General features: G+C 36.3%; 1 protein-coding gene across 2 annotated transcripts; it reads left to right on the top strand.

Moving 5' to 3' along the window:
* Positions 1–11572: 11572 nt before the first annotated feature.
* On the top strand, positions 11573–57664 carry LOC137405888 (progesterone-induced-blocking factor 1-like). 2 transcript variants are annotated; one of them, XM_068092330.1, is made up of 16 exons: positions 11573–11942; positions 18226–18438; positions 19652–19771; positions 22058–22191; positions 24506–24614; positions 25524–25705; positions 26388–26612; positions 29257–29422; positions 30521–30671; positions 33745–33938; positions 37045–37175; positions 43162–43246; positions 43543–43599; positions 52566–52773; positions 55546–55667; positions 57492–57664. In XM_068092330.1, the coding sequence occupies exons 1-16, from the start codon at positions 11589–11591 to the stop codon at positions 57525–57527; spliced, it is 2487 nt and encodes an 828-aa protein (XP_067948431.1). In that variant the 5' UTR covers positions 11573–11588; the 3' UTR covers positions 57528–57664. The 2 variants fall into 2 exon arrangements, with proteins under 2 accessions (XP_067948431.1, XP_067948432.1); XM_068092331.1 differs by lacking the exons at positions 52566–52773; positions 55546–55667; positions 57492–57664 and adding exons at positions 51642–51725; positions 51867–51914.
* The last annotated feature ends 1407 nt before the right edge of the window (positions 57665–59071 follow it).

The following is a 59071-nucleotide window of genomic DNA, read 5'->3' as shown; positions in this document are numbered from 1 at the left end:
ACAAAAGCTGCATTTGTTTCAATGTCTTCGGAGATATGAATACAAGTGACAGAAAAATACTTAACTGAACCGGTGCATCAAATTACTTTACCAGTTGAAACAGTGTAAGTTTTATCAAATTTTATATGGTATAGTGCAACAGTATATTAGTAGTGGCGTGGTATAGCGGCTATTGTGACAAAAAAGACGCATAAGGACAATAGACATGGTTTTATTGAATGCGTGAAGTATATTTGTAAAAATATTTCGACGAATGAGGTCACATGAAAGTGTAAACAGAAGCACATCGTGTTCAACTACGTCCCATTTGAACAATTTTGGAGTTTTGAATTTTTTACAATTTTGGATTCCAATCTATGGCATTTTTGTGATGGATGCTATTAAAGTTCAATTTTGAGCTTTTAAAAGCTTGTAATCACATTTCCACATATTTTGTACCTACAACACAGCAGAGTAAGACATGGTGAATTTTTTTATTCCAAGTCAACCGTTAATATAAAGGCCAAATGATGATGGTATCATCTTATTTTTATTAATACTTTTTTAAATCAGTTTGTGAAATAAACTTATATATTTTATATTTTAGTTTTACAAGGCTTGATTGATACAATTGTTTTAATACTAAATGTAATTAAATGAAGATTTATCAAGGTTTTTAGCTCTGAAATGAATTACACAAAAGCAGTGTATTCTAATGTGAATATTTGCCCCAAAATTTGATAAAATAATTTGAATAGATCAACATAGCTTGTCCAGATTTTATGATCTGGTCCTTTACATTGCATATATGTAGTACAGTGATGAGAACATGGAACCAGTAAACGCTTTCTTCCGTTTGATAATTGTTCTTCTCAGTGGATAAATACAATTTTGTTGGCAATTCTATGACGATATTGAGTTATATTGTTTTAAATAATGAAAGAGAACCGCTGTTAGATGTATACATGAAGACTGACCCTTGTTACATGGACCACTTAGTGGCCCCTCGGACATCAGATATCAGGTGATCGACGAAATCAGTAAAGCAGATGTCAATCAGTTGGGGCTGTCAATTTTGATAATAAGAGTTGTTAATATAATCTCAAAAAAGATTCTTAATAAATGGTAAAAGAAGTTATTGCTTCTCATTAAAAATTTTTCACAGTATGTATAAGTTTTGGTTTCATTTTATAATGTTTCCATATGTAAAGTATCTCCTTTAAAATAGTCATCAAACTTATTGTGATAAAACCATATATTACTCATTTTGTTGTATTTTATTGTGAAATCCTGTTTCTCAAACTGTGTAGATTTGCCTGAAGAGAGTTTTTGAAAAGACTTTTGCTTCAGAATTTTTGTTAACAAATTGAAGTGAAGTTGAAATAACACCATTAACAAGCTTGTTTATTATTACTGTTCTTGCTTGTTCTCTGAAGTTGACTGAAGTTACTCTATAATTTTATTTTTCGGCAGTGTACTAAGTAAACCTAATTTTTTTTGTGGGCAGGTTAATCAGTTAATACATGGATTGATACTAAGGTAATAAATGTACCATATTCGACGCCATAGACTTCTATTTTTCAACCCTTTTTTATGATGGCGTTTGATTAGAGGAGATGTTCAATAAAAGTCTGGTGTTTAATTTTTCAACTAGCTGCTTAAGATTTTGATAACATAATGTAACATCCAGCATGAAATTTTAACACAAAATAATCTAACAAGCAATGAACGATAAAATAACAACCAACAACAAAATAATCAAAAATTATTTAGCAAATTACGAACGATAAAATAACCAACAAACAATTATAATACAAAAAATATGATACAAGACATAATACAAAATAACATGGAGATTACTGTTAAGTGATAAAGTGTTTACTGTTGAAAATCAAATGATAAATCGCTATTGCAACAGTCTTCATCATTCTCTAGAACTTACTCAACAGAATCGAATAGTTGCCTGCCAGTTTTATTGGTAATGCTAGCATTGGCCCGGGCTTGCTGGAGACATCCCAGTCCAGTCTTAATCGGGCTGTTTGACCTGAAACAATGAATTTTGTTAGCCTCAGAGCCACCTAGAGGGTTGGTCAGCCCACATCCCTTGAATGGCTTGACGATTAGATAATTTGGTATTTGACTCTTAAGCATTGACTATCCATTGCAAATAAACATCCATTGATGGTGCTCGCATATTTCTGGACGCTGTGTAGCTCTTTTTGTCGTGCACCATATAATTCTACTTTGTTCGCTTCAAAGGAGTAGCATTTTTGGATTCGTGCCTGCTCGACATGTCTTCCAAAGTTTACGAATACGTTCTCGTAGTGCTCTGAGGAAGCTCAAAGTACAGGTTATGCGGTTGGAGCATTTTAATTGAATGCCAAGGCCTCAATGTAACAGGCTCAATCTAGTAGTACGCATTATCCAGGTGTGTTTATTCACGTGTTTGATGTGTGATCAATGCATTTAATATTGGCCCACAAAACTCGGTCCATCGAAATAGCACTGATCTTTTACTACAATAGTTAGGTACCTTTGATTACTAATTAGCGTGATGAATTTCAAAGTGTCACTCAAATAAAGGTGACCTTCAAATGAAGGGTGGCGCTCTATTTTTCAACCCTGATCCTATAGTGGCGGTCAAATAGAGGTGGCCTTCAAGTAAAGGCGGCATTCAAATAGAGGATTTACGGAATATATGATTAATAGATGGATATTTTAATTTATTTTTAAAAATATGAAAAGTATCTTCAAGGAACTTATTTATTTTCGTGAATAAAAAAGCAAGAGTCACCGTCGGCGAAGTTACTGAATTGTACTGTGTGATAGGACACTTCTCATGAGTTGAATTTTATTTGTTGTAACAACTATACGCAACATCTGGATTATTTCAGAGAAGTGTACATATGGGAGGGGGTTGGCTATTATGTACAATGTACATGTATTTCTGAAACTTTACGCTTGAATGAGATGTGCTTATCCCGCTAGTGTAATCTGCTTATAAAGCTCAGATGCTATCATCAGAACTTGCCAATGTTAATAGATACATATTATGTATTACCGTTGTTCACCCATACATACACATGCAGGTACTGTTAGTAATCTATGTATGTAAACTATAGAACTCAGATTAGTTGATTGTATGTAGTTCTAGCATAGGATTATGAACAGAAATATGAATATAAGTAGATAACAAGACAAATTTGCCCATGTAATTTCATGTTACTATTTAGATTTTTCGTTCTGTCTATTTACTTGTTGATAAGCTTGTGGACACGGAAGAAAATAAATTATAATATTATGACTAGAAATTTCCCTGTCATACAGCCCACGACCAAAGTTATAATGGAAAAAAGAAACGGTACTACTGATTGTTGAAAAAGTAGTTACAAAACGTCAGAATTCTACTAAAGTAGAATAATGAAAGAGAAGGAATGAACATCAGAATTCTACTAAAGTAGAATTCTTCAGTAGATGTTGTAGGCTTCGCCTACAACATCTACTGAAGAATTCTCTGAATCAGATGAGTTGTTGTTATTATTTTGAGTAGCGTGTTGTTGAACACTAGCATTTAATGTTGATGGTTGCTGTGAGGACCTTCTATTTCTCCTCCCTAATAATTGGGAGACACGTGGATGTCCAATGCGACGACGTGGTGTTCTGGGAGGCTGTACGTTCATGGTAGTTGTCAAGTTGTTTTGAAATGAAATTCAAAAGGTCAATTATGCAAAACAAAAAGTTGTATGAAAATCAGACCTAATTTACTACTATCTCAAACTTATGTTTACAACAATAAAATAAATATTAATTCAAGCTGTAGACCTAACCTACTGTATGTAATTTAACTAACAACAACAATAAAGAAATATGTTTATTATATCTCTGAAATGCTATATTAAAAATAAAACGGCAAGCTGCCGTGTAATATACAGTTTGAAAGTTGGTTTTGTTGTGAATGTAGAATGGTTTTGACAGCGATATGTAACAGAAAGCAAGCATTAGCATTTACGCGTCTGGAAGTCTTATGCAAACTGGAGTGAAATCAATAAATATTTTTGTCATAAAGGGGCGGTGTGGTTCCATCCTAGCTTGTAGATAAGATGTAAAGACATCTGGCTAATGTTCTAGATAATATAAAAAACCTTCGGTAATTGAACAAAAATGTAGGCTGATAAACTGTGTACCACATTTTCGTACCTGTAAATCGGTCTATGCATCGAACAGTCTATGTCAATTACACAAACCTTCGGCAATTAAAAAATGCCATAGACTGGTGAAATGTCCACGTTTTTCTTGTAAAATGCTGGCGACTTAATATTTCTACTCTCTGTCGCACAGCTTTATCGGCGTTTTATATGCCGGTCTTAATTTTAATTACATTAGGCTTGTAAATTTTTTATTTCGATTTAAAGCCGAATTAATCTTTCTGTTTATGTATAATCCGATCAGATGGCTTAGTTTCAGGGTTTTGCAGTAACCTTTCAAAGACTTGGTAATATATTTAAAAAGGTTTATATGTGTTTTGTATCGTTATTTTATTTAAACGGCTCTACACAAAAATGGTTAGATTTGTTGATGAGATTTCAGCACAAGGGTTTGCGACGGCCGTTAATGAATAATTTTCGAGAGTTGTGTGCACGTGTGCATTTATCATAAATCTCCCAACCAATTGCTTCGCTCGTGTTTGGTCGTGGGAAAAGTCATCGATGATTTACCAAAGTATTTGTGGAGTCTGATGGTTTCACCCCCAATTTAGTGAAGTACCAGAACAAAATCCCACAAATATTCCCACAAGTATTCCCACAAATATTCACTGGACGAGCTTTATAGTTGCTAGTTTAAGCATATTTACAATTTCAAGTGCAACTATTTTTATTAATTGGTTTTGCATAAAAATAGATCATATGCTGTGCATGTTCTACTGTCACTGCTATTGGATTGTAGTCTTTGTATTTGCAATGCTACTACCAACTGATTAAGGACCAAGTAAGGCTGACAATTTCATTTTACAAATTGTGCCAAAATGATTAGAAGACAGTCAATATTATTTTCAGGACTTTTGAGTGGAATAATTTGCAATTGCGCACAACTAGACTAAAGTTGGCACTAGACTTTGGTCCAGTGGCACACGACTGGACTAAAGTATGGTCTGTGCCACATATATACTTGTTTGCTTTGGTGCTACGACTCAACTGTATTTATTGCTCAACAAAGGCAAAGCAAGCCATATAAAAGCCACAGTGTGGATAATCTAAGGAACAAATAGCTTCTAATGAAATAAACACCACAACCCTTTTCTCCTTCAATAAAAAAACAGTCAGCCATCAACCTTTTTACAATACCATTTTACAATACCAAGCAGACCTCACAATGAGACTACAAACTATGAAGTTAAAACAACAAAAACCAACCTGCTACAACTACACCTTGGTGATCTAATCTACACATCGAGCAAAATGCATTGATGGTCAAACTTTTAGTGGATAACCTAATGGGTGGCACTCAAGATCGTTAATACTGATAGAGTTTGTCTCACTGCACCATTTCTTATTTCCTGAGCTTTTGAAGAACCCGATGACTGATTTGCCTCATATCCTAAACCTGTTTTCCCCAGGCTTTTCTTTGCGAATCACACATTTCTGTGAACAATGCGACCTTTATATTCACAAACAATTTTAGAGCCAGTCCTACCTGTCACATTAAACCACTCATCGTGCATAGCTGGCTCAAGCTTACTAGCCTTTTGCGGTTTCAAAACAATTTCATCACCATTATCCAAATCACCATTATCCAAATCACCATTATCCACAACACCATTATCCACATCACCAATATCCACATCACCAATATCCACATCACCAATATCCACATCACCAATATCTATGTCACTCTCCACAACTTTCCTACATTGCAATCTTGAACCTCGATTTACCTGCAGCATCACATTCTGTGGTATGGTCAAACAATGACATGCCTTTCTCAGTCAATTTGCTAAGCAACTTCGCCCTCATCTAACGGTTGAACGATGGTGGCTTATGTGGTGGCATCCCTGTTGATGAGTGCAGTGTTTACCTATACGTCTCTAAAGACTTTTTGCACTCAGATTACAACTTTGAAACATTCATGCTAGCACCTTTAGGCTTGGTAGTAAAGTCCTATTAATTTGCTCGACCTTTGAATTACCTTGTAGCCATAATGGTGCAGTTAACAGACATCTGGCCCCAAAATTCAAATAACACATAAAACGGATGACGTAGAGTAGCCCATAAATGCTAATACTGTATCAAAATACCCCGCAATCTTCTCACTATTTGCGGAAACCATAAACACACTAAAAATATTTACTGTAATAATCAACCATTGCATATATCGACTGAGAATTTGTTAATGGTAGTAACAGTTTACAACTCTAAGGCTTCCTCTAGCTGGAAACCAGGTCATGTCTAATGGCACTGGTGTGTCTAGAGAGGTGAAGCAAAGAGATAAGCTCGTGAGCTTGTTCTTTCTCTTTTGCCGCACAACTCATTTATTTACCACAATATTTACTGCAAAGTAGCTCTCAATCAATTCCAAGAATGAATGAAATTTCACAATTAAATGACTGTATGTACGCTTATCTTTTGATACCGCTTAACATACCCATCAACACCAAAGCTACACAGCAATACATTGGATACTGATAACTTCTATTCACATTTATATTTTTCTCCCTTATGCTTTCTAGTGTTTGTTAATTTGATTATAAGAAAAGCAATGCCATCTTTATTTTCACCACTATTATCACTTGGAGTGGTCTCTATACATGATTTTAGAGCAAAAAGATGAAAGAAATTATGGAGCACTGTTTAATATTATTCAAGCAGCATACTGATTTACAAACTGTTTTAAGAAATGTTGAACATAGTAAACTAGAAAGTAATTAACATGTTGGGGCAAATATTTGCTCAATTTTCATGTGATACAGTGCGCCCTTGTAATACAGTGCGCCCTTGTAATACAGTGCACCCATGTAATACAGTGTGCCGTTGTAATACAGTGCGCCATTGTAATACAGTGCACCCTTGTAATATAGTGGGCTGTTGTAATATAGTGCGCCGTTGTAATACATTGCACCCATGTAATACAGCGCACCCACATAATACAGTGTGCCGTTGTAATACAGTGCACCCTTGTAATACAGTGCGCCGTTGTAATACAGTGCACCCATGTAATACAGCGCACCCATGTAATACAGTGCGCCGTTGTAATACAGTGCACCCATGTGATACAGTGTGCCGTTGCAATACAGTGCGCCGTTGTAATACAGTGCACCCTTGTAATACAGTGTGCCGTTGTAATACAGTGCACCGTTGTAATACAGTGCACCCTTGTAATACAGCGCACCCTTGTAATACAGCGCACCCTTGTAATACAGTGCACCTTTGTAATACAGCGCACCCTTGTAATACAGCGCACCCATGTAATACAGTGCGCCGTTGTAATACAGTGCACCCTTGTAATACAGTGTGCCGTTGTAATACAGTGCGCCATTGTAATACAGTGCACCCTTGTAATATAGTGGGCTGTTGTAATATAGTGCGCCGTTGTAATACATTGCACCCATGTAATACAGCGCACCCACATAATACAGTGTGCCGTTGTAATACAGTGCACCCTTGTAATACAGTGCGCCGTTGTAATACAGTGCACCCATGTAATACAGCGCACCCATGTAATACAGTGCGCCGTTGTAATACAGTGCGCTGTTGTAATACAGCGCACCCTTGTAATACAGCGCACCCTTGTAATACAGTGCGCCGTTGTAATACAGTGCGCCGTTGTAATACAGCGCACCCTTGTAATACAGTGCGCCGTTGTAATACAGTGCGCCGTTGTAATACAGTGCACCCTTGTAATACATTGCACCCTTGGGTTTCTACGCATCTGTTTTACGGTTTTTTGCCTTACTATGTAGGGCACGATGTTTTTTTTGTCCTCTCCATACAGCATTTTCTTTCGCCACACTACATCAACCAAAATCTTTTTCGAAATTCAAATTTGGTGTTCAGTGTGCTGAATTTGTCAGAATAACGAAGATGGTGATTCACCTAAATTTTCTCACAACTTCTGAAAGAGATATGATGCTCGCTCTCTCGCAGTTCAACATTCTTTGTTTTAAGTGAAAACGAAACCGCAAACAGGTAATAAAGATTAAGAAGATGACAAAATTAAAGTTTAGTTCAGTAAAGTGCGTGCTAAAACTTAGCTTTAAATGTGCGTTTAGTAATCTAAATTCATCCCAGTTAAATTCAATCTTTATGTTATGCGTCTGTCTCGAAGGTAAGAGATCCATACGGTATGTACTGCACATAGTACATTGTAACGTTACATTTTATTGCAGATCATAACCGCTGAATACACTAAAGTTACTGTAGATAACAATAGTTACTAAGGTTAGATTACTATTAGAAAACTCCAACATCAGTTACAAAGTTTTAGCAAAATTCAAGCTGTGAGACAATAGAAAAAATGGGCTTAGGCATTGGGCTGAGGCATCCTGAGCGTGGCCTGGTGTGTAACAACATTCCTGAGCGTGGCCTGGTGTGTAACAACATTCCTGAGCGTGGCCTGGTGTGTAACAACATTCCTGAGCGTGGCCTGGTGTGTAACAACATTTACAAATTTATGTTGTGCAATACTTGAACTAGTTACATATTACATATAATTATAGAGATAGTATATAGTTATAGAGATAGCATATAGTTATAGAGATAGTATATAGTTATAGAGATAGTATATAGTTATAGAGATATTATATAATTATAGAGATAGTATATAGTTATAGAGATAGCATATAGTTATAGAGATAGTATATAGTTATAGAGATAGTATATAGTTATAGAGATAGTATATAGTTATAGAGATAGCATATAGTTATAGAGATAGTATATAGTTATAAAGATAGTATATAGTTATAGAGATAGTATATAATTATAGAGATAGTATATAATTATAGAGATAGCATATAGTTATAGAGATAGTATATAGTTATAGAGATAGTATATAGTTATAGAGATAGTATATAGTTATAAAGATAATATATAGTTAGAGAGATAGTATATAGTTATAGAGATAGCATATAGTTATAGAGATAATATATAGTTATAGAGATAGTATATAGTTATAGAGATAGTATATAGTTTTAGAGATAGTATATAGTTATAGAGATAGCATATAGTTATAGAGATAGTATATAGTTATAGAGATAGTATATAGTTATAGAGATAGCATATAGTTATAGAGATAGTATATAGTTATAGAGATAGTATATAGTTATAGAGATAGCATATAGTTATAGAGTTAGTATATAGTTATAGAGATAGTATATAGTTATAGAGATAGTATATAGTTATAGAGATAGCATATAGTTATAGAGATAGCTGATAGGGATGCTGAGCGGCGTACGGGTGTAGATTGCTCTCTCCGTGACCAACTGTTGTCGCATTGTCAGAGATTAAACAAATGTGTAGTAAATGGGCCGAGTTACAGAATTTCGTCGAACTCCACCACCCCGATAAAGCTGCAGCCCCCAGAGTCATCGATGACTTTAACGACACTATCATGAACCACTTCCGAAAAGTGCTCAAAAGAAGGCAGAAGCAAGTGTCATTGGATAGATATTTTAAGAGAAAAGAACATCCTGTAGCCGAGTAAAAAATCCTATTCATAATTCTTTTCTTTATCCTTTTTTTTATTTTTACATGTTCATGTTAGCGTAATCTTTTGTATGGAAGATTACGACAACGCGAATGTACGATTAGCCTGGGTTATGTTTATGTTATTTGTGTCTTTGCCATTTTTCTTAACATTTTCTGAGATATACATTGCTTTTGATGTGTTGGTCAGCATTTTAGTGTGCAATTTCATGCATAATTCATGCACATTCAGGGTGTTGGAACGGATTAAAACTTATATATATATTAATTCTAATTGGAAAACCTGTTTCGGATCTCGAACAACTCGGTTTTCGACCAACCTTCTGAAACGGATTGTGTTCGAGAACCGAGGTTGCACTGTACTCTGTCAATTCCTGCTGACAACTACTTTTTCAACAGCCAGTAGTACCCTTTTTTTTCCATTATCACTATGGTCGTGAGCTGTATTACAGGGGAGTTTCTAGTATGTAAAAATATTTTAGAAACAAATTGTGATTTATACTAAGCAGAAAAACACCGATGCAATTGTACAAGAGTATGTCTAATGCTTGTACAATGAAACACTTCACCATAATTACCAGATTTATTATGATTTAAAGGTAAATTATTACAACGCAATCAGAAGATTATCCCACAACCAAACACGAGCGAAGTGATTGGTTTGGGAGATTTATGATAATTGCACATGTGCACACCACCCCCGAAAAATTATCCGTTAATGGCCGTCACCAAACCCTTGTAACGAAATCGTATCGACAAATTTAACTATTTTTCTGTAAAGTCGTTTAAGTATAATAATGATACAAAACGCATATAAACCTATTTAAATATGTTACCAAGCCTTTGAAAGGTTACCGCAAATTCCTAAAACTAACACATCTGATCGGATTATACATAAATAGACAGATTTATTTGGCCAAAAATCGTTATTAAAACCTGCTAAGCCTCACTTTTATCAAAGTTAAGACCGAAAATTAAAACGCCTAGCGACAGAGAATAGAACGATTAAGTCGTGCGCATTTGACGAAAACAATAACGCGCACATTTCACCAGTCTATAGCATTGTCGAATTGCCGAAGGTTTTTGTAATTAACGTAGGAGTACTGAAATCGTTTCATTTTTGCCGATTTCAAAGTAACTGAAATTTTAGACACATTTGAGTACTTTGGTATTGTAAATGATGTCCAATGCAGTGTAAGTAAAGGAAATGACGATAATATTTTTCTAACGGTTCTTATGAGATTATTACACTAATTAATTATAAGTTTGGATGACAACAGAACAATGACTATGTAGTACAGATTTTCTAAAAATCTATATAAAGATCACAACTACGTGATATTGTTAGCTATGATGTTTTGAAATGTAAACAAAATTGTGCATTGGTTTTATATTATTAATATATTAATTATATTGATTATTCTAATAATATCAGTGCATTATACTTCTAATATTGGCCAATATTGCATTTCTCCTATTGCAGGGGGAGAGAAATAAACATATAATCGTTTCCTTTCATTATTGCTATTTGTTGTATATAATAACACCCACACCCAGTACATTACAGCTACCATTGCAGTTATCCTATTGCACTGCAGTGCCATTTGACTGCTAATATTGCATTTCTCAACCATCAGTACCCTTTCTTTTTTTCCAATATCACTTTGGTCGTGGGGTGTATGACAGTGGAATTTCTAGTGGTAAATATACCTGGTGAAAATAAATTAGTAGCATTTTCCTTCTAGTAAGGACGTCAGGATGTCTTATTACATTCATTGAATGTAATAAGAAAAAAATGAGATAATGCATTTTTTGCATTTACTAAGGAAATGCTTGCGCATGAGAGCCATAATTTTGCAGTTGTTCAGCTGTAAAGTTGCTTTAATTTGTTAGGGAGCAAGTTGAGCTGACGTGATGGACGAGCACGGTGAGCCTACAACAGATGTAAGCATTGATAGTAGTGTTCCTACTGACCTATCTATTAGTGAAATAACTGACATCAAAATGGAAAAAAGCAGCAGGCAGAAGAAGAAAGGACAGCAGCAAAAAGAGAAAGATAGGATGGCAAGGGAGCTGATTGAAAAAAAACAGCTGGAGCATGACCTTCAGTTAGTCCAGATCGAAAGAAACCAAAAGGAATACCTGCTAGAAAGTATTAGGACAGAGTATAAAATGAGGGTGGGCGAGTTGCAAGAGAAACTAGATGAGTGCAAGCATCAGAAGAAATTGAATGCTGCTAAAGCGGAAAGCCAGCTGGCAATTCAAGAGGTATGCATTACATGTCTAATTCATTGTTATGCTTGGCCATATAAGCTGTACGCATTGCTATTAGATTCTCTGTAGAAGCTCCTAGTATAGTAATAGCTCTGTAGTAGCTCCCAGTCTTGCCACTTGGTTTATGGTTCATAATTACGGTTATTTTACGTTAAGGTGATCGCACACCTTGAATGTCAATCTAAATCAACTTTTTCCACCTATTTCTAGGCAGTGAGGTCTATGGTGGAAGGAACAAAAAGGTAAAATATTGCACATGTCTAAAATGAAGTAAAACAAAAAATATTTGCAATATTTGCTTTTATAAGAGGCGAGTCTGTCTGTCGGTTCATTCGAAGCCAGGATTAGAGGTTTGGATGAAAGATCGTTTTCTACGAGACTCCTACTCGTGACATTCAGCTCAGTAGACCAACAATCTAACACCTGCACCAATTGACTGCCTTTAGATATTCCTGAATAATTATGCAGCTACTTATTCTCTGTGCTTTATCAGCACACATGACAATCTCTCACAGCACACTAGACTACCAGGGTACTAGTATATATAATAGAGATACCTCTATGTGTTATACAACTACTTATTCTCTGTACTTTATCAGCACACATGACAGTCTCTCACAGCACAGCGGACTACCAGGGTACTAGTATATATAATAGAGATACTTCTATATGTTATACAGCTACTTATTCTCTGTACTTTATCAGCACACATGACAATCTCTCACTACACACTAGACTACCAGGGTACTAGTATATATAATGCAGATACCCCTATATTTTCTTATCTCTCCAATCGCAGGCAAGAGTGAAAGTGATATTTTTAAGAATAATAATGAGACTCATCACTACAATCGAAGTTGAGAAGTTGCACTCATTTGACGTCAGGTGTAGGTAATTGAGTTTTACCAGGGGCCACATGCCCTGACTTGTGTCAATGGGCCACCCACTTTGTTACATTGTAAAATGCTTTAAATTAAATATTTAAAGTTTCTATTTCTGATAATAATAATTGGCCATAATTGTCTGTAAATCTCTTTAAATATTTATGCTAGGTTATGTGAAATTGTGTTGATTGTGAAATAGTGAAGTTGTTATATAAAATTGGTAGATAATATCAAAGCAAAATTACTAAATCACTGCCATTCATTTTGAACTTGTTAGGCCTAATCTTCAGAAATGACAAACAACTTATCAAATTTACAAAAATCCAACAGCACAACAAAATGTAATCTTTTCCATTTAATGTTACTTCTTCAGCGAGGATAATCCAGTCTGTTTTGGGCTTGAACAAGGGTATAGAAATCTGGCTGCGTGTCTGAAGTGGCTATCCAAAAGGCAACTGCAACTGCCAAAATGACTGGTCATCAGCCATGTTGACAGTACAACGGCAACTGCCTAGAGGATAGAGGATCTGTGTTTTGATTTTTTTAACTTTATTACCGAGAAAGTTTGTTCACCGTGATAGGTAGATCTAAAGTGGACTAGGATTTTCTGAGCCTCCTCAGGTGTGAAAAGTACTCTTCGAGGGAAGAGTAGATGTCCAGCAGTGAGACTGACTTAAAGTGCTCTGCCAAAAGTGTGTCCGACTGCAGGTCAATCGGTTCCATCTGAATTTCACTTGGTGCATCATCCACACTGAAGTTGAATGGAGAAGAAACTATGTGCATCATCCACACTGCAGTTGAATGGAGAAGAAACCGTGTGCATCACCCACACTGCAGTTAAATGGAGAAGAAACCATGCGCATCATCCACACTGCAGTTAAATGGAGAAGAAACCATGCGCATCACCCACACTGCAGTTGAATTGAGAAGAAACCGTGTGCATCACCCACACTGCAGTTCAATGGAGAAGAAACCGTGTGCATCATCCACACTGCAGTTAAATGGAGAAGAAACCATGTGTATCACCCACACTGCAGTTAAATGGAGAAGAAACCATGCGCATCACCCACACTGCAGTTGAATGGAGAAGAAACCGTGTGCATCACCCACACTGCAGTTCAATGGAGAAGAAACCGTGTGCATCATCCACACTGAAGTTAAATGGAGAAGAAACCATGTGCATCACCCACACTGAAGTTAAATGGAGAAGAAACCGTGTGCATCACCCACACTGCAGTTAAATGGAGAAGAAACCATGTGCATTATCCACACTGAAGTTAAATGGAGAAGAAACTATGTGCATCACCCACACTGCAGTTAAATGGAGAAGAAACCATGTGCATCATCCACACTGCAGTTCAATGGAGAAGAAACCATGTGCATCACCCACACTGCAGTTAAATGGAGAAGAAACCATGCGCATCACCCACACTGCAGTTGAATGGAGAAGAAACCGTGTGCATCATCCACACTGAAGTTAAATGGAGAAGAAACTATGTGCATCACCCACACTGCAGTTAAATGGAGAAGAAACCATGTGCATCATCCACACTGCAGTTCAATGGAGAAGAAACCGTGTGCATCACCCACACTGCAGTTAAATGGAGAAGAAACCATGCGCATCACCCACACTGCAGTTGATTGGAGAAGAAACCGTGTGCATCATCCACACTGAAGTTAAATGGAGAAGAAACTATGTGCATCACCCACACTGCAGTTAAATGGAGAAGAAACCATGTGCATCATCCACACTGCAGTTCAATGGAGAAGAAACCGTGTGCATCACCCACACTGCAGTTAAATGGAGAAGAAACCATGCGCATCACCCACACTGCAGTTGAATGGAGAAGAAACCGTGTGCATCATCCACACTGAAGTTAAATGGAGAAGAAACTATGTGCATCACCCACACTGCAGTTAAATGGAGAAGAAACCATGTGCATCATCCACACTGCAGTTCATTGGAGAAGAAACCATGTGTATCACCCACACTGCAGTTAAATGGAGAAGAAACTATGTGCATCACCCACACCGCAGTTAAATGGAGAAGAAACCATGCGCATCACCCACACTGCAGTTGAATGGAGAAGAAACCGTGTGCATCACCCACACTGCAGTTCAATGGAGAAGAAACCGTGTGCATCATCCACACTGAAGTTAAATGGAGAAGAAACTATGTGCATCACCCACACTGCAGTTAAATGGAGAAGAAACCATGTGCATCATCCACACTGCAGTTCAATGGAGAAGAAACCATGTGCATCACCCACACTGCAGTTAAATGGAGAAGAAACCATGCGCATCACCCACACTGCAGTTGAATGGAGAAGAAACCATGTGCATCATCCACACTGCAGTTAAATGGAGAAGAAACTATGTGCATCACCCACACCGCAGTTAGATGGAGGAGAAGCCGTGTTCATCATCCACACTGCAGTTAAATGGAGAAGAAACCGTGTGCATCACCCACACTGCAGTTCAATGGAGAAGAAACCGTGTGCATCATCCACACTGCAGTTAAATGGAGAAGAAACTATGTGCATCACCCACACTGCAGTTAAATGGAGAAGAAACCATGTGCATCATCCACACTGCAGTTAAATGGAGGAGAAACCATGTGCATCATCCACACTGCAGTTCAATGGAGAAGAAACCATGTGCATCATCCACACTGCAGTTCAATGGAGAAGAAACCATGTGTATCACCCACACTGCAGTTCAATGGAGAAGAAACCGTGTGCATCATCCACACTGCAGTTAAATGGAGAAGAAACTATGTGCATCACCCACACTGCAGTTAAATGGAGAAGAAACCATGTGCATCATCCACACTGCAGTTAAATGGAGGAGAAACCATGTGCATCACCCACACTGCAGTTAAATGGAGGAGAAACTATGTGCATCACCCACACTGCAGTTAAATGGAGAAGAAACCATGTGCATCATCCACACTGCAGTTAAATGGAGAAGAAACTATGTGCATCATCCACACTGCAGTTAAATGGAGAAGAAACCATGTGCATCACCCACACTGCAGTTAAATGGAGAAGAAACCGTGTTCATCATTCACACTGCAGTTAAATGGGTAAGAAACTATGTGCATCACCCACACTGCAGTTAAATGGAGAAGAAACCGTGTTCATCATTCACACTGCAGTTAAATGGGTAAGAAACCATGTGCATCATCCACACCGCAGTTAGATGGAGGAGAAACCGTTTGCATTTCACTCTCAAGAGTTTCGAAATCTTGAAATCTTCTTGAAAACTGCATGCAGTGCTTCTAACATAGTGGAGAACTTTTTGATGTGATCCTGATCTTTTGGCTTCATTTAGTGTTGGCAAGTGGGTCCAAATATTGTCCTTCGCTTGGCTTGAGAGTAGAGCTGCACTTTTCTCACGAAAGCTTTCACTGTACTGTACTGCTCATGCACAAAAAGTCCTTTGCACAGCATTGTGACATTTAGTTGGTTCATTAGTGCAATCGTCACAACAGCAAATCCAAAGTCTGCCACCCAGTCTTTATCCGAAAGTTCTGGGATTTCATGATCTTTCTCAACACGGATATCCTGAATCTGGTCTCTCATGTGTCAGACACTTTTCATTACGTTGCCAAGGCTGAGTCACCTAACAACGCAGTTATAACTTATGTCAATATATTCAATGTCATGTTCTTCTAAGTTACCTCCCAAAACGCAACAAACTGCCTGTGATTTAGTGCTCTCGTTTGGATGAAGTTAACTGTTTTAGTTACAACATCAACAACATGTTTAATTTTTAACACTGTCTTACACAGTGCTTCCTCATGTATCAGTACAGTGCACCCCATCATATGACATTAATTCGTTCCTGTGTTGGCATCATAAGGCGAAAACATCCTATAGAGGGGTTTAATAGAAACCCATAGTAATTATCTCATGCAAACACTCCCTGGTAAAAAACATCAAAATTTACATAAAATGATATATGTACCGCACATATTAAAAATAGGAACAAAATAGTACATAGACTACATCAACCTTACTAACTATAGTTATCTACAGTAACTTGTATATGTGTGTATTTGGTGTTTGTGGTATTAAGTGTATTTAGTTATTATGATCTGCTTATGATTAGGATTCACCTTTAACGTCGTTATCAATCTTAGGACCCATAGCTGACGAATTAATACACAGTTATTTAGTTATACCTATTTATATTTATAGTTATACCTTTAAGTATACGTATAACGAATTAAATTTTATAGCAAATATTATTTTCTGCACAGGGTTAATTTTTGTTACTTTATTCCGCATTATTTTTAAAAGTCCAACATTTGTCCCTGTTAGATTTGGAGAAGCATCTGTTGTCACATCTGCAAGCTGATCCCATTTCAACTTCTAACATGTCCGAACATGACTTGACCTCTCTGAACACGTCATTACCGGTCGTTGTCCCTTTCATAGACTGTATGGCTGCCTACTCTTCCATGATTTGGAAATCTAAGGTTATTCCACGTATGAAGATGAGCATCTGGGTGGTGTCACATACATCGGAGCTCTCATCCAATGCCAGGGAAGAAATCAAAGTCGGCTGCTCTGTTCTTCAGCTGAAGCTTTAAGTTTTCTACAATTTCCTCGACCTGCCTCGCTACAGTGTGTCGGGAGAGTAACATGCTCTCAAATTCGCCTCTTTTCTCTGGGCATATCAGTATAGATTAGTCCGATAAGCCACTCCTTAATAAAGTCTCTGTGAGAAAATGGATTAGTTTTTCTTGTGATTTTGTGAGAAATGACAGCTTGCCCTGATGGCTGCCTCTCTGCGAGTATGGGGTTTGGTGAGAAGTCTTTGTTGGGTTTCTCATTGTGTTAGCAATGCATCGGACTCCCTTCCACGCTCTGCATCAGTCAGAGTTTTGTATTCGTCTTCCTCTTTGGTCATGTAGTTTCGATTTAAGTGTAATCTTTAAACATAGCAACTCATTTACCACAGATCAAGCCTACTGTTTTACCTTCAACTTCTGCCAAGAAGTAATTTGCAGTCTATTTCTTCTTGAAAACACAGCATCTCTTATCAACTTTTCTTAGTGTGAGCCGACTTCTTAGCTTAATCAAGCATCACTCTGTTCTTACAAAAGTAACGTAACGGTTTTCAAAATAAAATTTACATTATTAAATAAAAGTAAAAAAAAAGCCTGTTTGCCTTGATTATGTTGTTCATAATTTACCTTGCGGGCCAGGCAGGAGAGTATAAGGAGCCGGATGTGGCCCTCGGGCCGTAATTTCCCCAGGTCTGCTTTACGTTATATATGGAATGTTTTACATAGTACGAAGCAAAAACTACATAATTCCATACGTTATAAGAGTGTCTAATGTTATAGTAACTAGTAACTAGTACTACCACTTGTGTTATTTCAGGATACTGCCAAACGCCGGCAAGAGCGGTTGCACTCTGAACTCTCAGTTGTAAAGGTTCATCTGCGAGAGCTTGAGGCCCAGAACAAAAGTCTAATAGGTCAGTCTGATGAAGTGAAGGTACAACTGAAGGAGCATGTCGACATCAATGAGCAGAAGTACTATGAACTGAGGGCTACGACTGATCAGCATCTGTCAGTTAAGGATTTAGTTGCTGTAAGTTAATGCATGCAATGATAATTATTAGATAATGGATTATTAGTGGTAGTACAACCTACGGAGGTATGTGGATTATTAGTGGTAGTACAACCTAAGGAGGTATATGGACTATTAGTGGTAGTACAACCTAAGGAGGTATATGGATTATTAGTGGTAGTACAACCTAAGGAGGTGTATGGATTATTAGTCGTAGTACAACCTAAGGAGATATGTGGATTATTGGTGGTAGTACAACCTAAGGAGGTATGTGGATTATTAGTGGTAGTACAACCTAAGGAGGTATATGGATTATTAGTGGTAGTACAACCTAAGGTTGTATGTGGATTATTAGTGGTAGTACAACTTAAGGGGGTATGTGGACTATGAGTGGTCCTCATCAACTTTCCTTCCTTTAACACCAGATACCACTCTTGCAGCATTTACAATGTTTGCAGTTTGTCTTGTTTTTCAACTTTCAATGCATTTCTATCTAACTTACATTTGTTCTATACGCAAAATGTATTGTTCTACCAGACAAGCGACTGAAGTCTGATTTTTCAATTGTTACATCTATTCGTTTATAAACTATTATAGTCAATTCTATCATTCAGATACTGTGAAGGTAGATGAAGGTTCTGTCCTCTAGCTCTAGTATATACACAGTATAGTATCTGAATGGAGATGAGGATTCTGTCCTGTAGCTCTAGAATATACACAGTATAGTATCTGGATGGAGATGAGGGTTCTGTCCTCTAGCTCTAGAATATACACAGTATAGTTTCTGGATGGAGATGAGGGTTCTGTCCTCTAGCTCTAGAATATACACAGTATAGTATCTGAATGTAGATGAGGGTTCAGTTTTCTAGCTCTAGTATATACACAGTATAGTATCTGTATGGAGATGAGGGTTTTGTCCTCTAGCTCTAGTATATACACAGTATAGTATCTGAATGGAGATGAGGGTTCTGTCCTCCAGCTCTAGTATATACACAGTATAGTATCTGAATGGAGATGAGGGTTCTGTCCTCTAGCTCTAGTATATGCACAGTATAGTATGTGAATGGAGATGAGGGTTCTGTCCTCTAGCTCTAGAATATACACAGTATAGTATCTGAATGGAGATGAGGGTTCTGTCCTCCAGCTCTAGTATATACACAGTATAGTATCTGAATGGAGATGAGGGTTCTGTACTTTAGCTCTAGTATATACACAGTATAGTATCTGAATGTAGATGCGGATTTTTGAGTCCCTCCGACCATACAAGATGGAACTGGATGAAGTGAAGATTAGATGTGACAGACTGAGCAAATCTTGTGAGGAAGCTGAGAAAAAGTCGGATACTTTTAAACAAGTAAGTTTAAAATCTAATCGAATCCTAATCACTGAACCGTGTCACCGGTCGGGTCACATCTTTCGACTAGCTCTTTTTTACAAAGTTGGGTTTCCGAATTATTAACAAAGGTGACATAGAAATTTATGTACATTAGAACGCAAACAAGCCGCGATATATGCCTTTTTAGAAGTAGTCAATTGTGAATATGGTGTGATTAATATTATAGCATCACAGTAGTTTATATAGACACTAACTTAAAGTGTGTCCTGACTCAGTAATATGAAAATAGGCCTACTAGGTGAATGCACGGGTAATAAAATTTACACAGAAATTTTATTTTCATTTAACATATAACAACAGTTACCATTCTAACATACAAACTTCATATCACGAGGAAAGTGTTTTGTGCAGTTTAAATAAATTAAGAGAAAAAATAAAACAACTGTAAAGGTTTTTAAACTGTGTCATACAACTGTATCTTTCAAACTTCTCATCATGAAAATTCTTTGTGCTGGTCAAATAAATTGAGAAATAAAATAAATAAACCATAAAAGTTTTTAGATGTAAATGTCAAATAATTAGCAAGTGATAGTTAAATCAAGTCTGTTTTGCTATGATTACAATAGAAGATAATTTGTTAATGATACAATTAATACAAACTGAGAAAACAAAATAAAACTCCTGAATATGTTGAATTAATCGTAACAATTCATGCATAGAAGTGTGTGTATAAAAAAGGTTGCTGTTCCAGCGGAAGCTCTCCATCAATACGTTGAATACGACAATATTGGTACCTTTCGATACTGGTACAATTTAAAAATGATATATCGGACTGTCTTTGTCTGGTACTTTGTCTGACAGAACGGAGAGAGAATGTAGAGGCTATTCCTACTCGAGATAATACAATTGTCCGCGTAAAAAGTATTAGCCCTTACCGATTTAGCAATCGAACCGAAAAACCGGAAATTGAGGTGTAATGGCACATTTTAATTTGAAATGGTACATTGAAAATAAAAAATAGGTAATGGTAGCAAAAAATGGGTTTGCAAACAATTTCAAAACATAACAAATGCCAAAGGTAATATTAGTTAATAATCAAAAGTGCACATTTAGTGTGCGTACAGTATACGTTATATGATAAGAGCGATTGAATGCAAAGGACTGTATAGCTCAGTTGTTAACTGCTGGGTTTGAAAGCGTGGCTTGTAACTTGCGATTACAATCTCTGTGAGTTTAAATCCAGCACGAAGCGAGCTTTTCATTCCAGGAATAAAATAGCTATAACTGGACAGGTAGACATCTGAACAGATAAAGAATAAAATAGCTATAACTGGACAGGTAGACATCTGAACAGATAAAGAATAAAATAGCTATAACTGGACAGGTAGACATCTGAACAGATAAAGAATAAAATAGCTATAACTGGACAGGTAGACATCTGAACAGATAAAGAATAAAATAGCTATAACTGGACAGGTAGACATCTGAACAGATAAAGAATAAAATAGCTATAACTGGACAGGTAGACATCTGAACAGATAAAGAATAAAATAGCTATAACTGGACAGGTATAACAGGTAGACATCTGAACAGACAGTTGATGACAAACTTTGAGATTTATACATATAGATAAGATGGGAAATGCTATCAAATGGGAATTAGTTTTAGACTTTTGACACAAGCAGTCCTTGTGTAACAGTCCTTATAGCGGTCTTGATGGTAGTCATTACAGACAAGTTTCAATTCTATCCAAGTCACAAAAGTTAAGCGAATTTGCTTGCTTTGTTAAAAGCTCATGTGAATGTTTCATTTTTTCGTAATAAACGGAGTTTATTATGGAGATGGTGTTTATTATCATTATATTTATTATTATTTATTATTTGGCTAATAATCATATAGATTATTACTAAAATTATTTAACATTTTCTGAACATGACAAAATATTTGTTGACGATGAGCCAATCTTCAACTGCGAAACACACTCAAAACCCTTTGCTATGTTTAGAGGCGGAACCAAGATTACACTGTATTAACTACATATGTTGTACCTGTTGTAACTTTGGTAAACCGCTTTCCCTCAAGTATAAAAGTTTTATATCAACAATTTGATAAGGAAATATTGAATTTCAGTATAATTTAAATATGGAGGGACACGCAAGAGTCATTTTTACTGTCTGTACTGTATAATATTAGCCATCTGTTGAGCTTTTATTTCTTTCAGAAGCAAAACTTGTCGGAATAGCAGAAAATCAGTATGTTGATTTAATTGTCTACTTAAGTTTGTCATTGGTTGTTTTCCTTAAGGAGTTGGATGAGGAGCGACGAGAGCATGCAAAAGCCCAACTGAAGCTGTCTCGGCTGATAACTGAATCTCAGGATCTGCAGGCTAAAGCATCTACTAAGGACTACAGAATAAATAATTATGAGAGAGTAAACAAGTGAGCATCACTGAATGTCTTTATTTACCTTCACTCATCAGTCTCACACTCCGCCTCTCACCCCTCCTTCTCTCCTTCCCCCTCTCTCTCCCCCTCTCTCCCTCCCCCTCTCTTTCCCCCTCTCTCTCCCACTCCCTCCTTCTCTCCCTCCCCCTCTTTCCCTCCCCCTCTTTCCCTCCCCCTCTCTCCCTCCCCCTCTCTCCCTCCCCCTCTCTCCCTCCCCCTCTCTCCCTCCCCCTCTCTCCCTCCCCCTCTCTTTCCCTCCTCTCTCCCTCCTTTCTCCCTCCTCTCTCCCTCCCCCTCTCTTTCCCTCCTCTCTCCCTCCTTTCTCCCTCCTCTCTCCCTCCCCCTCTCTTTCCCCCTCTCTCTCCCACTCCCTCTCTCCCTCCCCCACTTTCCCTCCCCGTCTCTCCCTCTCCTCTCTCTCCCTCCCCCTCTCTCTCTCCCCTCTCTCTCTCCCCCCCTCTCTTTCTCCCCCCTCTCTTTCTCCCCCCTCTCTTTCTCCCCCCTCTCTCTCCCCCCTCTCTCTCCCCCTCTCTCTCCCCCTCTCTCCTCCCTCTCTCTCCCCCATCACTCTCCCTCCTCCCCCTCATTCATCAGTCTCTCTCTCTCCCATTCTATCTCTCTCCCTCTCTCCTCTCACTCTCTCTCCCACTCTTTCCCCTCTTCCTCCCCTCTCTTCCTTCCTCCCCCCCTCTTCCTTCCTCCCCCCTCTTCCTTCCTCCCCCTCTTCCTCCGTCTCTCCCTCCCTCCCCGCTCTTCTTCCCCCCTACTCTCCTTCCTCCCTCTTCCTCTCTCTCCTCCTCTCTCCCTCCCCCTCTCTCCCTCCCCCTCTCTCCCTCCCCCTCTCTCCCTCCCCCTCTCTCCCTCCCCCTCTCTCTCCCTCCCCTCTTTCTCTCCCCGTCTCTCCCTCCCCCTCTCTTTCCCTCCTCTCTCCCTCCTCTCTCCCTCCCCCTCCTCTCTCCCTCTCTTTCCCCCTCTCTCTCCCACTCCCTCTCTCCCTCCCCTCTCTCCCTCCCCCTCCCCTCTCTCCCTCCCCCTCTTTCCCTCCTCGTCTCTCCCTCCCCCTCTCTCCCTCCCCCTCTCTCCCTCCCCCTCTCTCCCTCCCCCTCTCTCCCTCCCCCTTTCTCTCCCTCCCCCTCTCTCTCCCCCCTCTTTCCCCCTCTCTCTCTCCCCTCTCTCTCCCCCCTCTCTCTCCCCTCTCTCTTTTCCCTCTCTCTCCCCCATCACTCTCCCTCCTCCCCCTCATTCATCAGTCTTTCTCTCCCATTCTATCTCTCTCCCTCTCTCCTCCCACTCTCTCTCTCCCACTCTTTTCCCTCTTCCTCCCCCCTCTTCCTTTCTCCTCCCTCTTCTTTCCTCCCCCCTCTTCCTTCCTCCCCCCCTCTTCCTTCCTCCCCCCCTCTTCCTTCCTCCCCCCTCTTCCTCCGTCTCTCCCTCCCTCCCCGCTCTTCTTCCCTCCTCCTCTCCTTCCTCCCTCTTCCTCTCCCTCCCCCTCTCCCCCTCCCCCTCTCTCCCCCCCTCTCTTTCCCCCCTCTTCCTTCCCCCTCTCCCTCTCTCTCCCTTCCCCCTCTCTCCCTTCCCTCTCTCCCTCCCCCTCTCTCCCTTCCCCCTTTCCCTTCCCCCTCTCTCCCTCCTCTCTCTCTCTCCCCTTCTCTCCCTCCCCCTTTCTCCCCCTCGCTCCCTCCCCTCTCTCCCCCTCTCTCTCCCACTCTCTCTTCCTCCCCTCTCTCCCTCCCCTCTATCCCTCCCCTCTCTCCCTCCCCCTCTATCCCTCCTCCTCTCTCTCTTCCCTCATTCGTCGGTTTCTCTATCCTCTTTCTCCCCCCTCTTTCCCCCTTCCTTTCTCTCCCTTCTCTCTCTCCCCCCTCTCCCTCCCCTCCATCATTCATCAGTCTCTCTCTCTCCAACTATCTCTCCCACTCTCTCTCTCTTCGACTCTCTCTTTTGCACTCTCTTCCACTCTCTCTCCCACTTCCGCTCTCCCACTCTCTCTCTCCCACTCTCTCTCTCCCACTCTCTCTCTCTTTCACTCTTTCTTTCACTCATCAGCCACTCACTCTCTTTCACTCATCAGTCTCACTTTCTCTTTCACTCATCCATCTCACATGTCTCGCTGCTCTACCGCTAATCATTTTCTGTCATTAATTTTTTTTCTCACTTTTCTCTCTTTCTTTCACTTGCATCTCTCAATTCCCTATAGTTTGCAATTCTGTGTCCTATCATTACTCAATTCATTCGCCCTTTTATTGTTTTTTACCCTGTACAATTCACTTCAGCACTCTATGCCATCTGTGCATTTAAATGATTAAAGGGAAAAAGATGAATTTGAGCGGGAGGCGATGGCTTTAAAGGAGAGAAATCAGGTGCTAGAGAGTGAGTTCTCTGTTATGGCTAGAGACAAAAAGCACTTTGAGCAAGAGGTTCGTTTTTAATTAGTAGATTACTCATGCAGCGTGTTTGGCCACTAAAACCTTACTCTATTCGCCGACCTATTGTTGTATGTTAGTTTGACGATATGTAAAGTAATTGAGAGTGACTAATGGAGCTTAATTCTTTTGCTACCACAAGCTGCATAGTGTAGCTTGACAGTGTGTTTGCTGCCGTCTGATGCGGCTCTAGCAGGTTTCAAAGTTTTTTAACTCATTCTAAAGAAGTCCAACAGACAACTTATACATTCATTTAAAATCCTCAGTTTCGTTATAGAATAAATGAATGTTGATCATATGAAGCTCTTTCTTATAAGGTACGCTTGTAAATCAACAAAATATTAATCGACATTGCATAGTCTAGACAAATTGTTCCAAAATGAGTGGAGTTAATATGTTTGACTCTTGGTGTTTCCTAAAACTCAGTCTAGAAATATAAAACAAATGCATATATTATTACCATCTATGAAACTTCAGCATTATAACACAATAATATATACTTCCCTCGTGATAGGTGATTCAGTTGGTCCCACAAGCATTTGTAAGGCTCATCCTTTGATTTATATATGAACTACTCTAGGTATTATCTGCTTCATATACACTATATTTGGTCACACACTCCTTTCATCTGCAGTACATTTCCTTATAGATACAAATTTCACCGTTTTATTTCTAGTTTTAGGTAATGTCACTTATATCATGCAGTATAAAAGTTATGATAGTTATTTGTGTTCAATAGGGCAGTATGTTTTATTTTTTTTTAATTTTTGCTATATTTAGCTTTGCCATTTCACCCTATTTCACCTATTTGCCTATACTCTATTCATTCAAATACTATACTTATACCCTTCAATCATTGTGTATTATTAGCATACTAGCATGCTATAAATTTAATTTCCTCAGTTTGAACGCACAAAATCGGCGCTCAGCCTTGCTACTCAAGATAAGGAGTATCTTACCAGACAAGTTTGTGATATGACTAATAAGCTTGCACATGCTGAAGAAAGGATGACCCGACAGATAGCTGAGATAGATGAGATAAAAACTTCTCGAGAGCAGCTATTCGAAAAATATGTGTCGTCTAGGTAAGAGAGACTTGGAGTCGAAACATTTGAGAGAGTCAGACGGTTGAGAAGGTCAGACAGTTGAGAGGGTCAGACAGTTGAGAGAGTCAGACAGTTGAGAGGGTCAGACAGTTGAGAGAGTCAGACAGTTGAGAGAGTCAGACAGTTGAGAGAGTCAGACAGTTGAAAGAGTCAGACAGTTGAGAGAGTCAGACAGTTGAGAGAGTCAGACAGTTGAGAGGGTCAGACAGTTGAGAGGGTCAGACAGTTGAGAGAGTCAGACAGTTGAGAGAGTCAGACAGTTGAGAGAGTCAGACAGTTGAGAGGGTCAGACAGTTTAGAGAGTCAGACAGTTTAGAGGGTCAGACAGTTTAGAGGGTCAGACAGTTTAGAGGGTCAGACAGTTTAGAGGGTCAGACAGTTTAGAGGGTCAGACAGTTGAGAGGGTCAGACATTTGAGAGGGTCAGACAGTTGAGAGGGTCAGAGAGTTGAGAGGGTCAGACAGTTGAGAGAGTCAGACATTTGAGAGGTTCAGACGGTTGAGAGAATCAGACTGTTAAGAGGGTCAGACTGTTAAGAGGGTCAGACAGTTGAGAGGGTCAAACAGTTGAGAGTATCAGATGATAGAGAGGACCAAATCGTTGATTAGGCATTTTACAAACGAATAATAAAATTTGATACTTTGTTGTTACTGTTGCTCAGAGACCAGTACAAGGTACAGTACGAACAGCAGCTACAGGTTGAGCTGCGGCAAATGTCGGCTTCCACACAGGAAGAGGTGGAGAAGCTGCGTTGCATAACCAAAGCAATGTATGAAGTTGAGTCAAGGGCACTAAAAGAGAGTCGTGACACAGCAATAACTGAGAGAGACCGGGCTGTTGCTCAGGAGGCTGAGCTTAAAACTCGCTACCAGAAGCTCAGTGATCAGTAAGTTGTTTTACAACTATCGTTCTGGTGCTCCTTTCAGCCTGCCGCTCTTTCATTTTAACATTTACTGAACTTGTGTGGTGATATCTGGGTCAGTTTATTTTTACAGTTACAGAACTATGAGGGATAATTGGGTCAGTCTATTTTCAGAGTTACAGAACTTATCCGGTGATAGCTGGTCTATTCATTTCTTGTTTAAAAACTAGGGTGATTGTTAGATTTGTCCATTTAAAGCTGTATACATCAGTTCTAAAATGAATGCATGTTTGGACCACTGAATAAATAGTTACATTTTTTGCCAGATGCATAAATTACTATTAACATGAAGAAATCCTATTTCAATACCGCTGTTGTTATTTGCTGGGGAAACACGTAATTCAGATAGTGAATTATTGTACTAACTACTAACTATTAACCACACCCCTATATAAGCCGCATCTGGTCTATTTAAAAAAAACTGATAATAAAACAATACATAGGCTGCACATTTTGTCGCAAAACTCATAACAGTGCTTTTTAATATGGCAGCAACTTTGATGGTTAAAATGGAACAGTGCCATTAGGCACCGTTTCGCATTAATCGCATCTTTTTAATCCAGTGCTTAATGGAACAGTACCGTTAGACTCTGTTTTGTTTTTTTTATTTCACCGCTAGAGAGCTAACCAGAGATTCCGGTTAGTGCGCTCTAGCGGTGAAAGAAACCACAGATTAGCCGCAGCTTTTAAATAAGCTGCGTGGCTCAAAACGTGTGAAAAAAGTAGCGGCTAATAGTCCGAAAAATACAGTATATGTAATGAGTGCCTTTACCTATATCATGCCTCTCTTCTAATTGGTAATCATTTTTTTTATCATCTCACGCTCATACTGGACTGTTGTTTCAAGTTGTCTATTCCATTATTTTATTACAAAAAAAATTGCATACTCTGTAAAAGCAAATCAATGCAACCCGACCTTTGAAGGCTCTTATATTGGTTTGATGAACAAAATCTTCTCATTTCAATGTTACAGTTTTAACCTAGGAGACTCACTGCGAGGTTTTTCTTGAAGAACGATGTCGTTAATTTCTTAATCTTTTAATCTCTTGTTGCATAAAGTTCTCCCTTCCTCAAAATTTTAAATACATGATAGATATATCATTTCTAATACACGATAGATATACCATTTTAAATACACAATAGATATATCATTTCTAATACACGATAGATATACCATTTCTAATACACGATAGATATACCATTTTAAATACACGATAGATATACCATTTTAAATACATGATAGATATACCATTTCTAATACACGATAGATATACCATTTCTAATACACGATAGATATATCATTTCTAATACACGATAGATATACCATTTTAAATACACAATAGATATATCATTTCTAATACACGATAGATATATCATTTCTAATACACGATAGATATACCATTTTAAATACACAATAGATATATCATTTCTAATACACGATAGATATACCATTTCTAATACACGATAGATATACCATTTCTAATACACGATGGATATACCATTTTAAATACACAATAGATATATCATTTCTAATTCACGATAGATATATCATTTCTAATACACGATAGATATACCATTTTAAATACACAATAGATATATCATTTCTAATACACGATAGATATATCATTTCTAATACACGATAGATATACCATTTTAAATACACAATAGATATATCATTTCTAATACACGATAGATATACCATTTCTAATACACGATAGATATACCATTTTAAATACACAATAGATATATCATTTCTAATACACGATAGATATACCATTTCTAATACACGATAGATATACCATTTTAAATACACAATAGATATATCATTTCTAATACACGATAGATATATCATTTCTAATACACGATAGATATACCATTTCTAATACACGATAGATATACCATTTTAAATACACAATAGATATATCTTTTCTAATACACGATAGATATATCATTTCTAATACACGATAGATATACCATTTTAAATACACGATAGATATACCATTTTAAATACACGATAGGTATACCATTTTAAATATATGATAGATATACCATTTCTAATACACGATAGATATACCATTTTAAATATACGATAGATATACCATTTCTAATACAAGATAGATATACCATTTTAAATACACAATAGATATACCATTTCTAATACACGATAGATATACCATTTTAAATACACGATAGATATACCATTTTAAATACACGATAGATATACCAATTTAAATATACGATAGATATACCATTTCTAATACACGATAGATATACCATTTTAAATACACAATAGATATACCATTTTTAATATATGATAGATATACCATTTTAAATATATGGTAGATATACCATTTTAAATACACAATAGATATACCATTTTTAATATATGATAGATATACCATTTTAAATATATGGTAGATATACCATTTTAAATATATGGTAGGTAATGTCTCCATATATATTCTCCAATGACCATTCATTACACTAGTAAACATGCTTTTTAAATACCGAGTTGATCGGTAGGCCGACTGGTACATCTACAACAATTTAATGGAGTTATGCTTCCATTTTGTACAGAATATGTTGGTTATGTATTCAATCTATTCAGATGTATGATGGAGAAAACGAACTTTGAAAGCCAGTTATCGCAGCTGAGGGCTGATATGAAAATGGCAGAGTATGAGCGGTCAAGGTCAAATTTGTTGCATGATGAGATGATTAAGAATATGAAGGATTGTCAACTCGAAAATGAGAAGATGTTAAAAAAGCTTGAGGTGAGATTGACTTAATCTATATAAAATAATTGTATGACAATATCTTTCCAACAAAGAACATGTTCAGTTAGCCAATCGGATGCTTATATGGTGAGATGGTCTATAACTAAATACCATACCTAATATCTTGCTTTTTGCAAATTTACAAGGCTGTCCTTTAGTTCTATAATTGTCTCATAACCAAACACCAAAATGCATTTATCTCCCATTTATCTCTTATTGTTCAAATGGATAAATGACATGTAAGTTTTTTGTGGGTACATTCATTTTTATGTTGTTTTATATGCGCTAGATACAGAGATATCAGTTCAGTGTCAGATATCACATCATCTGTATGGTTTAGGTACAGTGTCAGATATCACATCATCTGTATGGTTTAGGTACAGTCAGATATCACAACATCTGTAGGATTTAGGGACAGTGTCAGATATCACATCAGCTGTGTGGTTTAGGAACAGTGTCAGATATCACATCATCTGTATGGTTTAGGGACAGTGTCAGATATCACATCATCTGTAGGATTTAGGTACAGTGTCAGATATCACATCATCTGTAGGATTTAGGTACAGTGTCAGATATCACATCATCTGTAGGGTTAAGGAACAGTGTCAGATATCACATCATCTGTAGGGTTAAGGAACAGTGTCAGATATCACATCATCTGTAGGGTTAAGGAACAGTGTCAGATATCACATCATCTGTAGGGTTAAGGAACAGTGTCAGATATCACATCATCTGTAGGGTTAAGGAACAGTGTCAGATATGACATCATCTGTAGGGTTAAGGGACAGTGTCGGATATCACATCATCTGTAGGGTTAAGGAACAGTGTCAGATATCACACCATCTGTAGGGTTAAGGAACAGTGTCAGATATCACATCATCTGTAGGGTTAAGGAACAGTGTCAGATATCACATCATCTGTAGGGTTAAGGAACAGTGTCAGATATCACATCATCTGTAGGGTTAAGGAACAGTGTCAGATATCACACCATCCGATGGTTTACATATAACTTTAACTATCTTATTTATATTTTTATTTTTGATGAATTAGCAATATGGAACTATCTGTCAGCTATCTGTCAGCTATCTGTTTTAGGTTGCAAACAAAGAATATTACAACCTTGAGATGAAATGCACAACAATATCTACGGAGTATGAGAGCAGAAGTAGAGAGTACCAAGTACGACTAGAGGCGTATGAAAACATTGAAAAGGAACTCGATGAGGTTATCATGCAGGCAGCAGAGGGTAAGCTTGGCTTTACCATCCGTAAGCTTTTCTTCCCTTTTACCTTTCAACGTTATACACTTTCTCTTCTCAAGCTTTTTTTACAGCGTTTTAATATCCGTCTCGAAAACAACACAATCGGCACAACAAGCTCCGCCCATAAATTTTTGACGTAGCCTAGTTTTTTAGGAATGGAAGTTTTAGATGTTTAGTCTGATTTAGAATGATAGAGATGGGTGTCTTAAAACCCGTTATTATCTAAATTCAGCCTTCAAAATAATCTCAGTCTTTTCTGAAAGGTAGATAAACTATTAAACATTGCATATTTAAAAACGAGCTCAAAAAAGCGCGATAACAACGCTAGCTTGTGATAAAATCGCGCATTTTTGAGCTCATTTTTCTCGCTGTTCAGCCTATTAAACATCCTGTAACAAGCTACGAGCAATTTTAAATAGTTTATCTACCTTTCATAAAATACTTAGATTATTTTGACAGCTGAGTTTAGATAATAACGGGTTTTAATACACCCATCTCTATCATTCTAAATCAGACTAAACATCTAAAACTTCCATTCCCAAAAAGCTAGTCTACGTCAAATATTTATGGGCGGAGCTTGTTGTGCTGATTGTTTTGTTTTCGAGACCAATATTGAAACGCTGTAAAAAAGCTTTTATGACTTTGAAAGTTAGTGGACCAATCTTTATCAGTGTCTGGTTTACCTAGAAAAAATGATAAAAGTTGTACGTGGCAGTTATGGTTCAAGTTTTGCCTAAGCAGTTTTTGCCTAAGATCAAAGTTTTCCGTTTGTATCAAAAAAAGGCTGCGGATTTTCGAATTAACTAACAGTTCTTCTGTGGGTCAAATGGTTATATGTCATCCTTAGGACTTGACACACCCATTCACGTTTTAATACTGGAACTTAAGACATCCCCTCACGTTACTTTTTACATAGTATGTACTGTAGTTATTACATTTCACTAACATTAGAATTTATGCCAGTCAATATAGGGTTCTCATAGCTAAAATTCTTTCATAAAACTCATAAAATACTGCTACCATTGCAAGCCATTGCCTTTAATCTTTAATCGTATGAAATTCATCTCTAGAAAATAGACTAACTAAAGGTCCTAACTGAAGGTCCTAAATGAAGGTCCTAACTGAAGGTCCTAAATGAAGGTCCTAAATGAAGGTCCTAAATGAAGGTCCTAAATGAAGGTCCTAAATGAAGGTCCTAACTGAAGGTCCTAAATGAAGGTCCTAACTGAAGGTAACCATTTTTAGACCATTTCACTAACGAGTAACAATGTTAAATATTTCCTTCAAATTATGGTCTGTTTTCATTTAGTATATTTAATTGTCTTTTACTAATAATGTTCTGAGTTCTATTATATGTATAGAGTCATACTTCATATACAACCTTTTAAAACCAAGCTTTAATTTTCTTATTATCAATAACGAAATACTGTAAAACCTCTAATTGAACGGCACCTCTATTTGACCGAAACTACGAGAATAGGGTTGAAAAATAGAGTGCCACCCTTTATTTGAACGCTACCTCCATTTGACCGCCACTTTGACATTCTTTGATTTTTGCGAACCCATAATATCAATTGATCAGTAGAAAAGTGTCCACAAATCGTAATAATACTGAATCGTTTACATCAATAACAATTAAGTCTTTCGTTGTTCAATTCCAATGCTTTTCTTTTTTTTTTCGTTTAAACTTTGAAAGCAACACCATAAAAATATATAATAACTGTTTCAAGGGAATAGTAGTTCCTTGTTTAATGCGGTCTTTGTACTTGGAAGTACATGTATATAAAAATGGTCTGCATTTATGATGGTAGATAAACTACTAGTTTTAGGGTCAATTGCATTTGTGCTAAATGCAATGCGTAAAAGTATTGCTCTGCCAAAAATTGTTTGGACGTTAATATCGACTGGTTCAGCAGTGCAGTAAAAGAGTTGAAGTCAGAAAACATCGTGGAAGCTATTGGACAACTAGAAGATGTTCGTTCCATTGAAAGCAACAATCAGAACACAGCTATCCGAGCAAACAACGCAAATATTTTTGTTTTAAAAACTTTAATTTTTGTTTCTTCATGAAATATAAGTATGGTTCGTTTATGTCACTTGTTCATGAATATGTATGTTTGTAGCATTAGATCGATTATTTTTATATAACTTATAGATTGTCAGATTTATAGCATGTTATTTAATAGCATCCTTGCGGTTATCTTAACGCGGCTTACAATGGATTGACGCTAATAGCTCCTCTTCTATTGCACATAAAAAGCTAGTTTTGGCTGCAAACTGCAGCAAAAATATCAATGAGTGCAATGAGCTTTTATTCAACATTGTTAAATATAGATATAAAATAAAAATATACTTTCAAGTTTAGAATGTAATAAAAAATTAAAAGCTTAAACAAATTACATAGCAAGGCACAGGCTATAATATCATCGCAGATTTCTTGCAAGCAATAGATAATAACTGGTAGAGATATTTTTCGTCTTCCTAATGCATATTTTATTTAGAGATCTTTGACAAGTTAGAGGTAAAATAACAGATTTATTGCATCCAAAAGGTTTAATATCGCTCCACTGGAAAGTGAGGGCAAAATAAAGGCAACATCCGCTTCGCCCGTAAAAGTGTCAAATTTATCTTCCAAAATTCTGAGGTGCCATTTGAAAAATAAAACGCCAGCCTCTATTTTAACGCCATCTCCAATTGATCGCCACATGAGAGGAAGGGTTGGAAAATAGAGTGCCATGGCGTTCAATTAGAGATTTTACGGTATATGTAGATATTGGTCATTAAATAATTGACAATATCATTGTTTTAAGAGTTAAGACAGATGCAGCGTCATACAGTGGGGTAGCACCACAGGGTGAGGTAGCACTACAGAGTGAGGCAGCACTACAGGGTGAGGCAGCACTACAGAGTGAGGTAGCACCGCAGGGAGAGGTAGCATCAAAAAGTGTGCTGGGGGCCGCTATAGAATGCAATTTATGGTTTGTGTAAAAGCATTTGACTTTTGGCATCCTTAATCTTAGAAATCCATCCTGTTAAGTCTATAATCTGGTTTTGTTAGTCGAGACAGAAGAAGGTTCAGAAAAGGCCATGCTATCATATGGCTATGGAGCATCCATTCCATCGTCATCACAGAGGAGAATGAAGCAATCAGTTCATCTTGCCCGCCGATGCCTTGCGTTAGAACGACAGATGGTTGGTGAGAAACGTGAGATGAAGGAGCTAGAATTGGCCAACTCTAGTCTAAGAAGTCAGGTACTGCTTCAGTAATAGGGTTAATCTATTTTGCATGTAGATTGCTGGACAGAAGTCCTAAAATGTATGTACCGTAAGTCCTCATGCTTAAGCCACGCGGCTTGTGCTCAAAACCAGATGAGTCACGAAAGAAAAAATAATCCTCCAACAAGCCGCGTATGCCCACAGACCGCGGCTAATGACTGAGGTTTTGTCGTCCTTGACTCCTTCAGGAATGGGAGTTTTGAGACGGGTTTCGCTATACCCCCGTCCTCTTGAATAAGAAAACAGGCTACATCAGTACATATGAAAAGAATTTTCTTTTACTTCCAAGTTCGAATTAAAATTCCTAAACCCTTGCATCAAGAACTTACTTGCCATGTCTCGGCTAGATTTTTATTACGCTGTTAGAGGGCTTCACGTTTATGGAAAGATGCTGGTCAAGAATAAAATGGTTTTAATAACCTATGACTGTGGTGAATTAAACATTAGCGATAAATTCTTCTTTAGTCTAAAGTATTCCATAAAAATGACCTTGAAAATAAATGAATAGGTCGCCAAAATCCCTTACATAAAAGTATCATGACTGCGATTCCATGGTTATAGCGCAGAACTGAGCAGAAACCGCATTTATCGAGAAGCCGCCCTAAGCCTCACGTAACTTTTAAAAACTTGGTTTTAGCCGCGGCCTATGACCTTGAACCAGAAGTCGCGCCCAACGACAAGCCGCGCGGTTTGAGCATAAGGATTTACGAGAGAAATCCTTATCCTCGAGGATTTACGAGGTAACTAAACATAGAAGACTGTATATAGGTGGCTGGATACAGGTTACGAAAATGTATGTAACTAGACATAAAAGACTGTACATAGTTGGCTGGATACAGGTTACTAAAATGTATGTAACTAGACATAAAAGACTGTACATAGGTGGCTGGATACAGGTTACTAAAATGTATGTAACTGGACATAATAGACTGTACATAGGTGACTGGATACAGGTCACTAAAATGTATGTAACTGGACATAAAAGACTACATAGTTGGCTGGATACAGGTTACTAAAATGTATGTAACTAGACATAAAAGACTGTACATAGGTGGCTGGATACAGGTTACTAAAATGTATGTAACTGGACATAATAGACTGTACATAGGTGACTGGATACAGGTCACTAAAATGTATGTAACTGGACATAAAAGACTGTACATAGGTGACTGGATACAGGTTACTAAAATGTATGTAACTAGACATAAAAGACTGTACATAGTTGACTGGATACAGGTCACTAAAATGTATGTAACTGGACATAATAGACTGTACATAGGTGGCTGGATACAGGTTACTAAAATGTATGTAACTAGACATAAAAGACTGTACATAGGTGGCTGGATACAGGTCACTAAAATGTATGTAACTGGACATAAAAGACTGTACATAGTTGGCTGGATACAGGTTACTAAAATGTATGTAACTAGACATAAAAGACTGTACATAGTTGGCTGGATACAGGTTACTAAAATGTATGTAACTAGACATAAAAGACTGTATATAGTTGGCTGGATACAGGTTACTAAAATGTATGTAACTGGACATAATAGACTGTACATAGGTGACTGGATACAGGTCACTAAAATGTATGTAACTGGACATAAAAGACTGTACATAGTTGGCTGGATACAGGTTACTAAAATGTATGTAACTAGACATAAAAGACTGTACATAGTTGGCTGGATACAGGTTACTAAAATGTATGTAACTAGACATAAAAGACTGTATATAGTTGGCTGGATACAGGTTACTAAAATGTATGTAACTGGACATAATAGACTGTACATAGGTGACTGGATACAGGTTACTAAAATGTATGTAACTAGACATAAAAGACTGTACATAGTTGGCTGGATACAGGTTACTAAAATGTATGTAACTAGACATAAAAGACTGTATATAGTTGGCTGGATACAGGTTACTAAAATGTATGTAACTAGACATAAAAGACTGTACATAGGTGGCTGGATACAGGTTACTAAAATGTATGTAACTAGACATAAAAGACTGTACATAGTTGACTGGATACAGGTCACTAAAATGTATGTAACTGGACATAATAGACTGTACATAGGTGGCTGGATACAGGTTACTAAAATGTATGTAACTAGACATAAAAGACTGTACATAGTTGGCTGGATACAGGTTACTAAAATGTATGTAACTAGACATAAAAGACTGTACATAGTTGGCTGGATACAGGTTACTAAAATGTATGTAACTAGACATAAAAGACTGTACATAGGTGGCTGGATACAGGTTACTAAAATGTATGTAACTGGACATAAAAGACTGTATATAGTTGGCTGGATACAGGTTACTAAAATGTATGTAACTGGACATAATAGACTGTATATAGTTGGCTGGATACAGGTTACTAAAATGTATGTAACTAGACATAAAAGACTGTACATAGTTGGCTGGATACAGGTTACTAAAATGTATGTAACTAGACATAAAAGACTGTATATAGTTGGCTGGATACAGGTTACTAAAATGTATGTAACTGGACATAAAAGACTGTACATAGGTGACTGGATACAGGTTACTAAAATTTATATAACTGGACATAATAGACTGTACATACATGTAGGTGTAGAAAGATTTTGAAGCCTTTAAAATACTTTTTCTAATTGTAAATGGAAACCGCATCCTAGTCACAGCTGCATTTTGTCATCTCACCTTATTGACATCTTGTCATCTCCCTCTGCTCACATCTTGTCATCTCACCCTGCTGACATATGGTCATCTCCCCCTGCTGATATCTTGTCATCTCCGCCTGCTGACATCTTGTCATCTCACCCTGCTGACATCTGGTCATCTCACTTTGCTGACATCTTGTCATCTCATCCCGCTGGCAATACAGGGATACCTTCACCTGTCGTACTAATATCAATTGATCCCTTATCAGTTTCATCAAATAAGTAAATTTAGAAACACAGTATTCAACTTTGTTGTCTTATTCTTATGGTCAATTTAATAGTTAAGCACTTTCTTTCCTCCATACTGTTCTGTAGGTATACTTTCACATGAATAGTTTGCCATCTGATTCTAATAAGAAATAAAGTTAATATTGTAGCTGGAAGGAGCCAACGAGAAGCTCGCAGCAGCAGGTCAGCCATATGACTATATGTTGAGCAAGACTGAGGAGTTGGAGAGATCCAATAAGGAGTTGCAGCAGGCTAATCATTCTATGAAACTAGATCTCAAGTAGGCTTTTTAATGATCTATAAGCCCACGTAGACTAGTTCCTTGTACCGTATTTGCGTACGATTATACCTCGGCATACGAGTGTTCCAGCATACCAAAAGTTTGTGATACAAGGAAAATTTCAAGCAATTTGTTGCCGTGCGATGCGAGACGAATTTGAGATATGAGCATACAACACGGTTATCGATGCGGCTAGGTATGGGAGAGCATAACAGAGGTAACAGAGAGGTAATAGCATCGCTCGGTCTATTTCGTCAGATCAGTTTGAAAAAGTTTTAAAAAGGCTGACTGAAGGTGAAAGAGAAAAAGCGTCAAATTAGAATGAGCTAATGAAAAAGAAGAAAACGAAAACACAATTATAACCAATTAGAATCAAGTCTAGTGTGTAGTGTAATATCATTAGAACTTATTCTTAAGTCTAGTGTGTAGTGTAATATCATTAGAACTTATTCTTAAGTCTAGTGTGTAGTGTAATATCGTTAGAACTTATTCTTAAGTCTAGTGTGTAGTGTAATATCATTAGAACTTATTCTTAAGTCTAGTGTGTAGTGTAATATCATTAGAACTTATTCTTAAGTCTAGTGTGTAGTGTAATATCGTTAGAACTTATTCTTAAGTCTAGTGTGTAGTGTAATATCATTAGAACTTATTCTTAAGTCTAGTGTGTAGTGTAATATCATTAGAACTTATTCTTAAGTCTAGTGTGTAGTGTAATATCATTAGAACTTATTCTTAAGTCTAGTGTGTAGTGTAATATCATTAGAACTTATTCTTAAGTCTAGTGTGTAGTGTAATATCATTAGAACTTATTCTTAAGTCTAGTGTGTAGTGTAATATCATTAGAACTTATTCTTAAGTCTAGTGTGTTGTGTAATATCATTAGAACTTATTCTTAAGTCTAGTTTGTTGTGTAATATCATTAGAACTTATTCTTAAGTCTAGTGTGTAGTTTAATATCATTAGAACTTATTCTTAAGTCTAGTGTGTCGTGTAATATCATTAGAACTTATTCTTAAGTCTAGTGTGTAGTGTAATATCATTAGAACTTATTCTTAAGTCTAGTTTGTTGTGTAATATCATTAGAACTTATTCTTAAGTCTAGTGTGTAGTTTAATATCATTAGAACTTATTCTTAAGTCAAGTGTGTAGTGTAATATCATTAGAACTTATTCTCAAGTCTGGTGTGTAGTGTAATATCATTAGAACTTATTCTTAAGTCTAGTTTGTTGTGTAATATCATTGGAACTTATTCTCAAGTCTAGTGTGTAGTGTAATATCATTAGAACTTATTCTCAAGTCTAGCGTGTTGTGTTAGATCATTAGAATTTATTCTTAAGCCTCTACTTAGTAAGCGAAATTATTTTTAAGTTTGTTTTAAAGTTTATGGTATGTTTCATCACAAAAGTGACCTCAGGTGTTGGGGTCAAGTCTATCTCGCACCGCTATTAGGCGCTATGATCTCTCTCGAAGGTAAGAACTATATATCACTGTACATACCATATATCCCCGCATATAAGCTGATTCTAGAACGCAAAAACGTTTTTACAAAACTTAGGGGTCAGACTTGTACACTTGTAACTCTGAGAGCAAACGAAATGACACGCTAACTTAATTTCAACAACTACAACTCAAACCTTTATTAACTCAACTTTATTAATAAAACAACAATAATGGTTACCACTACCATTAACTCTCTCGCTACCAAATAAATTTCATGGTGACAAATATTCGGTAAATTTTAAATATTTGACATTGGCGCAACAAGTTGTTCTAAGATTTGAGCAAATTGATAAGCATAAAGCTGTATATCATCTGATGATAGAAAAGGCCACAAATGTGTTGCGGAATCGGACACAATCAGACAAAAGTGTTCAGACACTTCGTTGTCCTCTTCATACTATTATGGTGGACAAGTTGAGCATGTTCCGAGTCAGACGAGTTACCACTATTACTATAGCTTATGACCAAATTTATTATTATAATTTTAAAGATCACCCGCTGTCACTACTACTATTGTCCAATAGATAATCATCAGAAGTCCATTGATCTACAATTTGTGAAACCAATTTGTGTAGCTGTAATGCTTCTGATCGTCGCGAAGAACAAATAGGTATAAAAATGTGCTTCTGTAGAGCCAAACTGGGGTCAGTGTGAGATGTAAACATGGTTTTCTTTGGCTCAACGCAAACAGATGATGGTTTCCATTCGATTAGTTGGAGAAACAATAAGCTAATTATACAACTACTGACTTATCACAAGCGTTTTGAACTAAGCATGCAAAAGCTGCTTCTTTCCGCAACCTTTTCCTCTGAAATACGTACGTCGTGTTACGATTTATAGGGCCGGTTTATATGCTGGTTCTTATAAATTACGTGACTTCAGGGCTGTTTTTCTAGGGTCGGCTTATACGCGAGATTGGCTTATATGCAAGTATATACTGTAATACTCTACAGGATGAATTTATTCGCGAAGTTAAATTTCGCGAAAATTGCCGTTTTATGCATATTCGCGGATTAATTTATTAGCGGCTGAACACTGTCACTCTCTATGGAGAGTTAACTCTACTGCGTCTAGCAATAGAGTTAACCCTACGCATGCGCACATTGCGTGTTTCGGTTTCTATTTAGCTTACAACTACGAGTCGATTGTGCTAAGCTGTAAATTTTTTGCTGTGTTCAGAGGTTTTCACGAATATTCATTGATTAGGAGGCCTTTGATGAACCAACAACTTGTGGTAAGTAATGAGTTTTCTTCAAAACCATTTACTAAATTAGTTGAATTTTACTTTAGTTTTTCGGTAAAACGCAATATTTATTTTTTCCATCCCAACTGCTTCGTTACTTGTTTTAGTGTGAGAGAGAGATTTTTCATCATACACGGAGACACAATGACTGCAAGGGTGGTAGATGTCATTTTTAGAAGATCACCAATCACTCAGGGAGGTCTTGAAATTGAGGTAGAAGTGACCGCAGCTGCTAACGAGAAGAATATATCTGTTTTAAAAAGGAACAAAAACGCCTTTACGAGCACAAAGTTTTGGCCAACCGGCAGAACTTTGCAATAGTAAGCCACGAGGAGAGTTCTGATGATAACTTCCTTATCAGCCATGTAGTAACGAGAGAATCGCCTTTAACGTCTACCCAAGACAGTGACAGCGACATAGAGCTGCTATTACCAAAATAACTAGTCAGAGAGCACCATTATACGCTAGTATTCTCTTATCAAGAGTACCAGTTTAATTTTATTGCTAGACAACCGCCATATAGACTAAACTGTTTATATTTACTCTATTCATCGTTTGTAAAATATTATTTGTATTTGAAATTTTTTTTTGTGCACTCAAGTTTGTAATAAATTATAATATATCTATACATGAAATAAAATATATAATATAATCATGTTTGCTGCAGCGATATCAAAGAGTTGTTGTCGATGAAGGGGGTCTAGGTTGACTGGTTGCTTCTCTGCCAATATTCCTGCCTTGATGAATATTTCTACTTGTCTCTAGTTTTCGTAATCGTAATAGGTTATATTTCATTCTCAATCTGCAGTAAACACACAAAAAAATTATAAGTGTCAAGGAAGTACAAAAACAATAGCTGAAGTATTTAATGAAAGCGATCAGTTTTTAATCAAAAGAATTAACTAACGCAGTTAATTATGGAAAAACGTATCTGCACTGCAAATCAAATACATACCATAATGTCCAGATCAGAATCATTATCGTCCTCAACTATGGTATTAGAAATTTATGGAGTTGATTTCAATGTCAAAAGACTGTAGGAGAGATTTTTGCGATGACGAAGCCATGCCGAATAACTTGTGAACACCTTGAATAATTTTGTAAAGAAGTTCGTTACAATGGCAATAATACTCGAAGCCCCGGCGATGATGTTAAAGAAGTTTTGGAACTCGGCTACGTTTAGTACTTTTTGCCCAGCGGCTATTTTTTCTATGACGCCCTTCTGCATATCTTGTCACAACCTTGAATAATTTTGTAAAGAAATGTGATGCATTGGCAATAGAGTTAACTCAAAGCCCCCCAGCAATGATTTTAAAAAGGTTTTGAAACTCAACTACGTTTAGCATTTTTGCCTAGCGGCTAGCTTTTAATTTTGAGGCAGTAGTTATTCTTTCTTGTGATTAAAAATAGAACTAATTTTCCGCGGAATTTAATAATTCGTGGAATTGACTGTTTGCGAAATCGCGAACTTTTATAACCATCGAATATTTTTATCCTGTAGGGTAATGTGACATTTTATTGCGGATCATCACCACTAGATAGCTATTTGTACCATAGCTACCATAACTAATAGATAGCTATTTGTTACTTTGTGAACATAGGTGGTAAATTAGAACAATTAAAAGCTTGTTTTTCCATCATAATATCCTGTTTTTAGGTTTTTTCAGAGGGTGATTGATAACAGATTAATCTAGATTTTGTTATTTTATATAAGGAAAATGATTTGAGATATGAAAGAATTGACATACGAGCTTGATCCCAGAACGCATTAAGCTCATATGTCAATTCGAGCACACTGTACAGTAAAGTGCAATGTGTAGTATATGGACTGTTACTATATACACTACTGATATACAATATGTAGTATGTAGATTGTTACTATATACAGTATTGATATACAAGGTGTAGTATGTAGACTGTTACTATATACAGTACTGATATACAAGGTGTTGTATGTAGTCTGTTACTATATACAGTATTGATATACAAGGTGTAGTATGTAGTCTGTTACTATATACAGTACAGACGGTTCCCAACCTACGAACGCGTTACGTTCCGAACGATTGTTCGTAAGGTGAATTTGTTCGTAAGTTGTTTTAGTGCTATATTTTGTATTATAATTTATATTTAAGGCCTATATAAATATATTGCAGGTTTATATAAGTATGTTTAAGGCTTGTATAATTAACCTGTATTGGTTTGTACTGAAAAAAATATTTAATAAAATGGAAATAATACTTTGGTGAACGCCGGGCCATGACACTGCATTTCTTATTTATTGTCCTTTCTATTATATTGTTGTTGTAATCGTTATGCTATCACTTATCGTTGTTGTCTTATTTTTTGTATGTGTTGTCCGTTTATTATATCGTTGTTTCACTCGTTATGCTATTGTTATATCTGATATACCGTCATAACACCATCACTTATCGTCACTTAGATTGTTGTCATACCAACGCGCTAGCGGTCCCATTCATTCACCTTGTTAGCTGGTGTTCTTACCGTTTGCCGTTAGCCGGAACGGTTGATATTATTGTATATAAATGAGTGCGCGCATTTAGTTGAGCAGAGCAAATAGCCGTATGCTCCTCGGCTGGTGAAATTTCCTTCGCTAATTAAAAGCTGAATGAAACGACAGGCACTCTTTTAACTTTATTTGTTAGTAGAGATCTTGTCAAGTAAAGGCCATCAAATCTCTTTACAATACGTATGTAAAGTTCAAACAAAGTTCAAACAAATAATTCGAAAGTTAATCGAGTTACGAACAACGTACATGCGTTCGTATGTACCGTTGTTCGTAACTCGAATGTTCGTAAGTAGGGAACCGTCTGTATTGATATACAAGGTGTTGTATGTAGTCTGTTACTATATACAGTATTGATATACAAAGTGTTGTATGTAGTCTGTTACTATATACAGTATTGATATACAAGGTGTAGTATATGGACTGTTACTATATACAGTATTGATATACAAGGTGTAGTACGTAGACTGTTACTATATACAGTGTTGATATACAAGGTGTAGTACGTAGACTGTTACTATATACAGTATTGATATACTGTATGTAGTATGTAGACTGTTACTATATACAGTATTGATATACAAGGTGTAGTACGTAGACTGTTACTATATACAGTATTGATATACAAGGTGTAGTACGTAGACTGTTACTATATACACTATTGGTGTAAAATTTTCATTCAGAAATGTTCGCAGTTTAACATTTTTTCATTTTTTTAGGTCCACCAAAAACAAATATCAGCAGGCGGTTGCCGAACTGCAGCGAATATCTCTGGATCAGGAATTTTCACGCAAACATGGTGAGGTAGGTGATTTTTATACACTATTAGACTTAGGTATGAAAGTATTAATGAGATTAGATAAAAAAGATGATGTATTGGTATTAGTGTTTGGATAGATTATGTTTAATGGTTTGTTTTCACTCCTACTTTTTGGCATTAGAAAAAGAAACTCCTCTCACAGATTGTCAACAGTATCTTGCCTTATCTGCCATCTATTGATTGTCACATCTATTGATTGCCATAACTATTGATTGCCATAACTATTGATTGCCACATCTATTGATTGCCACTTCTATTGATTGCCACATTTTTGTTTTAGGAGCTGTCATTTATGCGAGAACAGCTGAACAATATCTTGTCAAGATCTGCTTCTGCGGTACATACTATCCTCCTATGTTATCCTCATATGTTATCAATATGTATATATGTATATATATATATAATAGATAATAATAGAGCAGTGTAAAATTTGATAAAAACTGTATTACTCAAAGTTTCATGCACAGGCAATCATCAGATACTGAATTTATTTTGTATCTGAAGAAATTTTATCAAATTTTACACTGCTCTATTATTATTTATTTTATAGATCGGCTCAGGAAACTTCGAGCACTTTTATGTACAACGGGATACAATTCTGATTTTTGATATATACATACAGTCAAACATGGATAACTCGAACTTCACGGGACCGAGCAAAAGTGTTCGAATTATCAGAGCGTTCAAGTTATCAGAGCACTGTCACAAGCCCATGTATTTACTTATTTATTAGTAGATACATGTACATATACAAACTATAATATAAATCAAAAGCACAAATGGCTTGTTTCAAATTAAATGCTTCTAATGTAAAGTTTAAAACGTTTTTATCAAAAAGTATAGAGATTTTCCTATCACTTGAGATTGGTTTGTTGTTTGAGGTGATGTTATTGCCAAGACGTTTTTTAGATTGACATTGGCAAAACTTGATCATTGTTGAAATGCTCAAAAGAAAAGACATCTTTTTCTTTTGAGCGTTTTACCCACGATCAATTTTGCCGATTTTTCTTGAAGTTTATGCAAAGATTACCTTACTTTACCTGGGATTCGTTAAGAGCAACACTCCGAGGCAGTTCAATTAGAAGTTTTACGAGGTTTTACGGTACATTGTATATCACTCACGCTTGTTGAATGGATACTTATTGAATGTACACACGTATTCTGTGTTTAGGTCAAACGATGAATAGTTTATTTTTAGCTAAGACAACGTATACGTTTAATTACAACAATTTTTAAGACGTTTTAAACATTCAACATTCCGACGTTGATTCAACACGGAGTCAACATCGGAAAACTATTCATCACGGGCTAGCCGGGTCATGCACGCAAGGATTTTCGCCGCGCACATACAAAACAAAAACAACATGCTGTTTTTGTTTTGTATGTGCGTGGCGAAAATCTTTGCGCGCGTGACCCGGCTAGCCCGTGCTATTCATCGTATAGCAGTATAAATCAAATTTCACCAAACCTTTAGAAAAGTCGTTGACAAAAATATTTTGCCGATGGTGATAATAACGACGCTTATGAATTACGAAAAGATGAGGTTTACCTCTATGGCTTTGAATAGGCTTTGATTTTCTAAAGCGATAACAAACGTTTCCGGTAGCCGTTGGGCAAAAAAACAGTTCGAGTTAATAGTGTTGAGTTCGAGTTATCTATAGCAATTTATCATTACGTGGGAACAGACCAAAGAAACCGTTCGAATTAACCATGTGTTCGAGCTATCCGTGGGCGAGTTATCCATGTTTGACTGTATATATATAAACAAATATATATAAACAAATATATATAAACATATATATGTACTCATGCTACAGACAGCACTGTTTCGGCTTTAAGGCTCATCAGTGCAGCTCAGAGCTCAGGCAAGGGACACAAATCCCATTACCAATGAGAGTTGACTTCCTGCCCTTATATATATATACTAGCTGCATTACCCACCTACAGGAACAGATTCACGTGCAGCATAAGGTTTATTGAGAGTTGTCTTTCATACTGTAAAACAACTCCAAATATGCAGTCTACTGAAATTGTTGTCCTGATCAGAGTATGCATGCACGTATACATGTCAATGTTGGGGAGAGCAATGGAAATCTGCAATGTGTTTTACAGCTAGATGCGTGTAAACTCTAATAAATATTCTAGATTCATGTGTCTAGATTCATGCATCCATTCATACCCGTCTATATTTGCAGTTGACAATCGCGCACTTCTGCCGCTGAGCCCCCGCCTCGGCTGACCAGTCTTTACCCGCCGAGCAGTTGACAATTGCGCTCTTGCACTCGCCTCGCAATCAATCACTTCGCACTCGCAATCAATCGCCTTGCAATCAATCGGCCCGCCTCGCAATCAATCGCCTTGCACTCTCCTCGCAATCAATCGCCTCGCACTCGCCTTGCAATCACCTCCCACTCGCTTCGCAACCAATTGCCTCGCACTCGCCTTGCAATCAATCGCCTCGCACTCGCTTTGCAATCCATCACCTTGCACTCGCAACCAATTGCCTCTCACTCGCAATCAATCGCCTAGCACTCACTAACTCATTCATGCGGAAAGCCGCACCTGGAAACTCTCGCTGTACTCGGGGCGAAAAAGGTCTCCCGCGCATCCCCGAGTGACGCCATGGCCTCAATCCTAGCTGTGTCACCCGGCGTTGCCCGGGTAGTAAAAAGTCTTTGCACAGAAAATTGATGTGTATTTAACATATATCAACATTTGCCGTTCTAACTTTCAAACTACATATCATGAAAGAAGTGTTTTGTGTAGTTGAAATAAATTAAGAGAGAAAATAAAACAACTGTAAATGTTTTCAAACTTTTTCAAACAATTACAACTTTCAAACTTCATACTATGAGGAAAAGGTTTTGTGCAGGACAACTGATTTAAAAATAAATAAAACAACTGTAAAGGTTTTCAAACCAATAAAAATTTAAAATTTCATAACTTTCAGCGACCTATATCTTTTGATAACGTATAGTGGAACCTCAGTTCTCGAACATAATCAGTTCTAGAAGTTCGAGATCCGAAACAATTTTTCCCATTAAAATAAAATAATGTAAATTTTAATCCGCTTCAAGGCGAGAAAACAACTTTGCGTTAAAGTGTTTTTTCAACATTTTACACCATAAGCTGTACTTGTACCCGGGTAATAAAAAAGTCTTTGCACAGAAAATCTATTTGTATTTTTAACATATATAACAACATTTGCTATTCTAACATTCAAACTACATAGGTAGCATGGAAAACATGATAGGTATCCTATCATGAAAAAAGTGTTTTGTGTAGTTGAAATAATTTGAGAGAAAATAAAAACAGCTGTAACTTTCAAACTTCATATCATGAGGAAAAGGATTTTTGCCAGTCTAATAAATTAAAAAAAATAAAACAATTGTAAAAGGGATTAGATGTAAATTTCAAATAATTAGCAAGTAATAGCTAAATTAAGTCGGTTTTGCAACAATTACAATAAAAGATGATACAGTAATGATACAATTAATACAAACTGAGAAAACAAAATAAAATTCATGAGTATGTTGAATTAATAGTAGCAATTCTTGCATAAAAGTGTGTGGGTATAAAAAGGTTACTGTCCCACCAGAAACTATCCATCAATTCTTTGAATACGACGATACTAAAAAATATGACAGAATATCATAGTGTTTTGTAGTTGAAATTTTATTAAAACAACGTCTGCCAAAAATGGTTGAATAAAAGAATAATATTAATAATAAAGATTAGAAACTAATTAAGTAATAATAACAGTGATAGGAAAATGAATAATGTTTATACTTTAAACACGATACTCAATTTATGTTTAAAAGAATGCAAGTTGAAATGATAGCAACGATGAAACAAACTTTAAAAAACTTATATTATAAACTTCAAAAGTCATAAGAAGTTTATAAATGTAATGAGAGAATTTAAATTTGTATATATATATATATATTTCTCAATGTATCTAAATATAAGAGAGTGGAGAATAACTGATACTTGCAATCTTACACGATAAATCTTACAGTAATCTTACAAATGTTTGTTGTAAAGTGTGAAATTAATTACGAAAAACTAACTGGTTAGGTTTAACAGGAAAGATGTGTAAGCTAATACCTTTAGCTGTACAACCCAGCGTTGCCCGGGTAATTAAAAAAACTGAACAGAAAATTGATATGTATTTAACATATATATAACAACATTTGCCATTCTACCTAAAACAACTGTAAAGGTTTTCAAACTTACTTTGTCAAACAACTTTTAAACTTCATATCATGAGTAAAATGTTTCGTGCAGGTCAAATAAATTTTAAAAATAAAACGACTATAAAGGGTTTAGATGTAACAGTGAAATAATTAGCAAGTAATAGCTAAATTGAGTCTGTTTTGCTATGGTTACATTATGAGATGATTCGGTAATGATACAATTAATACGAATTGAAAAAACAAAATAAAATTCGTGAATTTGTTGAATTAATAATAAAAATTCTTGCATAGAAGTGTGTGTATAAAAAAGTTACTGTTCCACCAACAGCTATCCATCAAAACTCTGAATATGACGATACTGGTACGACAATATGTTATGTAAAAATAAAATATTGTAGTGTCTTTGTCTGATCGAAGGTGAGAGAATCTAGATGCTATTCCTACTCGAGATAATACAATTGTTTGCGTCAAAAGTAGTGACCTTAACAGCGATTTAGCAATTGAACCTTAAGAAAAGCCAGAAATAGAGGTTCACAAAAACGGCATCATGTTTCATAGAGTTAATAAAATTTAATCGCTAAATTCTAATATCGAGAGAGTCTATTGTCGATATCGTTTTGCCGAAAACAAATTAGCCCTAATACGTCGAGGACAAAAAAGCATCGCGTGTCATGAAGCTAAAAGAAAGCCATAGAGTTGTAATTATTACGTCATTTTTGTGGGAAAACGGCAAACGATGAAGAGGTTATCCCAAACAGAGCAAAGCGATTGGTTGGGAGATTTATGATAAATGCACATGTGCACACAACTCCTGAAAATTATTCATCAACAATGAAACAAACCCTTGTATCAAAATTTCATCAACAAATTTATCCATCGTTTTGTAGAGTTGTTAAAGTATAATAACGATACAAAACACATACAAACCTACTTAAATATGTTACCAAGTCTTTGTAAACCGTCGTTATTATCTTAAAACTTACCCGTCTGATCGGATTATACACAAATAGACAGGTTTATTTGGACGGAAATCGTTATTAAAATTTGCTAAGCCTCACTTTTATAAAAGTTAAGACCGGAAATTGAAACGCCGAGCGACAAAGAATAGAACGATTAAGTCGTGCGCATTTCACGAAAAAATAACGTGCACTTTTCACCAGTCTATAGCATTGTCGAATTGCCGAAGGTTTCGGTAATTAACGTAGGAGTACTGAAATCGTTTCATTTTTGCCGATTTCAAATTAACTGACATTTCAGACACATTCAAGTACTTTGGTATTTTAACTGATGTCCAACGCAGTGTAAGTAAAGGAAATGACGATGATATTTTTTTCTAACGATTTTTATGAGATAACGATATTTAATTGTAAGTTTGGATATTCTTCTTGATACTTCTTGATATTGTTAGCTATGAAGTTTTGAAATGTAAACAAAATTCTGCATTGGTTTTATATTATTACTATATTAATAATATTGGTTATTCTAATAATATTAGTGCATTTTACTTCTAATATTGACCAATATTGCATTTCTCCTATTGCAGGAGGAGAGGTATAAACATATAATCTTTTCCTTTCATTATTGCTGTTTGTTGTATATAATAACACCCAAACCCAGTACATTACAGCTACCATTGCGGTTATCCTATTGCGGTGCAGTGCCATTTGACTGCTAATATTGCATTTCTCAACCATCAGTACCCTTTCTTTTTTTCCAATATCTCTTTGGTCGTAGGCCGTATGACAGTGGAATTTATAGTAATATGGCAAGTCAAGTTGCCTCACACTCAATGTTTTTACACCAGTTTTGAACTCGTACTTTGTTGGCCCAGCAAGCAATCACGGCCAAGGTCAATATATCTACTACCAACATCACCTTTTTAATATACTATTTTCATTTTAAAATAAACGTATTTACCTACACTAGGCAATTATAGTTCAGGTTTCAAGCTAGAAGAGACAGTACGCAAAATACCGCTTTCCTCATAGAGATACTACATCTGCGCCAACCACCAGTTAAACCTTTGATATGTCTATGAAGAACCCAATACTTGTAACCTCGGAGCAATAAACTTAATAAAAAAACTTAATAAGAACGATCTAATCTGCGTGGAAACTCAATCAAACTAATATACCAGTAATAACTCTCGAGATTAAAGGCCGCATTAAGGTATTTAAGTTTATATGTAAATTTAATATTGCAATTGTATGGTATTTTGCATTTTTATATATATATATAATAGATAAGTGGTCAGGCCTACTGCTAACAGCACTCTACGCTCTAAAAAGTGCGGAGTGTTATAACTAACTAGAGTGTTGGAATAGGTTTATGTTACTTATCTTTCTTCCAGATTGGTGTTTTACGCTCGGGTCACAGCAGGTCTGTTTCGTGCTGGTGCACTCTTCGGGTGACTTGTGGTAAAATCTATATATATATATTTATATATACATATTTATATATATATTACTAGAAATTCTACTGTCATACAGCCCACAACCAAAGTGATATTGGAAAAAATAAAGGGTACTGATGGTTGAGGAATGCAATATTAGCAGTCAAATGGCGCTGCAGTGCAATAGGATAACTGCAATGGTAGCTGTAATGTACTGGGTGTGGGTGTTATTGTGTACAACAAACAGCAATAATGAAAAAAAAGATTATATGTTTATATCTCTCCCCCTGCAATAGGAGAATTGCAATATTGGCCAATATTAGAAGTAAAATGCACTGATATTATTAAAATAACCGATATTATTAATATAGTAATGATATAAAACCAATGCACAATTTTGTTTACATTTCAAAACGTCATAGCTAACAATATCAAGAAGTGATATTTATATAGATTTTTAGAAAATCTATTTAAAAAAGTGTTTGGTCATGACAAACAGCAATAATGAAAGGATAAGATTATATGTCTATATCTCACCCCATGCAATAGGAGAAATGCAATATTAGAAGTAAAATGCATTGATATTATTAGAATAACCAATATTATTAATATAGTAATACAGTAATAATAGAAAACCAATGAACAATTTTGTTTACATTTAAAAATGTCATAGCTAACAATATCAAGAAGTATCAAAAAGAATATCCAAACTTAGTAATAGTAATACAGTAATAATAGAAAACCAATGAACAATTTTGTTTACATTTAAAAACGTCATAGATAACAATATCAAGAAGTATCAAAAAGAATATCCAAACTTAGTAATAGTAATACAGTAATAATAGAAAACGAGTGCACAATTTTGTTTACATTTCAAAACGTCATAGCTAACAATATCAAGAAGAATATCCAAACTTTTAATTAAATATCGTAATCTCATAAAAATCGTTAGAAAAAAATATCATCGTCATTTCCTTTACTTACACTGCGTTAGACATCAGTTAGAATACCAAAGTACTCAAATGTGTCTGAAATGTCAGTTAATTTGAAATCGGCAAAAATGAAACGGTTTCAGTACTCCTACGTTAATTACCGAAACCTTTGACAATGCTATAGACTGGTGAAAAGTGCACATTATTTTTTTGTGAAATGCGCACGACTTAATCGTTCTATTCTTTGTCGCTCGGCGTTTCAATTTCCGGTCTTAACTTTTATAAAAGTGAGGCTTAGCAAGTTTTAATAACGATTTTCGTCCAAATAAATCTGTCTATTTGTTTATAATCCGATCAGATGGGTAAGTTTTAAGATAATAACGACGGTTTACAAAGACTTGGTAACATATTTAAATAGGTTTGTATGTGTTTTGTATTGTTATTATACTTTAACGACTCTACAAAACGATGGTTAAATTTGTTGATGAAGTTTTGATACAAGGGTTCATCTCATTGTTGAAGAACAATTTTCGGGAGTTGTGTGCACATGTGCATTTATCATAAATCTCCCAACCAATCGCTTCACTCTGTTTGGTCGTGGGAAAAATAATATAGATTTTAACATAAGTCACCTGAAGAGTGCACCAGCACAAAACAGACCTGCCGTGACCCCATATATACATATACAGTACTGATATACAAGGTGTAGTATGTAGACTGTAGCAGTTATATATATATATTTATAATGTCTTTGCACTGAAACATATTCAACACAAGAGGTATAATATGGCTTTCATATTGGAACATATTAAACTCAGAGATATGCCAAAGACTTTAAACCTGAACACATTCTCCTCAGAGGTCTACAATGAACTTCAAATTAGAACGCATTTACATCGGCGGTGTGCCATGGGCCTCATACTTGAGCACATTCAACTCACAGGTATGCGATAGACTTCAAATCATTCAACTCCATCTATACAATTAGCTTCAAACCGAAAATCATTCAATTCGGATGTACATGTGTATCATGGATTTCACAGTGGAACTCATTTGACTCAGAGGTATATCATAAACTTTATAGCAGGACACATTCAATTCGGAGGTTTATCACCGCTTTTAAACATTCAGCTGTACTTTGGACTACATATGGCACATATTCAAGTCAGAGGAATATTACAGACTTCCCCACTGGAACACATTCAACTAAACATTCAACAGGTATTTCGTTGGCTTCATGGTGGGGCATCGTGGGTTCGGACGAATACCACAGACTCTCTACCAGAACACATTCAACTCGGAGGTATATCGAGAACTTCATGCTAGGACATGTTTAACTTGCATACATGTATATACTATAGACTCCATACTGAGCCATATTCAACTCGTACTTACACCATAAACTTTATACTGGAACACAATCGACTCGAAGGTATACCAATGCGTTTTAAAACTAGAATGTATTTAACTTGGGGGTATAAGCGCTTCTCACTGGAACTTATTCAATTCAGAGGTATATCATGTAGTAATTAGTTTGTCAAACCCTGTAATGGCTTACCAGTTAGCTATAAAATTTCACAGCCTCCCTTTCAATTAGGTAACTGGGTTTATCAAAAATATTTAATAAGACAATACAGATGCGGTTTGTAGAAATCAATGACAAAAGAGATACCCGGAAGAATCATTCTGCGCCCTGATGTAATAGAGTTGGGGAATCATTCTGCGCACTGATGTAGTAGAGTTGTGTGCACGAAAATAAAAAAGAGCTTCTGCTGTATTGCAGAAAGAAGCAAAGCCAAAGGGAGATATTTCAGATAAAGAGAGACTTAGAAGAGCGAAGTGGCTGCTTGAGCAGGGGACAGAGAGTGGGCTGATTGAAGCAGAAAATCTGCTCTCAGCTGTCAATATGTCCTGCAATCCTGCCACTCTCTGCAGGAATAATCAAATGTCGAACTTTGAAGCTGTCTTGTATCTGGATGCACAGCTACTAAGTGAGTCAATGAGTTTTTTAGATATGGCGTGGGTGGAGTAGAGCTTGACAACTACCAGTTTTGTAGATGAATGCTGCGTAGACAAACTTGCTCCTAAACTGATATAAATATGTGGGGGTAGCAGGTTATGAAATGTTAACTGTCTTATGAACAATTACCTACTAAGAGTCTCAGATAATTCTTATAATCTCATCATCAATTACCTACCCAGATAATACTTATAATCTCATCATCAGTTACCTACTCAGATCATTCTTATAATCTCATCATCAGTTACCTACCCAGATAATTCTTATAATCTCATCATCAGTTACCTACCCAGATAATACTTATAATCTCATCATCAGTTACCTACTCAGATCATTCTTATAATCTCATCATCAGTTACCTACCCAGATAATTCTTATAATCTCATCATCAGTTACCTACTCAGATAATTCTTATAATCTCATCATCAGTTACCTACTCAGATAATTCTTATAATCTCACCATCAGTTACCTACTCAGATAATACTTATAATCTCATCATCAGTTACCTACTCAGATAATTCTTATAATCTCATCATCAGTTACCTACTCAGATAATTCTTATAATCTCATCATCAATTACCTACTCAGATAATTCTTATAATCTCATCATCAGTTACCTACCCAGATAATTCTTATAATCTCATCATCAGTTACCTACTCAGATAATTCTTATAATCTCATCATCAGTTACCTACTCAGATAATACTTATAATCTCATCATCAGTTACCTACTCAGATCATTCTTATAATCTCATCATCAGTTACCTACCCAGATAATTCTTATAATCTCATCATCAGTTACCTACTCAGATAATACTTATAATCTCATCATCAATTACCTACTCAGATAATACTTATAATCTCATCATCAATTACCTACTCAGATAATACTTATAATCTCATCATCAGTTACCTACTCAGATCATTCTTATAATCTCATCATCAGTTACCTACCCAGATAATTCTTATAATCTCATCATCAGTTACCTACCCAGATAATACTTATAATCTCATCATCAGTTACCTACTCAGATCATTCTTATAATCTCATCATCAGTTACCTACCCAGATAATTCTTATAATCTCATCATCAGTTACCTACTCAGATAATACTTATAATCTCATCATCAGTTACCTACTCAGATAATACTTATAATCTCATCATCAGTTACCTACTCAGATCATTCTTATAATCTCATCATCAGTTACCTACCCAGATAATTCTTATAATCTCATCATCAGTTACCTACTCAGATAATTCTTATAATCTCATCATCAATTACCTACCCAGATAATTCTTATAATCTCATCATCAGTTACCTACTCAGATAATTCTTATAATCTCATCATCAATTACCTACTCAGATAATACTTATAATCTCATCATCAGTTACCTACCCAGATCATTCTTATAATCTCATCATCAGTTACCTACCCAGATAATTCTTATAATCTCATCATCAGTTACCTACTCAGATCATTCTTATAATCTCATCATCAGTTACCTACCCAGATAATTCTTATAATCTCATCATCAGTTACCTACTCAGATAATTCTTATAATCTCATCATCAATTACCTACTCAGATAATACTTATAATCTCATCATCAGTTACCTACTCAGATCATTCTTATAATCTCATCATCAGTTACCTACCCAGATAATTCTTATAATCTCATCATCAGTTACCTACTCAGATAATACTTATAATCTCATCATCAGTTACCTACTCAGATCATTCTTATAATCTCATCATCAGTTACCTACCCAGATAATTCTTATAATCTCATCATCAGTTACCTACTCAGATAATACTTATAATCTCATCATCAGTTACCTACTCAGATAATACTTATAATCTCATCATCAGTTACCTACTCAGATAATACTTATAATCTCATCATCAATTACCTACCCAGATAATACTTATAATCTCATCATCAGTTACCTACTCAGATCATTCTTATAATCTCATCATCAATTACCTACCCAGATAATTCTTATAATCTCATCATCAGTTACCTACTCAGATCATTCTTATAATCTCATCATCAGTTACCTACTCAGATAATTCTTGTAATCTCATCATCAGTTACCTACTCAGACAATACTTATAATCTCATCATCAGTTACCTACTCAGATAATACTTATAATCTCATCATCAATTACCTACTCAGATAATACTTATAATCTCATCATCAGTTACCTACCCAGATAATACTTATAATCTCATCATCAGTTACCTACTCAGATAATTCTCATAATCTCATCATCAGTTACCTACTCAGATAATTCTTATAATCTCATCATCAGTTACCTACTCGGATAATTCTTATAATCTCATCATCAGTTACCTACTCAGATAATTCTCATAATCTCATCATCAGTTACCTACTCAGATAATTCTTATAATCTCATCATCAGTTACCTACTCGGATAATTCTTATAATCTCATCATCAGTTACCTACTCAGATAATTCTTATAATCTCATCATCAGTTACCTACTCAGATAATTCTTATAACCTCATCATCATTTACCTACTCAGATAATACTTATAATCTCATCATCAGTTACCTACTCAGATAATTCTTATAATCTCATCATCAGTTACCTGGTAAAAAATTGCTCATACAACTGAGTTGCTGTTTTACATATTCCAATTTGGCCTGGGAACTGTTTTCTATACGTTTTCTATACTGTTTTCTATATAGTGTTTTTGCTTTACATTTGTCCTACAGGTAAGACGTCTCGTCATTGCCAGCAGACTTCTAAAAAGCTAATGAAGTCTCAGTCACAGCCTTTGTGGCTTCCCGACACAGTCAAGTGGAAATCAGACCATGATCACCTACCAAGCAGTCTGGTATGCTCCACTCACTGCTCTAACTATATTTGTTGCCTAGCACGTTTATTATTGGATCTTTCTGGGGTTTGGGGTTCATGGGTATCTTACAGAACACTCACATCTTAAGGTTCATGGAAATCTTACAGAACACTCACATCCTAAGGTTCATGGGTATCTTACAGAACACTCACATCTTAAGGTTCATGGAAATCTTACAGAACACCAAAATCTTAAAGTTCATGGGTAATTTACAGAACACCAACATCTTAAGGTTCATGTGTGTCTTACAGAACACTCACATCCTAAGGTTCATGTGTATCTTACAGAACACTCACATCCTAAGGTTCATGGGTATCTTACAGAACACTCACATCCTAAGGTTCATGGAAATCTTACAGAACACTCACATCCTAAGGTTCATGGGTATCTTACAGAACACCAACATCTTAAGGTTCATGTGTATCTTACAGAACACTCGCATCCTAAGGTTCATGGGTATCTTACAGAACACCAACATCTTAAGGTTCATGTGTATCTTACAGAACACTAACATCCTAAGGTTCATGGGTATCTTACAGAACACTCACATCCTAAGGTTCATGGGTATCTTACAGAACACCAACATCTTAAGGTTCATGTGTATCTTACAGAACACTCACATCCTAAGGTTCATGTGTATCTTACAGAACACTCACATCCTAAGGTTCATGGGTATCTTACAGAACACTCACATCTTAAGGTTCATGGAAATCTTACAGAACACCAAAATCTTAAAGTTCATGGGTATCTTACAGAACACTCACATCCTAAGGTTCATGGAAATCTTACAGAACACTCACATCCTAAGGTTCATGGGTATCTTACAGAACACCAACATCTTAAGGTTCATGTGTATCTTACAGAACACTCCCATCCTAAGGTTCATGTGTGTTTTACAGAACACTCACATCCTAAGGTTCATGGGTATCTTACAGAACACTCACATCCTAAGGTTCATTGGTATCTTACAGAACACCAACATCTTAAGGTTCATGGGTATCTTGCAGAACACCAACATTTTAAGGTTCATGGGTATCTTACAGAACACTAACATCCTAAGGTTCATGGGTATCTTACAGAACACCAACATCCTAAAGTTCATGGGGTATCTTACAGAACACTAACATCCTAAGGTTCATGGATATCTTACAGAACAATCACATCCTAAGGTTCAAGGGTATCTTACAGAACACCAACATCCTAAAGTTCATTGGGTATCTTACAGAACACTAACATCCTAAGGTTCATGGGTATCTTACAGAACACTAACATCCTAAGGTTCATGGGTATCTTACAGAACACTCACATCCTAAGGTTCATGGGTATCTTACAGAACACCAACATCCTAAGGTTCATGGGTATCTTACAGAACACTCACATCCTAAGGTTCATGGGTATCTTACAGAACACCAACATCCTAAGGTTCAAGGGTATCTCACAGAACACCAACATCCTAAGGTTCATGGGTATCTCACAGAACACCAACATCCTAAGGTTCATGGGTATCTTACAGAACACCAACATTTTAAGGTTCATGGTATCTTACAGAACACTAACATCCTAAGGTTCATGGGTATCTTACAGAGCACCAACATCTTAAAGTTTATGGCTACTGTTTGTAGCAAAACTCATGAAAAGTCTTTGTTTGAGCTAATACAGTTAGTTGTGAGCTCTAATTGCATGCAATTGTTCTAAACTGAATTGTTTTCTAACCTTTTCTCACTTATTTGCAGTCAGAGTTCAATTAAATTTATGCTAATACTTATTTTTACTCACTAAAGCAGTTGTGTATTTTTGTTGTAGGTTCGAAAGAGTCGCAAGTCTTTGAAAAAGAGCTAAATTTGGGTTTGCTCTGCCCATCCATTTCCTCAGTGTTTGTTGCATTGCATTTTCATGACTTTCATGACTTCATTTCTTATGTATTTGAGCTATTTATTGGTCTATAATATTTATGTGTGACTTTCATCTGAAATAAATTGTTTATACCTTATAGAAAACAGCGTCTCATTGTTTAATCATCCTCCCTCTCTCAATATTCAAATAAAATCAATCTCTACCGTAATTACTCAAATAAGATCAATCTCTACCGTAATTACTCAAATAAGATCAATCTCTACCGTAATTACTCAAATAATATCAATTTCTACCGTAATTACTCAAATAATATCAATCTCTACCGTAATTACTCAAATAATATCAATCTCTACCGTAATCACTCAAATAAGATCATTCTCTACCGTAATTACTCAAATAAGATCAATCTCTACCGTAATTACTCAAATCATATCAGCAAATCCATGCTGTAATTCCTCAAACAATCCACCTGGCTATTCTTCAAATAAAGTGAATTATAATGCGCCACAATTCCTCCAATAACATCAATCAATATACACTCATTCTTTAAATAATGACAATCACACAAGCTGCTCTGCGACTCTGATAATAGTCCTAAAATATCAATTATTGGTAGTAGCAATTGATCAATGTCGAACTGTAGAACTTTCAAATAGTATTAATTTGTTATGCGATTCATCAAATGCTGTTAATCAATTTGTAATGTAATGGTAGCTCTATTTATGAAAGCCTGTACTTGCACAGGTTTAATGTTAAGAAACCTCTTTGTGTAAAAATGTTATCTCTTGTTACAAAAAGAAATTTTACGATATGAAATAACCCAAAAGGATTTGCTTGAATGTAAACTTGAGGTGGCTTGCAAAAAGCTGTGAGCCACAGATGGTGGGAACTGCTGTCACAGGCAGTTAGTGAAGTTGAGCCCCAAGTTGATCAGCTTTTCTTACAAGGATTATCTTACAAGGATTATCTTACAAGGATTATTCAAGGGGCTGGAGATGAATGATTAATAAAGTAGAGTAGGAGCATTGCGAAGAGCTTATAACAAAGAAGTTGAAAAGGTAGAAAGGAAGCAGCAGACTGTAGCGCAAGAGAAGTGTGTTATAAATGTAAAGACGAGAGATATTATTTTTATTGCCCGTGCGAAGTACAACTTGGGGAGTTGTTCATAAAATATTTGAATTTGTAGAAAAAACACCTAGAAAGTGTTCACCACTCAAGCAGTGGCTCATTAGTACAACTTGGGAATTTTTCATAAAATATTCGAATTTCTAGAAAAAACACCTAGAAAGTGTTCACCACTCAAGCAGCCTCACCATTAGTACAACTTGGGAATTTTTCATAAAATATTTGAATTTGTAGAGAAAATATCTGGAAAGTGTTCCCGACTCAAGCAGTGGCTCATTGTGAGGACGCTTGTCATTCGATCTTTTTTTTACAAATATAACGAGCAAAAGTGAACTGTGAAAAGTGAAAGGCGATAAAAATGCAGAAGATTTTTGTTCTTCAAGTTAATAAATGTACTGTTGGCA

Source organism: Watersipora subatra, chromosome 10 (assembly GCF_963576615.1).
Source record: "Watersipora subatra chromosome 10, tzWatSuba1.1, whole genome shotgun sequence".
NCBI lineage: Eukaryota > Metazoa > Bryozoa > Gymnolaemata > Cheilostomatida > Watersiporidae > Watersipora > Watersipora subatra.
Note: the sequence above shows the minus strand (reverse complement) of the source record. Positions and strands in the feature narration are given on the sequence as shown.

Coding starts and splice junctions, on each gene's coding strand:
- LOC137405888 (XM_068092330.1), top strand. CDS start 11,589: ATGGACGAGCACGGTGAGCCTACAACAGATGTAAGCATTGATAGTAGT. Junction 11,943..18,225: donor GCCAGCTGGCAATTCAAGAG/GTATGCATTACA, acceptor GTGTTATTTCAG/GATACTGCCAAACGCCGGCA. Junction 43,247..43,542: donor TTTCACGCAAACATGGTGAG/GTAGGTGATTTT, acceptor TTTTTGTTTTAG/GAGCTGTCATTTATGCGAGA.